This window comes from Syzygium oleosum, unplaced genomic scaffold, assembly GCF_021117445.2.
Source record: "Syzygium oleosum isolate NSW1041296 unplaced genomic scaffold, Sole_v2.1 Sole_v2.02, whole genome shotgun sequence".
NCBI classification, from domain to species: domain Eukaryota; kingdom Viridiplantae; phylum Streptophyta; class Magnoliopsida; order Myrtales; family Myrtaceae; genus Syzygium; species Syzygium oleosum.
This window is the reverse complement of record NW_026607486.1, coordinates 13168998-13239562: the sequence shown is the minus strand read 5'-3', so window position 1 is coordinate 13239562 and position 70565 is coordinate 13168998. Positions and strand designations below refer to the sequence as shown.

Sequence of the window (70565 nt, the reverse complement as noted above, 5' to 3'; positions counted from 1 at the left end):
TTGGGGAAATTCGCATATTCGACTCGTGACTGACAATAATTCATGTCACGTGCAAGTTCATCCGATTCGTGACGACTTCGGTTGTCATTAAAATCGCGAGGATCAATTACTAGATCCTAGGGATACGATCGTTCGGTATAGTTTCAGTATAATTCGTCAAGTCATTTCATGGTCCAGCGGAATCACCCGCGATCCATTACTATGACAGTGGCGAACTAACCCCTAGCTATCCTTGGATCGGCCAGCAGTGGCTCAAAATATCACCTCGACGATTTCATGGTCAAAAATCAATTCACGATCGAATTTTCTTTAGTCGTACGAATTTAAATCCCTAATTAGCCTTTCCCTAATGGTTAGTATCCCAGGAATGATCAGTTCCGGGCGAGAACTAACTGCGAGTACATTCATAAAACTCAGTATTTTATAAATCCCAAATGGACTAATTTTCAGGATGTCACAACTCTTCCCCCCTTACAAAAATTTCGTCCTCGAAATTTACAAACCTCGCCACTACCAAAAAATTTACAAATCTTACTACTGCTCAAATAACTGGGGGTATTGACGTTGCATCATCTCTTCACTTTCCCAAGTTGCGCCTTCAGTCCCATGGTGCTCCCAAATAACTTTGACCATCGGGATTGTCTTACTCCTCAAAACTCGTTCCTTACGATCCTCAATTCTTATTGGCCTCTCGACATATGACACTTTGTCATCTACTTCTATCTCTTCATAATTCAATACATGTGTCGGGTCCGGTTCATATTTTCTCAACATCGATACGTGGAATACATTATGCACCTGCGATAAACTCGGCGGAAGTGCAAGTCGATACGCTAAATCCCCGATCTTTTCTAAAACCTCAAAAGGTCCCACGTACCGCGGACTCAATTTCCCTTTCTTACCGAACCTGGATAATCCTCTCATGGGCGATACCTTAAGAAACACGTGATCTTCTACTTGAAACTCCAAAGGCCTTCATCTTCTGTCTGCATAACTCTTTTGATGGCTCTGCACTGTCTTCAGCCTTTCGCGTATAATCTTAACCACCTCAACCGACTGCTCAACTAGCTTTGGCCCGGTTATAGCCCTTTCTCCCACTTCATCCCAACACACGGGCGTTCTACAAGCCCTGCCATACAGCGCTTCGAAAGGTGCCATTCCAATGCTCTGCTGGAAACTATTATTGTAAGCAAACTCCACTAAGGGCAATTGCTCTTCCCACTTACCCTGAAAATCCAGCACACAAGCCCTGAGCATATCCTCCAGAGTCTGTATCGTTCTCTCAGACTGGCCATCTGTCTGAGGATGGCAAGCCGTACTGAATTGTAACTTGGATCCTAACGCCGTTTGCAGACTTTTCCAAAAACTAGCGGTAAACCTAGGATCGCGATCTGAGGTTATCGACACTAGTACCCCATGAGACGAATTATCTGCTGCACGTACAACTCAGCATACCGTTCTAATGCGAAATCCTTTTGCATGGCCAAAAAGTGTGCCGACTTAGTCAGTCTGTCGACAATCACCCAAATAGCATCATGGCCTCTTTGGCTCCTTGGCAACCCCGACACAAAGTCCATGGTTATATGCTCCCATTTCCACTCTGGTATTTCCAAGGGTCGCAGCAATCTCCCGGGCTTACAATGTTGCGCTTTCACTTGTTGACACGTCAAGCACTTAGCCACGTGTTTAGCGATATCTGCCTTCATACCATTCCACCAGTAATATTGCCTTAAATTCTGATACATTTTTGTGCTCCCCGGATGAATGCTATAATTACTACGATGCGACTCCGATAAAATTTCTTCCTTAAGTCCCGAATCGTCAGGTACACATAGTCGCTCACGAAACTTCAATGTCCCGTCTTCTGATATCTGAAAGTCCGGCCTTCTCTTAATTTCATCCATTTCCAAAATTCCTTGGATTTCCTGATCTGAAAACTGCAACATCTTAATCTTCGCCTGTACTTCTGGTTCAATCCTGAGTGTGGCCAGTAAGCTCAAGACTTGACTTACTTCGAATCTAAACTCCGAGTCTCGCACTTTTTCTAACAATATCCATTCCTTGACCATCAAATGAGCTATACTTGACTTACGACTCAAGGCATCGGCTACCCGGTTAGCCTTCCCGGGATGATATAGAATTTCACAGTCGTAATCCTTCAACAATTCCATCCAACGACGCTGCCTCATGTTTAACTCCTTTTGAGAAAATAAATACTTGAGGCTCTGATGGTCTGTATAAATTTGAAACTTCTCTCCGCATAAATAATATCGCCAAATCTTCAGGGCGAATACAATTGCGGCCAATTCTAAGTCATGCGTCGGATAATTCAACTCATGCGGTCTTAACTGCCTTGACGCATAAGCTACTACTCGCCCATTTTGCATGAGTACACATCCCAATCCTTTCAACGACGCATCACTATAAATCTCGTACCCTCCGGGTCCTGACGGAATAGTCAATACTGGTGCCGTTGTCAATCTATGCTTCAATTCCTGGAAACTTCTCTCGCATTTGTCGGTCCACTCAAACCTCGTTTCCTTTTTCAACAAATGCGTCAACGGCGTTGCTATTGCCGAAAACCCTTCCACGAAACGACGATAATATCCCGCTAAACCCAGAAAACTTCAAACCTCTGTTACCGTCATGGGTCTAGGCCACTTCATCACAGCTTCGATCTTCGATGGGTCAACTGAGATTCCTTCCCCAGAGATTACATGACCGAGAAATGCTACTCGACTAAGCCAAAATTCGCACTTGCTAAACTTAGCATATAGCGAGTTCTCCCTTAAAGTCTGTAGGACTTTACTCAAATGGAATTCATGCTTCTCGAGACTTTTCGAATACACCAATATGTCATCAATAAAAACAATCACGAACTGATCTAAAAATTCTTTGAACACCCGATTCATCAGATCCATAAAGGCAGCAGGGGCGTTCGTCAATCCGAACGGCATTACCATAAATTCATAATGTCTATATCTCGTCCTAAATGCCGTCTTCGGTATATCCTCCTTTCTAATCCTCAACTGTTGATACCCCGTTCTCAAATCAATTTTAGAGAACACCGAAGCCCCTTGTATTTGATCAAATAAATCATCAATCCTCGGCAAGGGATACTTGTTTTTAATCGTCACCTGATTTAGCTGCCTGTAATCTATACATAACCTCAATGAACCATCTTTCTTCCTCACAAATAACACCGGCGCTCCCCACGGAGACGCACTCGGACGAATAAATCCCTTGTCTAACAACTCTTGCATCTGCACCTTTAATTCCTTTAACTCTGACAGCGACATTCTATAAGGTGCCTTCGAGATTGGCTCAGTTTCAGGTGCCAACTCGATTACAAATTCCACCTCTCTTGCTGGTGGCAGTCCCGGCAATTCCTGAGGAAACACGTCGGGATACTCGCACACCATAGCTATATCCTCAAGCTTCGGCTCCTCAGCCGTGGGATCAACTACTGCCGCTAGGAATCCTTGACAACCTTCACTCAGCAACTTCGTCATTTCTAGCGACGAAATCCATGGAATCGAGGGTCCTCCTCGACTTCCCATAAATTTGAATTCCGGATGTCCAACAGGATTAAATTGGATCACCCTTCTAATGCAATCCATTACTGCCCTCTGCTTAGACAACCAATCCATACCCACTATCACATCAAAATCGTACATGTCTAGAACCGCTAAATCAATCATTTCCTCCCTATCCCCAATCATGATCTTACAGTTTGGACAACCCAACGAAATCAGCATCTTATCATTCAAGGGAGTCGTCACGCATAACACAACATCAAGCAATCGCAGTTCCAACGCAATCAACTCAACAAATTGTTTCGATATGAAAGAATGTGACGCCCCAGGGTCAAATAAAGCATACACAGCATGGTTGCACAGAGAAATCGTACTTGTGACAACCCCCGGTGCGTTCTCAGCCTCTCGTCTGGCCATGGCATACACTCGTCCTTGTGCTTGAGGCCTATTCTGATTTGCTGTCTGGACCGCTCCAGTCTGATTCCCATTTTGAGGTGGCGGCAACGCAGGCGGTCTATTCTGCCTGGGATTGGGGCAATTTATTATGTGGTGACCGAATCCCCCACATCCAAAACACGCTCCGCCCTGGGTTAGACAAGGTCCATTTCCGTGCCTACCTCCACACAACCTACACGGACCATTCTGATTTCAGGCCGGCTTCTCAATGTTCCGCCTAATAGGAGGAATAAAACGTTTGTTGCCCGACATCGGTCTCTTCCCAAGATTACGATTATCCCTACCTGGGGTAAACCTCGATCCAGAAGCTGCGGCCCTATCCATCTGATCTCGCTCAAGAATTTGGGCCTATCAAATATCTCCTCATACGTCCTCAGATTTACCAGTAGTAACTGGCTGCGAATGTCAGCCTTCAATCCATCCCGAAATCTTCGCGCCTTATCATCGGGATGCTCCACCATTCTCGGCGCAAATTTAGACAACCTCGCAAATTCCGCCTCATACTGATCTACTGTCATCTGATCCTGGCGGAGTCTCATAAATTCGGCTAACTTTCTTTCCCTGGCACTGGCCGAAAAATACTTTTCATAAAAGCTCTTAATAAAAGCAGTCCAAGTCCGAGCTGTACCTTCCGGAAATATTCTATCTCTGGTGGCCTTCCACCAATCATTCACGTTATCTTGCAACTGGTAAACCGCTTAAGTTACTTTCTCATTATCATTGCACTCTAGTACCTCAAAAGCCTTCTCGAGCTCCTCTACCCATCTAGGTGCAGCTTCAGGGTCACCTTTCCCAGAAAACTTAGGCGGTTTAAGCTTTATAAACTGTTCTACCAGCTAATGCATCGGTCTATTTACAACCACTTGCCCCTGCCCTTGATTCTCATTATTATTGACGGTAACAGCCTGAATTTCGATGTGATTCCGGGATCAATAAAATTGACATTATTTCACATTTCATTTTAGTAAGTCTCGCCCAGAGCTGATCACTCTAGGGATACTAACCAGTGAGGTATGGCTAACTGGGAAAACGGTACGTGGACCAGGGACCCGATCGTGAATCGGGCATCGATCACGAGAAATGATGAGGGAATATTTTGGGCCAACGTGGGCCGATCTCAAGAAAAGTGATGGATTTGGTTTGGCCAAGGCCAACGATGTACAATCGGATCGCAGGTGATTCTGCACAACCGAAAGTGCACGTGGCCAACCAGTCCTAAATTGGAACCGAACGATCGCGACCTCTGGGACTAGTGATAATTTCTCATTCTCTCGATGATTGGGACCGTCATGACTCGGACAACCCTAGGTCGATACGCGTAACCCCTAAACAGCCGCCCGTTAGTGAGAGACTCTGAAATTGGAAATTTAGCGAATTTTAGTGACGAAATTGGACCCGGACTTCGGTGTCGATTTTCGAGGGCTTGTACAGCTATTTTCACGATTCTGTCATCATATTATGCTGGCCACACACATTTTGGGTTGGTACGGTCGAAAAATGGAATTTCGACCCGGGGCCGGAAAAATGACCGTTTTGCCCCTGACCTATTTTGAGCTCTGAATTTTGGGATTAATTTTGGATTAAGTAAAATTAATTTCAGCTTCATTATTGGACCTAAAGACCTTTATGCCCCTCAATTATTTGGATAAGATCAATGAGGACCGTTGGATCAAGGGTAAAATGGTCAAGTCGCCTAGGATCGAGACACGTGTCCTCCACTAGCCCCCCTATTTGACCTGGTTTGACCCACTCTCTCTCTCTTCTCACCAGCTCACTCGGCCACTTCCCCCTCCTCTCCTCTCTCCCTCACCGAACCATCTTCCCCTTTTTGCTCGGCCGTGAGGATCATCGCCGTGCCATCGCCGTACGCCGATCGCCGCCGCCGTGAGCCGCTGGCCACCCATTCCCCCTTCCCGCTCTAGCCGAGTTAGTCTAGAGTTCGGGTAAGTCACGCTCTAAACCCTATTTAGCATTTCGGGTATTACCGGACTAGTTTAGACACAGACTAGTAGGTTTTAGGGGTTGATTGAGGTGATTATAGGTAGATTAGAGGAGAGCTTGATCTTTCATTGTGTTCTTGGATATCCTTGTGGCTGTTGGATGGTAGTTTGAACATTGTGGAGTGAGTTTTGTGGGTTGAAATTGGGTGGATATCAACTAAGGCTCGGATCTTTGAAATTTGAGGTGAATTTCTGATTCGCGGTTACTGTACCCTCCTGGTTTACTATTTTTGTGGAGATTTTTTGAGGCCGAATCAGGGGTAGTATCCTTCACTAAAGTTTTTCTTCACATCCTGAAGTATAACAGATTTTAAATTTGGAATTTTTGGAGTCCATTTGGGTCGCACGAAAGTCCATTTTCAGACCGTATTAATATTGCCGGAACACTATTCATTCCGACCTTCGGGTCTGTTCGAATTTTTATAAATTTTTCCAGACCCATTTTCAAAATACTTCCTTCACAAAAATTGTTGGGGACATTTGTGACTATGACATATAAAAATTTCAAGGCTTTCCAAAGTGATTTGGGTACTGGATGAGATGCATTTTTATGGTCAGGCGGCCTGACCGGACGGGTTGATTTTCATCTGACTTCAAGTGACAAAAAGAGGTGTTTACAGTTGGAACTGGGTTTCGAGTTCTCACGGAAAATGTTTATCAAGATGTTTTACGGAACATATCCAAATTTCAGAATTTTTGGAATACGTTTACTATTTATTTTGATGGGATTTTGGTCACTATGTAAACTGCCTAGATTTACCCTGATTCTATGGATGTTCATTTTTATGAGCGAGAAATAGTGATTGGCCGTGTGCTCTGTGGTGTGGTTGCGTGTCGGGTGTGTGTGACCGTGAGGTGTGCCGGTGTGATCGTGCATTGAGGTCGCGTGCCAAGTGTGTGTGGCGGTGTGATGTGTTCGTATGACGAGGATGTGCATTTGTGAAATGTATGTGAAATGTGGAATTGTGCGTGGCTGTGTGTGTGTGTGTGGCCGTGTGATGCGTGTGGAATGAGTGAAACGAAGGTACTGGAATGTAGGATTGGTTGGAAAAGGTCCGTCCTGAGGCGTGTTCGTTTACACGGGACGATGCTGTCCCTGACGAGGTGACGATGCCCGGCCCGACGGGGTGACGATGCCTGACGAGGTCAGAAGACCGTTGGCCTGATGTGTTTTACGCGGGCGTGGTAAATAAGGCAAGTTGAGTGTAGGATTCCGTCCTAAGGCGTGTTCGTTTACGCGGGACGATGCCGTCCCTGACGAGGTGACGATGCCCGGCCCGACGGGGTGACAATGCCTGACAAGGTTAGAAGACCGTTGGCCTGATGCGTTTTACGTGGGCGCGGTAGTGGTGGAAAGGTTGAGAATGAGTGGGATTTGGCAAGACGTGTGAGGTTGGTGAATGTTGACGCGTGGTGTGAGTTCGTGTGCGAGTGTGGTTTGTATCGCGTATTGTGGTGCTCGATTATGGAGTAAAATCTGCTAGGCATGGTATGGGACGTGTCCAAGTAGGTTTTGCCTTATAATCGAGGCACGCGAACGGTTGTGATGCTTTGCTGTGACATGTTGGCTGTGTTATTGTCTGACATGCATGGATGTGCATGATGGATCCTGGGTAGGATCGCATGTGATTATTAGTACGATTGTGTGGACGTTGTTGGTATGTTGCTTGATTCGGTGTCTAGACATGTCTGGAATACGTGGTAGCCTAGATAAGGTTTAGGTTGTGTACTTATTGAGAAGTGTCTCATGGTTGTATCAACCAAACCATTTCAGAGCACCCGCCCGAGCCATGAACCTTCCGTCGCCGCCGCCGCAATGCTTTGGGATTGTTATGCACACTGATCAGGATGTTGTAGAATACCCGATCGAGATTGAGGCCGATTCGGAGTCATCGGATGAGTATGTGCCTGACGAAGATTCAGATGAAGATTCTGAAGAGAGTGAGTCAGAGTGGACGCCATCTAGAGAGCGTAGGGATTTGTTTTGGAGCTGAGAAAGAGTTTGGAAGTGTCCCATTTTGGTGTAGTGCTTACCCAGGCTACTGATCTTTTTGTGATATCGGTGATTTACAGTTTAGTAGTTGAGTGTGCATATTTTGCTTTGTGGTTTGTAAATGGCGGTTGTGGCATAAGTTTATATTGTAAATGGATATCGTACTTGAATTGAGGTATAGTATTGATTTGGTGGTTTGGCAATTTATTTTCCCTAGTACCCCTGGTAAATCATTGTCTGGGTATTTATTGTTTCCGCCGCGATTAAACTCTGATGGATTCGTTTTGGGTCAGCGGCGTTTCCTGGAACGTTGCACTAATTCGACCGAAGAGGGATATCGCGTGCTCGATAGGGTTCGGGGCGTGACATTAACAGCAGTAGCGGCCACAGTGGCCTCGGCAGCCTGGGCAATCGTAGCAGCTCTTTCCTGAGTCTGCTGTCCTAACAGATTCCCGATCTGTTCCAAAGTTCTCATGACAGCTTCCATTCTAGGGTCCTTCGCAGGTCTAACTTCCACTCTGGGGTCCACTGCAGCTCCAGCATTAACCCCAAGATTTTCTATCGCTCCCGCACCCATTCCGAGGTCTTCTACAGCCCTAGCTCGAGCACGACCTCGACCTCTTGTTCCCCTTCCAGCGCCCCTTCTTGGGACTCTTCCTACGCCTCTTCCTTCACTGCTCATTGTCGCAATTCTACCACTATCTTCCTTGCTATAATTCCATTTAGGAATTAGTAATCTAGGCCAACTAGATCCATCTAGTTCTAGGCAACGAATTAACACAATAATTCACTTAGCAGGCACTCAACACATCACAGGCATAAGGCCATAATCGCAAAGGTCTGAACACTCACCTCAGGTCCAGACGCAACTGCATTTCCATCACCACAACATTCAATTCACTCAATCAATCATAACAAACAATCTGGAGGCACGTGTAGCTCCTTTCGCCCTACAACTCGCTAAGGTCTCCCTAATTACTACCCCAGGGTCTCTACTCCTTATCACTCCAAACTTCGATCAGTTTTAGATCGAGCTAACCTGGCTCTGATACCAATTCAAACGGGGATGTCACGCCCCGAACCCTATCGAGCTCGCGACATCCACCACTGGTCGATTTATGCGACATCCCAGGAATATCGCCGACCTCAAATAACCATAAGAGATTTACCTCCACAGCGGATACCACAATTAATCCCGGACAATTTAAAATTGGGGAAACATTCAGGGAGAATACACATATTCGATTCCATTATCATACTTATAAAATATTCACAATTTACAACCGCCATTTACATAAGCACACCTTACTATTAACCATCGATAACAAAAAGGGCTCGATGACCTGGCATTCTAACTTCAAAAATGGTACCCTGCAAAACCTACTCCGAACCCCTATACTAATCCCTACGCCCCTTGCTCGGCGTCCATTCTGAGTTTGACTTCTCATCATTCAAATCCGAACTCCCCTGAACGGTTTGCTCCTCCGAAGACTCCGTCTCCGCCTCAATCTCAATCGGGTGATTGATGTCACCCGACTCAGCTGGAACTCCGTTCTGATTCTCCTCAGCTAGAAAATCAAAGAAATTGTACTCAGGCACGAAATTGGGATCCATATACTGTTCGTACGGGAGTACATATTCCGGGTCTCCTACAGGCTCTTCCGACTCCTCAGACTCGTCAGGTTCGTCCTCGGGTTCTACTTCGGGCTCCGCTTCCTCTGGTTCTTCTTCGGGGATCGGTTCTAAATCTATGTCCATCGGTTCAGCTTCAGCTTGTGATGCTTCGGGCTCGGGTTCGTGCTCAGCTTTCGAAGATCCTTGTGCGACGGGTGCTGAATGCATTCCAGATTGCGCTAAGCTAACCTCTGTACTGGTCAACTCTCCATCTATTGGGGGTATGGCAGTCGGGTCCCAATCCCCAACGAGATCAAACGGAACATCAAAACCCCTAACGGGCCCGAACTCATCCCCTGCTGCATCCCGGAAGAACTAGGCAGTATAAACATGGGGTTCCCATAACGGTAGTCCTACCTCTACAAAAACGGTAGAGGTATGCTTAATCCAGGTCATGCCATTACCCATAGGAAATTCTGCAACCTCATTCTTGGTGTGTACTGGTACCCCAAAACGCTCTGGCGGCGGTGGCGGAGGGTTCATGGCTCAGGTTGGGGTTCTGAAAATATTGGTTGAGACAACCATGAGATCACATCTCAGTAAGTACACCCCTAAACCCCACCTAGGCTATCACGTACCTCCAGACAATTGCACGAAACACATTCATACACATACAATCATCACATAGCAGGTACATCAATTATTTTTACCTGGGCCTATCCCGCTTGCACCCTACACGTTAGTCGCAATCACAAGCACAATCAATTCTCATTCTCACGCATTCGTTCCGGTCTATTCACATCTCTTTTCACATTTTCGCCGGTGACCCGCGTTACAGTACACGCCTCAGGTCCACTACGACCAACTGATCACAACACTCTAGGGCCCACGTTAACGTACACGCCTCAGGCCATGTTTCTTGCCCGCGTTGAAGTACACGTCTCAGGCTCAACATCTACCACCTACTGCGCAACCCGCGTTGAAGTACACGCCTCAGGCTGGCAGTCTTCTGGTAATACCGGGCATCATCCCGCGTTGAAGTACACGCCTCAGGACGGCACAATTTCCACGAACATATGTCATACCACATTTCTTTCTTATTCATGCACATGCTCAACAAGCATTTACCACACCCAACTGGCCAATCACACGTGGCCCGTGCACGCATCAATTACACGCAATCCGTGCTCACTCAGCATTTGATATGGCCAATTTTAATAATTAAATCAGTCTGGCCCAAACGTGCACCCAACAGGCATATTTCAATCATTTAACCACACAACCACGCACTCAATTTAATCACCACAATTCAGTCATAGATCAAACACGCATTAAACACACAATTTGCCATTTTTCTCCAACCAAATGGCGTCAAATCAGTTCCGGTCCTTCTCGACACTTTCTCACCATTAATTCCCGGTTCTAAAAATCCAATTTGCGTCCCGATCGGCCCATCACAGCCCACTGAACCATCATACACAGCCCACTTTTGTCCTCAAATATTCCACCAAAAATTTCCGAATCCAATCCTAAGGCCCGCCACATAATTCCACTCCTAAATCATGCAAATTCGCACTTAATTTAAACCCGATTTCACCCAAAAATCACCCGTCGATACCCAAAGTCCTAAATTGGGTTTAGAGCGCGACTTACCGAGTTCTAGACTAATACGGCTAGAACGATTAGCGGCGGCGAACAAACGGGAACGGCGGCGGACGATGGCGAGCGACGATCGGATCGGCGCGGACGGCGACGGTTCACAGTGGTGGCGGCTTGGCTCACGGCCAAGGGAGAAACCGAGAGGGAGAGAGAGAGAGAGATGGCGTGGGGGCTGGCGGTGGTGCGGCGACGGTCCGGGCGGCGGTGACCGGCGAGCGTACGGACGGCAGTGATGGTGCAGCGGCAACGGCGAGAGAGAGAGACGCCCGAAGGGGAGCTCACGGTGGGGGGGGGGGGGGAAATTGCCGTGAGGGAGAGCGAAGAAATGAGGGAGAGAGAGAGAGAATGGTCTTGACTTGAATAGTGACATTTGGACCAAAAGTGACAAATGACCAAAATACCCCTCTCTCACATTTTTGATCCAACGGTCCAGATTCTATCCTATCTTGAAATCGACGGCCCAGATCGAATCTTACCAAAAATATCCAAGGGTAATCTTATAATTTCTCAAAAAGTCTAAGGGCAAAATTGTCCAATCAAAAAGTTAGGGTAAAATGACCAAAATGCCCTTATTCCATAAAGCATGCCCTTTGTTAATCCTTAGGGGTAAAATGGTCACTTTCCCCATTTCTCATCGAAAATGAATTTTTCTGAATAATTCGGGCGCATTCAAAATTGCACGTTCCAACCACAACGTCGTCCAAACGTCCCGTTGTGACTTCCAAATTTTTCCGATGTCCAATTTGGGCTAAATTAAATAATCAAATTTTTATTAAACGCAACTCGAGCGTTTCTCAAACTAACGGGCGGCTTGTTGGGGAAATTCGCATATTCGACTCGTGACTGACAATAATTCATGTCATGTGCAAGTTCATCCGATTCGTGACGACTTCGGTTGTCATTAAAATCGCGAGGATCAATTACTAGATCCTAGGGGTACGATCGTTCGGTATAGTTTCAGGATAATTCGTCAAGTCATTTCATGGTCCAGCGGAATCACCCGCGATCCATTACTATAACAGTGGCGAACTGACCCCTAGCTATCCTTGGATCGGCCAGCAGTGGTTCAAAATATCACCTCGACGATTTCATGGTCGAAAATCAATTCACGATCGAATTTTCTTTAGTCGTACGAATTTAAATCCCTAATTAGCCTTTCCCTAATGGTTAGTATCCCAGGAATGATCAGTTCCGGGCGAGAACTAACTGCGAGTACATTCATAAAACTCAGTATTTTATAAATCCCAAATGGACTAATTTTCAGGATGTCACAACCACAATAAGGAACTGCCAGACTTCTCAGGCTCAAAAGGGAAATAAAGAAAGAAACTACTGGAGAATTTCATTCTCAACAATATGTAATGTACTAACCTAGCTTTCAATTCCCCCCGATCCTCACCATCAGCAAAACTTCTGTCATCTGATAGAAAGAGTACAAAATAATGAAGAAACTACCAAAAGTAGCACTGGTACCACAGATTTAAAGGGGGAACACCAAGTACCTCTCATATCTTTAGTTTCCAAATTCCTCGAAAGCTTTTATAGTGTAATGTACGTAAAGTAACTGCACCAAGAACAAAATAAAAAGTTAACAGAATGCAATTGACTACAGGAAAAAAATGACACTGCAAAATAACATTTAGCAAAATTTGCGGTTCTGTTCCACCAAAATTTTATGACTTGGTTGCCATTAACCAAAGAGAGAATGAAAGTTATAACTGCTAAAGCATCTATTATGCGTCACTGGCAATGTAGTGCCGCTTTCAAAGATTAGAGAATCTCTGCGATGTCATTCTGTCTTTGCCATCACTGGCAATATGACTGCCTTTCTATAAAAATCAGAAAGTAACTGTGATGTCACTCAAAGATGGATACAACAAAATGAATGGCACAAAGTGAGCAATCTATCTCCAACTCCAAGCATGGCAAAGAAGACCGTTACGAGCAGCTTATCAGTGTATCATACCGAACGTCAACGTACTTTTAAGTACTTCGACAAAAGCAAGTACACAACGAAAACTCAACTTCCGTAAAAGAATGGACCTGGAAAAGGAAACAGTTGAGTACCATCACGAATCGAATTATAGAAAGATGGATTGCCAGAACACAAACATAGAGAGATAATAAAAAATTAAAAAGAAGAAGTTTACAATGCTATGTATAAGCTGGTGGTAAATGGCTGATTGAAACCTACCCCCTTTTCCCATCTTCGCGAACTCCATTATTGCAACCAACACAATTTCCTACACAAACCACAATCCTCAAAATGTAGAAAAAAAATCGGGTACGTAATAAAGGAAGATAACACCGACAATAGCAACTTTATAAATCTAAAACAGCTCAAGCAGAATCCCAAGGAAAAAACAAGAAAAAAATTCAATGCGCAGAGGAAATAAACGGCAAAAGGACACTATAAGTGCCATAACTTGTGTACGGCGCTCACTTTGGTGCCATAACTTTTTTTCGGATCACTTTGGTGCCAAGTCGGAGGAAAAACGATCACTTAAGTGTCATAACTTTTTTTTGGATCACTTTAGTGCTAAAAGTTTTGAAAAACGATCACTTAAGTGCTAAAATTTTTGAAAAACGAACATTTAAGTGCTAAAATTTTTGAAAAACGATCACTTAAGTGCCAATCTCCGGCGAGACTCCGGCGAGCCACATCAGCTTCAGAAATTAATAAAAAAATGCCACGTCAGATTTCCGGCGAAAAATTGTGTACGGCACCGGAGTTGGCACTTAAGTGATCGTTTTTCAAAAATTTTAGCACTTAAGTGATCGTTTTTCAAAAATTTTAGCACTAAAGTGATCCAAAAAAAAGTTATGGTACTAAAGTGAGCGTCGTACACAAGTTATGGCACTTGTAGTGTTCTTTTGCAGGAAATAAACTGTGCCGAAACTATGATAAACCAAACTAATCGCAGGCTGCTGCACTGTCTCTTCCGAGCAGGATATTAAAATGTAAATAGCAATATTAAAAAAGCACTCAAATAAGCAAAAAGAAAAAAAAAGAAGTCAAGCTCAAATGCGCCACATTGGTCCTTCAGATGCCAGAAAATAACAATTCCACTTACCAATCACAGGATAAACCAAAGAGGCACTTCTACTCAAAAACTAACAATTTTCGAGCAAACAGAAAAAGAAACTCTCGCAGAAGAACGCCCAGAGCAATTCACTCACTCTGAGAGTCTCCTCGGCTTGCGCCAACACCGCCACCTCGATGAGCCACCGAACGAACTCATCAAACTTGGACCGGAGCCACGTCCTGTAAATCAACTTGGGATCTGCCTTGGCATCCTTCTTGAGGCTCGAAGCAGTGGCGGAAGCAGAGGAAGAAGGGAGATCGGGGACAAGGGGAGTGAAGAAGGACTGCAGGGAGATGAGCGATTCGAGGACGTGCTGCGGCAGCGAGCCGGGGGAGACGAAGGTGAGGAGGAGCGGGAGGTTGTTGATGGGGGCGCGGTGGTGGCCGAGGGTCTTGAGGTCCTCGAGCTTGTACTTGTCTCTCCTCTTCCGGGTCTTGGGGAGAGCCGAGGTTGAGGAAGCCATTGTTGCAGGGGTTGGGACGTAGACGGAGAGAGATGGTTTTGCGTTTGCGAAATGGTGGGTTTATGAATGTTTTGAGATTATTATTACAATAAATTGACACTTAAATTATTACTTTAAAAGTAAAGGCATGTGGATGTGGCAATCAAAACTTAATTTTATATTTTGGTTAAGTCAAAATTACATGCCCTTCACTTATTATTGGCCAGAAATTTTGCGTTTTTCTACGTAAAGGATTTTACTTGATTTTCAGTATATTTATTGCAATAATCAGAAAGAGCAAGTTAGCCCTCTCGCGCCAGCCTCGCACATCATTCGCAGCAACGAAGATGAAGCCATGTCAGCCCGCTTCAGGCTCCGCCAGCAAAGCTACTTCAAGTGCTGCTGCATCACCGCCGCGCTCTTCCTCATCCTCGCCATCGTCGCCCTCATCTTCCTCTTCACTGCCTTCCACGTCAAGGACCCGATCATTAGGATGAACCGGGTCCAGATCCCCCAGTTCGCCCAGATGGTCTCGAACGGATGGCACTCTCCAGCGCCAACATCACCGCCATCCCCAACGTCTCCGTCAAGAACCCGAACGCTGTGTCCTTCCGGTACGGAAACTCCACGATTGCGATAGACTACAGTAGAGAGGTCATCAGCGAGGGCAGGATCCCGGTGGGGAAGGCGGCGGTGCGGCAAACGCAGAGCATAAACGTGACGTTGGAGGTGGTGCCGGCGAGGATCGCAACGGCGCAAGGCTAGTAGTGACCTGGCCACCGGGAATCTCACTGTTGAGATAGAAATCGTTGTGTATTTCCATTAAGCTTAGTTGAGGTATATAAATACCCAAGAGTACATTCTAGAAGATTTACTAGCATGAAAAGAAATAAATAAAATAGAAAACTTTCTAACTTCTAAAGATAAGATTCCAAATCTTCCAAAACTGATAACCCTATATTTGATAGATATATATTTGGTTGATACACCCCCTCAAGTGGAAAAGTCGAGACTGCGAATCTTCAACTTGTCTCGTAAAAATGCAAAACGTGTTTTAGGAAGAGCTTTGGTGAGAGCATAAGCTAGTTGGTCAGCCGTGGAGATAAACTGCACAATGAGTTGTTGTTTGGCGATGCGATCACGAACAAAGTGGAAGTCAATTTCACCATGTTTGGTACGAGCATGGAAAACCGGATTTGCAAATAGATAAGTGGCCCCAATATTATCGCACCAAAGGATGGGAGGACCTTGAAGAGGGAACCCAAGCTCTTAAAAGAGTGACTCAAGCCAAATGAGTTCAGTTACAGCATCGGCAAGAGCTTTATACTTGGACTCTGTGGAAGGGTGTGCTACGGTTCATTGTTTTCTGGAGCTCCAAGAGATCAAATTAGGACCAAGAAAAATAGCATACCCTCCAGTTGACTTCCTATCGTCAGAGCTACCAGCCCAATCCGCATCGGAAAAAGCTTGCAAGTGATTGTTGACACCTAAATTTTGGAGATCCCGTTATTTAAATATTGCATAGAAAAATTAGGGATTAAATTTTAACCCCTAAACAAAAATATTAAAATTGCATAGCATATAGTTTAAGTTCATATAGGTTAGTTGCATTCCGCATCGGACCGGCGGTAGCGAGAAAGCTGAAAATTCATCGCGTAAACCGAGCTCGAGCACTCGGCTCACTCAAGGGATTGGGGGCCAAAATTCACAAGTCTAAAAGGCTTTGGTTGTTTTAATTTGAGCTTAAATCAGCCCGAATTAATTTAGCCCATTTGGAATTAAAATTAAATTAAATGATAAAGCCTAAGTCTAAGCCCATTAGGACTAGGAAGCCCGGTTAATTAACCTAGGGTTGCGATATAAATATGTCGTTATGCGTCATAATCAAAAGGGGGGACTCTCATAATTTTCAGAACACAATTCCTAAGAGCACGAGAGAGAGTTAGAGCGAAAAGAGAGAGAAGGAGCTTGGCTTGATCCTCCACGGCCAAGCCCCCATCCTTTCGCGGCCAGACCTGTGGTCGCACCACCGACAACGACGTTGAACCAGCCCTCTGACGACGAAGCCACCAAGCATCGTTTGCTGCTCCGAGTTCAGCGACCACGACGTCATTGTTTTTCTTCTCTTGCCAACGCGAGGACCACAGCATCCAGCAATCAGCCTGACGTCCCTGCACAACTGCATCGGTTTTGCCACCGAGCTGTCTTCCCCGCGGTGGACTCCAGCAAGACCAGTTTTTCTTTAGGCGATTCACTTGAATTTTTGTTGCAGGTTCTTCGCTTGATACACGCGGAGGGATAGAGGACAGACAAGTGGAAATTTTAATTGTGGAGCTTGGGAAGTCAAAGTCTGATAATCAAAGAAGACTGTCACAAGACTAGCCAAATTCGGTCAGAAGTTGAGGGGTTAAACTAAGAGACCAAAGAAAATTTTCTTTGGGGATCACTCGGTGGATTTTCCTTGAAGACGTTGTAGCAGCTCCTTGCGCCACTGCTGTGCCAAGCCAACGTCCTCGTCGCTGCTGTACCGCCCACGACAAGCCGGGCTGCTGCCTCTACCTGCCGAACCAACGCCGCTCGGCCCGCCGAACCGACGCCGCTGCCATTGTGGTGTCCGTGAGTCTAGATTAGCCGAGCTGCCGCATCCGCGGGCTACCACCATCGCCGCCGGTCCACCCACCGTTGGTCATCCCGATCCGCAATCCCGATCCGCGAGTTCAAATTTGGAAATATCCCGAAATTAGGTAAGAACATTATCCGATACTTTCAGAATATTTGGTTTCCTAGTTTTTTCGATATTTCAAATATTTTGGTGAATATTCTGTGGATTGCTAGGAATTTTTAGGATAATGTTTTCTTTATCCGCAATGTTCTAAGATACCCTAAATTAGGAATTTTTCCTAATTTGGCAACGTATCTGGACGACTATCCGACCTTATCCCTAAGGTACGATACGCGGCGATACGGAAAATCGTTATCTTATCCATAATCACTTGGATACGATAATAGATTTTATTTGCTTTCCAAATTTAAGCAATCAACTTTTTGTCGATATCTATAACCCTATAGATATGACCGTTAGTTTGATTTCTTTGCCTTATCTGAATTTGAAGAATCTTGCGGATCGCGTGGATTGTTTGAATGTGATTGTTATCTTCGTTTGATTATTTCCTTTAAAAAGAAAATTCCAAAAAAGATTAGTTAGGATTTGAATTGATCTTATTAGAAGATAATGATGCATGTTTAGGATAGGTTTAGAATAGCTTTCTTTGAATAAGTCGATAGGTTAACTTTTTAATTTAAATTAGGAATTAGAGTAATTTATTTCCTAGTTTAATTTAGATATTATCCTAATCTCGATGGCTCATTTTAGGGTAATTCTTGATTTCGAATTTTAATAAAAATCCCGAAAAAAAAAGAATCACTTTAGGATAGATCAAATCATTTTCTCTAGGATAGATTGCATGTTAATTTGAGTAATTTTTAATTCCGAATTTCATTTGAAAATACCAAAAATAAATCATTTGTCCGTCATTAATTAGGTCACGTCATCGCATGACATATAGTTTGCATGTTAGGCTGCATTAATCGCGTGTTAATTTTTGCACGTCATTACATATAGGTTAGCTTTCATTTAAATAAGTGAAAATCCTAAAAAATATTGAGTGAACTGCTTGTTAATTAGAAATCATATTAGGATTGTTGATGTGATTTTCTAGCTAACAATGCAAATGCTTACGTTGCTTCGAGGTAAGTAATTCTCCCAATCTTGCAATTTATTTAATGTTTTGATTATTGGGTGTTACTTTGGTGGTTTGCGCACCCGCATGATCACCTCACATGCTAGTGACTAAGTTAAAATGGATCCAGACTGCATGCATAAACATTTTTTGAAAAGAAAAGGTACCGAAAGGGCGTTAGACTAGATCTAGCATAACCAAGTCCCCGAGCTTAGAATCTCTGGTTCGTAGGAATAAAACATATCTCCCTATGTTTTATTTAGGTTTCTAATCGACCTACCATAAATAGATTAGTGGCGACTCCAAGCATGAAAACTTTCGCATGTTAAAAACTCAAACCCTAAGTTGCGAATTGGTAGGGCTTGGGAGGGCCCGAGTTAGGCTTAGTCTTAATAATCCATTAGCCTGAGAGAAATTTTAGGTCGCGACAGTGATTATCATTGGATCGAGAAAGAAGCAAACCAAACGACCTTGTATGTTTGAGATAAGGCAATATGCATTTCACCATTTGCTAATGGTCTTCAATAGGTGCATGCATGAATTGACAAACTTTATTAGCGGCAAAGGAGAGAACTGGTCGTGTCAATATCACATATTGCAGGGCACCTACTATAGACGATACAAAGTAGGATCAGACATCAGAGCACCCCCCTTTCTCAGATGGTTTTTTAGTCGTGGCCATAGGAGTTTGGACAGGCTTGCACTCATACATCCCAGCCCTGTGAAGAAGATCATCAATATAATGTCCTTGAGAGAGAAGCAACCCGTTAGAGTGAGGGACAGCCTCTATCCCAAGGAAGAAGTGGAGCAAGCTGAGATCCTTAATGAAGAACTCTGCAGATAATTTCTCTAATATTGCACTGATAGTAGAAGATGCATTATCTGTAACCAGAATATCATCAACATAGATCAAAAAATAAATGACACCAGTGCCTCTTCGATAGATAAATAATGAGGGATCTGTTTGTGATGCTGAGAATCCCAAATGAAGCAAAAACTGTGAGAGTCGTTGAAAACAGGCTCTCGGAGCCTGCTTGAGACCATATAGAGAACGATGCAACTTCCAAACATAATTACAACGAGTTGAGTCTTGAAACCTAGGGGCTTGTTCCATGTGCACCTCTTCATAAAGAACCCCATGTAAGAAAGCATTGTGCACATCCAATTGTCGCACTTGCCATCATTGAGAGACAGCTAGAGATAATATTGAGCAAACGGTAGTAATTTTCATAACTGGACTGAAGGTTTCTGTATAATCCAAGCCATGTTGCTGATAAAAACCCTTAGAGACCAGACGAGCTTTATAGCACTCAAGATTACCATCCGTTTTGCGCTTAACTCTATAAACCCACTTACACCCAACGAGGTTCATGGAGGAAATGCAAGGGACCAAAGACCACGTACCAGTTTTTAACAGGCATTAAATTCATCGGTCATAGCTGCACACCACTCAGGGAATTTGTTGGCTTGGGTGAATGAGGTTGGTTCGATGAGAGGGGTAGTGGCAGTATTAATTTGAGGAGGACGAGAGCAAAGTTGCATGGTGTGGGTGCGTTGTGGCCTAGGTGGGGGCGGCGGCGGCGGCGGTGGTGGAGAGGATGATGAGGAAGGGGAGTGATAAAGTTCATGGAGGGGTCTAGTTCTTAGGGTAGGGGAGATGAATGAATCGGTATTAAACGACACTATGGGAGTCGGTGTAGGAGTCTGTGATCTCACTATATTGGTAGGCGGAGGAACGCCAATAAGGGCTGAAGCCCACGGTACCAGGACAGGTGTAGGAAGTGAAGAATTAGGTGATGGACCGAGAAGGGAATGAGTTGCAAAGGGAAAATAAGTTTCATCGAAACGAACATGTCGAGCAATATATAAATGATTAGTAACAGGGTCAAGGCAGTGATACCCTGTGTGAGAGGAACTGTATCCCAAGAAAATACAAGAAACGGAGCGGAAATCCATCTTATGGGCGTTATACGGACGTAGATATGGGAAACAACGACACCCAAAGATTTTTAAGAAGGAATAATTTGGAGGGTGATTGTAAACCATTTGAAAAGGGGAGATGCGATTAGTGACCTTGGACTGCATCCGATTGATGAGGTAGACCGCCGTTTCAAATGTGTAGTGCCAGTATTGGTGAGGGACGGAGCCATGAGCTAATAATGTTAAGCCGGTTTCAACTATATGCCTATGACGATGCTCAACCGCACCTTGTTGTTCATGAGTATGAGGGGCGGAGATGCGATGAGTAATACCAATTATTGAGAAAAAGGAGGGGAGGGCACGAAATTTCCCACCTTAGTTCGTTTGAACGGCTTTTATTTTTCATGAAAATTGACGTTCAACAAGAGCTTGGACTGTATGAAAAATAGAGTAAACATCTGACTTTACTTTAAGAGGATAAAACCAAATAAATTTGGTGCAATCATCAACAAAAATAACAAAATAGCGATGACCATCAGTTGAAACAAAATGAGAAGGACCCCAAACATCACTATAAATTAAATCTAACAGAAATAAACTACGAGTTGGAGACAATCCTAAGGACTGACGACTAGCCTTGTCCAGTTGACATGCTGTACATAACTGACTCCACCATGTTGACTGACATAACAAATTATTCTCTTTGATCATAAACGGTAAGAGACGCTCATGGGGATGGCCAAGATGTTGATGCCAGCCATCCATGGAAGTTCGTTCCGCAATACTTGCAGCAGGCATTGAATGTTGTTGCGGTATGGTGTAAAGACCACCACTTCTCGGGCCGGAAAGAAGAACCTCCTTGGTCACTAGATTCTTAACAAGAAAGTGGGTAGGATAGGATTCAAAGAATACATTGTCAGACGCAAATTTTTGAACCGAAAGTAAACGTTTAGAAATATCAGGGACATGAAGAACATCATTTAAACGTAAAGAAAGATTTGAAATAGAAGAGGGAATAGAAGTACTAATATTAGTGATTTTAAGACCCTTACCATTGCCCACGTGTAGTTGATCTAATCCATTATAGGCTTCATAGGAAGAGAGGGTTTGTGTATCAGGTGTGACATGATGGGAGGCGCCAATGTCAGGGTACCAAGGTACAATGTTGGTAGGTGTAGGTAAAAGAGGGGGAAGGGCATGGCTCAGGTTGGCATTGGGAGAGTAGGTCGATAAGATGAAGTATTCGAAGGGGTATGTGTACATAGCGGGTAATAAGACATACCTGGAGGGTGATAGTAGCATGTAGCAGCAGTGTGATTTGTACGTTGACAAATGGAACACCATAACTGACCTTGTTGAGCACCACGGGTACCACAACCACGGCCAAAGTGACCACCACGACCCCCACAACCTCTAGACTGACCACGACTAGAGAAAGAGAAACTAGGGAGAAGGACACTATAAGTGCCAAAAATTGTGTACGTCACTCACTTTAGTGCCAAAAGTTTTCACCGGCTCACTTAAGTGTCAAATCGGAGGAAAAACGATCACTTAAGGGCCAAAAGTTTTTTTTTGAATTACTTCAGTACTAAAATTTTTAAAAAATTATCACTTAGGCTCCGTTCGTTTGCCGGAAAATATTCTCCTTTTGGAAAATATTTTCCCGGAAGTCATTTTCCTAAAAAATGTTTTCCTGGAACACAATTTTCTGGTGTTCGGCTAAAATTTGAAAAAGTTTCGAAAAATATTTTCTGGTGTTCGGCGACCGCCGATCCGGCGGCGTCCTGCGACGGGCGGCGGTCGCCGCGGCGGCGAGCCGGCGGTGGTCGGCGGCAGCGCGCGCAGCGGCCGGCAACTCAAGCGGCGGCGACGGGCGGCGGGCGTTTGGCGGCGACCGACGGCCGGAAACCGGCGGGCGGCGACCGGGCGATCGGCGGCGGCGACCGGGCGGCCGGGCGATCGCGGCGGCGACCGGGCGGCGACCGGCGGCCGGGCGGTCGGCGACCGGCGGCGGCGACCGGCGGCGACCGGGCGGCCGGCGGCCGGCGACCGGGCGGCGGCGACCGGGCGGCGACCGGCGGCCGGCGGCCGGCGACCGGCGGCGGCGACCGGCGGCGACCGGCGGCCGGCGACCGGCGGCGGCGACCGGCGGCCGGCGGCCGGGCGACCGGGCGGCGGCGACCGGGCGGCCGGCGACCGGCGGCGGCGACCGGCGGCCGGCGACCGGCGGCGGCGACCGGGCGGCGGCGACCGGCGGCGACCGGCGGCGGGCGACCGGGCGGCGGCGACCGGCGGCGACCGGGCGGCGGGCGACCGGGCGGCGGGCGACCGGCGGCGGCGACCGGCGGCGGTGACCGGCGATCCACTTCCTCTCCCACGGAAAACATTTTCCCTCCCATGGGCAATTTTGCCTTCACTTTGGGGGAAAATGATTTCCTCTTTGTGAAAAGAGGAAATCATTTTCCTTAAACAATGAAGGATTTGGGGTGGGGAAGGAAAATGTTTTTTCACGGAAAACACTTTCCGCCCCCGAACACCGGAAAATGTTTACCGGAAAAATATTTTTCCAGAAACGAACACAGCCTTAAGTGCTAAAAATTTTGAAAAACGATTACTTATGTATCAACTCCGGCGAGCCAAGTCAGCTTCAGAAAATAATAAAAAATGCCACGTCGGATTTTTGGCGAAAAGTTATGTACGGCACCGGAGTTAGCATTTAAGTGATGGTTTTTCAAAATTTTTAGCATTTAGGTTATTATTTTTAAAAAAATTTAGTACTGAAGTGATCCAAAAAAAACTTTTGACACCAAAGTGAGCGCCATACACAACTTTTGACACTTGTAGTATTCTTCTCCCGAGAAACTAGGATGGGTGATGGCATTTCGTTGAGCAGATTTGGCTATAGTAGAGTTAGCTTTAAAGGAAGGCTCAAAGATCTGCAACTTTTGGAAAGCCTTAATACTCTCGTGACTAAAGAGAAGACATTGTAGATCTGTAAACGAGATTGGTTCAGAACGACCAAGTAATGTAGAAACAATGTCTTAGAGATCAAATCGGAGACCACGGAAGATGTGGACATTGATATCCTCCGATTCAAGAGGCTTGTCTGCAGCACCCATCTCATCGGCAATGGATTTAGCACGCTAGAAGAAATCAATAACTGATTCGTCATGTTTTTGTTGTAGACGTTGGAGACTGAGATGAAAAGAGAGCATACGTGTAACGGAAGCTAAGCCAAAAGAGGCATTGAGAGCATCCCAAATGGCTTTATTGATTGATTTATCAATAATGAAAGGTAAAATTGATTCTAAGAGGAACGCAATTAAAAGACTCATGATAGAAGCGTCCTGTTGTTACTAGAGAGCTGCTTCGGTCGCATTAGAGGGACACAGTTTGGTTCCATCGACATGACCAGAGGTTTTGTACGTTAAGAAATGGGATAACATGTGCTTTCCATAGCAAATAATTGGATGCCATGAAATGTAAAGAAAGAAAGTGATGAGCATATCCGAATGGAGGAAGTGTAGAAGATGGGTTTGTAATAGCGGTTATGGTGGTGGTGGTGGGGGGATTCTCCAGGACCATATTGACCACCCGAAAAAAGAAGAAGAAGAAAGCTAGGGTTGAAAGGGGCGTTAGCCCTAGATGGCTCTTGATACCATGATGAGACAGGAGTCGTTGTGTATTTCCATTAAGCTTAGTTGAGGTATATAAATACTCAAGAGTACATTTTAGAATATTTACTAGCAAGAAAAGAAATAAATAAAATAGAAAACTTTTTTTTTTCGTAAGGTTTATAAAATAGAAAACTTTCTAACTTTTAAAGATAAGATTTCAAATCTTCCAAAAACTGATAGCCCTATATTTGGTAGATATATTTATTTGATACTGACGATGGAGAGCCACAGGAGGATCGATGGGAGGGTGAAGAGGGGGGAGGGGGTGGTGAAGGTGGCGACGTCAGTGGAGGAGTAGGAGGTGGTGGGGAGAGAGAAAAGGTGGTGGTGGTGGTGGTGGAAAGTGAGTGGGAAAAAAGAGTTTTTATTTCCGTTTCTACTAGAAATAGAGAAATTTTCTGCTTTTCATTTTTATTTCAAATCCATTTCTGAACTAAAAATTTATTCCAAAATAAAAAGAAATGAAATTACGTCACCAAATAATTTTTTGTTCCAAACCTATTTCCAAAATAGAAAAAATAAAATAAAATAACATAATTATCATGTGCATCCAAATAAATAAAAGAAATGAAGATAATAGGGTAAGTTATATTCTCCAAGTGCGTTCCTCACCTCACAATCATAAGAACATCGCAACCCTGTATGACCCTATATGACAAGCTGTTAACTCATAATTACAACAGTGAATACTACTATTTCAGGCAAATATATTATGTGTTTATTTTGCGAAAAATAAATGATTAGCAAAATAAATTTTTAAAAATAATTCTTATTTTACTATAAAAATGAATGAACTCAAAAAATATTTAAATATAAATTATTATTTATTATTTTATTATTTTGAGCGATTTTTTAAAGAAAAAGAGGATTATTATAGCCAATAATCGTTAAGTCTAATCAGTGGGGTGGAAGTCTCATCTGCGAACGAGGAGCGAAGAGTATTTTTGTCTTCGGAAGCATCGTTTTCATCGTCTTCCTCGTTCGCTTCATTGTCACTCGTTCCTGTTCAGACATCGGTGCAATTTGCCGGAATATCATCGCGTTACTGTAACTAAAGACTAACTCGGGCGGGTTGGATGCCTTCCATCAATGGCTTCCACGCCCTTCTCTCCTTCCAGTTCTGCGCACATCATAGCCGCTCAAGACAAGATTTTGCCGGCGAGACCTGCGAGTTTCGCTCGAATCCCTTCGTGGGTCTCCCTCAACCGCGCTTCTCCGGTGAAGCCTCCTCACACCCAGCAGGGTCAAGTGGAGAACTTGCACCTGGTGTTTCTGTCCAGACGGGGGAAATTCGAGCAAGTTCATGAGTTCATCAAGAGCATGGACGAAGCCGGCATTGCCGTCAGTCCCTCCACGTACAAATCCCTCTTCGAAACGTGTGGGGAGATGGGACTTTTGTCGGACGGGCGATTGATTCGCGATCGGTTGAAGAACCCACCTGGGTTTCTTGAAGATTGCGCTCTCCAAATGTATTGCGACTGTGGGAGCTTATGGGACGCGCGGAGACTGTTTGATAAAATGGAGGAGAGAAGTTCGTACACGTGGGGTGCGATGATATCAGCTTACGCGCAAAGGGGTGTATTGGACAAAGCTTTTCAGTTGTTTTCGCTTATGCAAGATTATGGAGTTGGACCGAATTTTTCCGTCTACAAAAGTTTATTGAGGTCATTGATGGACTCTTCTTGTTTGAAGATTGGCAAGCAGATGCATTCTCATTTGATAAAAACTGGGTCAGTTTCAAACGCTTCCGTCGGCGCAGCAATTTGCAATATGTACGTTAAATGTGGGTGGTTAGAGGGTGCCAGGTTCGTTGTTGATCAGATGGCTGAAAAGAAAGCAGTCGCTTGGACTGCATTGATGGTGGGGTACACTGAGGCTGACAAGCAGAATGATGTTCTTCATTTGTTTGTGAAAATGGTCGAGGAAGGTGTCGAATTGGATGACTTTGTATTCTCCATTGTTCTCAAAGCCTGCGCTTTGTTGGAGGACTTGAGAGTAGGAAGGCAAATTCATGGCTACATTGTTAAGCTGGGGTTGGAATCTGAAGTTTCTGTGGGAACTCCTCTCGTGGACCTTTATGTGAAATGTACATGTTTCGAGTCTGCTCTCATGGCATTTCAGAAGATAAACAACCCAAATGATGTTTCCTGGAGCGCATTGATATCTGGTTATTCTCAATCTGGTAGAGTAGAGGAGTGCCTTAAAACTTACAAATCTTTGAGAGTTAAAGATGGGTCACTTAATCCATTCATCTACACTAGCATTTTCCAAGCATGCTCCATGCTTGCAGATATTAATTCGGGTGCACAAGCTCATGCCGATGCAATAAAAAGAGGTCTGATCTCACCTCTATATGGAGAGAGTGCACTGATCACCATGTACTCTAAATGTGGCGATATGGATTATGCCAGTCGAGTTTTCAGGTCAATTAGTGAACCGGACACTGTAGCCTGGACTGCTATAATAGCTGGGTATGCATATCATGGCATTGCTTCAGAAGCGCTCCGGTACTTTAGGAAGATGCAGGATTCTGGTTCCAGGCCAAATGGAGTCACTTTTGTTGCGGTCCTGACTGCTTGTAGCCATTCGAGTTTGATAACAGAGGCAGAGTGTTACTTGAAATCACTGAACAGTGAGTATGGTGTCACTCCTACAATTGATCATTTTAATTGTATGATCAATGTATACTCTCGTGCCGGTCTACTTCAAGAGGCGTTTGAACTGATTAATAATATGAACTTTGATCCTGATGCAATGAGCTGGAAATGTTTACTGGCTGGGTGTTGGAACCATAGAAATCTCAAGCTTGGAAGGATAGCATCAGAGAATCTTCTTCGGCTGAACCCAGATGATACTGCAGGTTACATTCTCCTCTTTAACTTGTGCGTTTCGCATGAGAAATGGGAAGAAGCAGCGAGAATTAGGAAGAAAATGATGGAAAAGAACTTGAGGAAGGAGGTCAGTTGCAGCTGGACTACAGCGAAGGGTAAATGGCACAGGTTTATAGTTGGTGACAGACACCATCCTCAAACAAAGGAGATCTATGAAAAGCTGAAGGAAATTGACTCTCCGGATAGTAACAGTGAAGATCGGTCACTATTAACTGAGGAGGATGCATCTTCTGTTTTTCCGGAGCGAAGACAACAGCTTCTTGAACACAGTGAGAGGCTGGCAATAGCATTCGGGCTGCTCTCCACGCCGAGGAATTTGCCCGTTCTCATTTTCAAGAATCTTCGAGCTTGCAGAGACTGCCATGATTTTGCCAAGCACGTGTCTAGGGTGGCCGAACGCGAGATCGTAATTAGAGACTCGAGTAGGTTCCATCATTTTAAGCTTGGTCAGTGCTCTTGCGGTGATTATTGGTAAATGTCGCACGTACTGTCCTCTCTACTTACCTGGATGGCCCAAGCTGCGTGATTGGTAGGTTACAGGATGACTGTTTTTGCCGTCCACACATACCTCATTGATAATGTTATGCCCATGTAGATTGTATGGGCAATAACTAGTTCATCTGTACTTTCTGCATCATCCTGAATCATATTCCTCATCCCTTGAATTATGATAATTTTTGCAGTATGAAGATGCAAAATCACCATATATTGCAAGAAAAACTATGTACGTTCTCGGCAGAGACAGATGATCATTTCACCAGGGCGAAGCCATCTGGGGGAACCAGATGATGAAATATCTCATCTATGACAACAGAAGCATAATTAACTGCGATTTAACTTGCAAAATCAGGCGGTAGTTGAGAACATGCGAACAAGGGTCAGGGCTGCACAATAATTAGTGGCACGGCGAAGTTACTAACCCTGCGACATGCATTTTCATCTCCTTGGAAAGCAAAAATGTTACTCAGTTATTTGTTTTAGACTCAGGATCAGCTCATTATTCCTGCTTTCTAGCTTTTTGAAACCTCGAGACAATTGGTAAATGTCGGCACCTTTCAACTTGCATTCTATAAGCAGGGAGCCTGCATTTTATACAAAGTGATTGTTCGTGAAGGAGTAAGCAGACATTTCCACTTGTACATTTGAAGGAGAATAACAACGTGATGCTGCAACAAATGAAGATAAAATTACGTCGAACTATGACGGGAGAAACTTGGATAGTATAGATGTCTCGGCCACTGCTGCTGTCTGAAACGGCGTGGTTTAATTCTGAGAAATGAATGAACAAAGTTAGGGGCCGGTTTCTTTGCGCGATGCTTCCCAGAGTCGATGCTCAATTCCAAGCTTTCTTAGCTCCATCAGACCTTGCTCGACTGAAACGAAGACAACCCAAATAAATACCGTTAAACAGGCAAGGTTTGGAAATATATGACGACAAATCTAGAATTTAAACTGGAATTTGGCCCTAAGTGTTTGCACAAAATAGCATAGAAATATTACCATCGACAGCGTCGTGTGATGTAGGGGAATGACCACTCCGGTTTATCCAGAACTGCAGTCGCTCTTTTGCAGTTTCCACATCTATACCGTGAGCTTTGGCTCTTCGCCAGAAATATGTAAGCCATGCCTGTGTCAAGACAAAAAGCTCGAGTGAAAAGAGAACGCGACTCAAAAGTACAATATCTTAAAGTAAGCGTGATACCTCCTTAAAGAGTACGTCCTCGGATTCCTCTGGACTCAATTCTGCCATAGAGAGGACCACAGTCGCATTGTAATCATCGATAAGATTATTAGAAAATATGATTCACTCGTGCAAGTGTGACCAGCTATTTTAATGACATAATCATCATCCAAAGAGCACCCATTGTAGCACAGAAGTGTGAAGACACGACGAAGTCCGAAGTCTATATCGATCTCAGAAACGAAGGTTATGGGCAACGGATACACCATCAATGATATGTAATCAATCAGAAGCTCGCTGGATCAGCAACGTTAGGCTTGTCCAATGATGAAATGCTAATACATAGTGAGGTAACACTACTTTTTTCAGAAAAATAAAAAATGCAGGTATGGTATACAGACTCTTATAAATTATCAGCAGCTAAAAGTTTAAGTCCAAAATCATGTTGCTGGAGAGAGAAATAATGTTCCTTTGTTATCTTTGACGACGAGGAACTCTACTTTAGATGAACAGACCTCGAGGTGATGAAAGACCCGGCGGAGGTCCAATATGAGATTTGTTCACACTGGTTGATACCTGAGATTGAACCGGTATAGTGCGCCTAAACCACATACGGACGTTAGTTCCTTTTAGCTGGTAATATCAACATATGCTTCCCACTGGTAAACGGTCCAATCAAATGTTCATAATACAGAAGTCCACCGATTCGCCGACTACAAGCATTTTGGACACCACTAAAATTGAAACATGACTCTATCTCGAGTCTTCTAGGATCAGGCCAAACTTTGCCAAACTAACAGGGGAAACTTGCAAATTTTGCCCATCAGGATTACAGGTGATGGCAATTCACTGGAAAGCTTGTGGCTAGAAGGACTGGTCTCAGCCATACTGAAACAATCACAATATAACAACCCGTGGCAATGTCCTCCACAGATAGAATTTGTACCACATGAATAGGAAAAGGTACAAGTTTGTATAACAGTAATGCCATCTAGAATGAGAATCATGAGATGATGGTGGTGATAGTTTTCCTAAACACATGAGCACCTTCAAACGCTGCCAATAAGAAAATTCCCTTACCAAATGCCTCCATGAATTTCGGATCACCAGGAGATTTGAGATCTGAGAGAAAAAGGAATAAGCCAATGGCAAGCAATCAGCAGGTGTCACTCAAAAGAGTACGTAGTTCACACGACCGTAGCGAGCTTTGAATCATTCAGTTAGATTGCGGAGGGACGGTCATTGGCCTATAATTTGCCAGAAATATATCCCCAAGAAAAAGCGAATCATTCTTAATTGTCTGAGTTTTCTTTCTTAACTCATTATTAGAAATTTTTTTGACATTTCTACAAGCTTTGAGCAACTGAATCAACAATTCAAAGATGGAGAAATTTTTAACCATCAAGTGAAAACAGGCTCCTTTGTAATTCATTAAAACTACATCTGTCCAAAGATTAACTTTATCTTACAGAAAAGTGAAAGTAAAATAGAATATGCCCAGAAGAAGAATCCTAGTATAAAGCCAAATAATGGAGAAAAATGCAAGATAATCTCTAGTACATAAAGTACCTGATGCTGATAATCGTGTAGAATTTGGCCGCCGTTGTTGCGCCAATGCAAGCACAATAGCCCCCTCAACCTTGAAGAAGCAAGCAAAAGTTAAGAGCAAAATATTAGCAACTAATACAGAGAACAACTAACAGAGCATAAAAGAAAAAAATATATAGCAATTAATGATAATGATGCCAAGTAGAACTTGACGAAAAGGAGCATTAAGAAAATATTAGCGCGTTAGACAAGAAAACCTTCAAGGATGCTAGCTCCTTCAATCCCATTTCAACCGAGAGCATGCTTTCAATATTGCCCTCACCCGTTAGATCACTCAAGTCATGAACAATATTGCTTCTCTCAGGATCGTCATCACCTGCTCAACATTGCAATTAACAGCTTGAGCATGAATTAAACGCAAACCAATGTTACATGGAGAGTTGATCACTGCAATACATTAACTGAAAAAAGAAGAGGAAAGTTACTAGTCTAAAGTTCTGTATGTTTGGGGTAGGCTCATCCATTATCTAGTTGGAATAATTTTTTAATAGGATTGCCACGACAAACATGTGCTAGATGCTCAGATAAAAAGGTCAGCATCTATGAATAAATTAAAAATATTTCTGGTGATAAATATAGAGAGGTAACATCATAGTATGAAGAATGGTATTATCTAGTTACAGGTTTCCATGGAAATATGAACTCTCTGTATAATTCAATTATTAGGTAACTCCACAACAATGACTTGACATTATTATCATGACGAGTTTGTCATAAATATCTTTAGTATTTAATTCTTATGATTAAGGTGATTGGTAGGTTCATAAGGCACCACCCCCATCTCATCAAGATTTTCACAAGAGATAGAAATGTTCAGGATACAATTATATTGAGTTTTACCACAATTTGAAAGTTAGAATGATGATATATCCTCCTATAATAAGAGTTCTCATCAATTTGTGATATAAATGTTGATAATAAAGCCAAAGCAAACTAACTTTTGGCCAAATTTTAACTTAGGATAATAATTAGACATGAGAAAATTTCCATGGTTTTCTTACAATAAGGGTGCATTTGTTTCACTGAAAACTTCATGATATAAGAAAATACTTTCCATGAAAATCATTTGAAAGGAAAATAGTTAGTTTTCATTTGTTTGGTGGTTTAGGGAAAATGATTTCCTTCTTGCTAGAAGAGGAAATCGTTTTTCCCCAACCTAAGCTTGTTGTTTTCAACTCATGGAAAACGTTTTTCATAGATCGATTAGTTTTCTGTCATCCAAACATCGGAAAGTCAGAAAACAGTTTTCTTCAAAGAAACGGACCCTAAGATTTGATTAAATTTTGTTAAAATGATTAACCAACAAAAATAATTTCAGAAAAGAGGAAACTAATTAGCTCATAGTAAATTACATTAAGTTATTGATAGGAAAAGATAATGAATTCCACAAGAAAAAAAAAGAAAGAGAAAATGAAATAGAACCTTCAGTTCTCCAGTAAAGATAGAACTTAGGTTAGAAATACATAAAAAGAGTGAAAAATTTGTCTTCCAAAAGGACCAAAATAAACAAAGGTAGAAGGATAGAATGTATAAAAATAATTTTACATAGCTCCGCTCGTTTCACGGAAAATAACTTCCGGGAAAACGTTTTCCGGTGTTCGTTTCACGGAAAATAAACTAACCACGGAAAATGTTTTCCTCTTTTTGAAAAGAGGAAAACATTTTCCCTCCTCCTTCTTTCACCATTCATTTTAATTATTTTAAATTTCTTTTTTTAAAAATTCTAATTTTAATTATTTTTAGTTATCCATTTTTATTTTTCTTTTTATTATTTTTTCTTTCCTTCTCTTTTCTATCTTCTTCTCCGGCCGGTCGCCGGCCACGGCAGCGCCCAGTGATCAGCCATAGGAGAGCTCGAGCCTCGCCACAGGCCAACAAGGCTCGAGCTCGCCAGATTTCGAGGTCGAGCCTTGCTGGCGTGTGGTGAGGCCGAGCTCGAGCCTCGCCAGATCCGGCGAGCTGGGCTAAACTCGAGCCTCGCCCAAGCTCGCCAGATTCCGGCGAGGCCGAGCTCACCCGAGACCGACGAGCTCGAGCCTCGCCAGATCCGGCGAGTGGGGCTAGGCTCAAGCCTCGCCCGAGGTCACCAGAGCCTCGCCAACGTCTGGCGACCTCGGGCGAGGCTCAAGCCTTGCCCAACTCGCCAAATCTGGCGAAGCCCGAGCTCGCTAAACCGGTCTTGGGCGAGCTCGGCCGCGTCGGATCAGGCGAGGCTTGACCTGGCGGCAGCTGGCGACCGGCTAAGGAAGAAGAAGAATAAGAAAAAAAAAAAGAAAAATAAAATAAAATAAAAAATATTTTTAAAAAATAAAAATAAAAAATTATTAAAAGTAGTGCAAAGAAGAAAATCTTTTCCGTACCAAACAACGGAAAATATTTTCCGAAAATTTTTCAGATTTCAGCCGAGCACCGAAAAATTGTGTCATTTTCCAGGAAAATAACTTCTCGGAAAACATTTTCCAGAAACGTAACATTTTCCGTGAAATGAACGGAGCCAGAATGAGGCCTTCTTTTCCCCTTTTAAAATAGAATCAGACAAAAAGGTTTTAAAATAAAAAATAAAAAAATTCTAACAGGTAGTAGGTTCGTTCAAACCATAAAAAAAATACCTTTGAAAAAAGAAATGGCACAGGGGTGGCTAGGCCACTCGTTATTTGTTCAAAATGTGCGTTGTGGGAAATGCTTGTGGACCAAGTGCAACCTGAGATGTGGCATGTCCAAGTTACTTGCAGCAGATCTAAAGTTTTAATGTAGTTAGATATCATTAGAAGTACGACTATGTATCTATACTGGAACATGGGCACTGTTGATTATAGCATTCCCAATAGCAACTGTATCATAACATGCAAGCAAGTCCAAGATCGCCAAATGCTAGGAAACTAGTGTATTTTTAGTAGCCAACCTGTAATTCCTTCTTCCAAGCACATATATTTTTCAAGTTCCTCAAAGGAAAATTGATTTGAATGCATGTTTTTGACTGAAAGAATATTACTAGCCTTTTTCTGAATACTCCTCTTTAGCCTTCTGTCCAGCAGAAAGGACCACCTCAAATGGTAAAGGTGCTAAGGATGACCAGTGTTCATGCTTTGACACTGCTACATCTGCACAAATACCTAAGTACCAAGAGGAAAGGCAACGTCGTGAGCAAAGAAATGTACATGCCTCGTACGACAAATATAGAGCATAAATTCCTCTTATTTACAATCTACATTAGCATCAACCTTCAAACAATAGAAAGAAAGATTTCTGCACGACTTCATTGAAAGACCACCAAGTTTATGGAACGTTCTCCAGGCACATTAGTCACCAATGGCATGGAAAGAAACTAAAGTGATGCAACTTCAGTAAATTACCATATTTTGCAGCCAAACCCCAATAGCGAGCAAGCCAACATCTTTTAAGAACGACTTCTTCCTGGAAAATGTGTCTCGTATATTAAAAATAACAACTGCTAAATATAAGATTCTGTAACTATAACTACATATATACCTACCAACTCTTTCTGAGTCAATATCATTCTCTGAGTCATTGATTTAAGAGCTTTTACTTCAGATTCAGCTCCATGAAGCTGTTTGACAGCAACTGCAGCCTCATCCTTGGCATTCTACTTAAGCCAACAAATTGGATAGTAAGAGCCAAACATTAGAGATGTGCAAGCCACAAGCATTTATGCAAGCAAATTTTAGCCAGTTTAACAGGGCATCATGCAAGAGCTGACCTCCAATTCAGACCTAAGAGCCGCTGCTTCTTTGTCTACCCCATTACTTGATTGCTTTGCATCTTTCAATGCAGCCTGCAGAAAGATGAAAAACAAAAAACGTAGTCAAAGGTCGAACAAAAATACAGAATGAAAGAAGCTTGTTTTGATCAATATGATGGTATCTCGCATTTTGTCGAAAATAACATAATGCAAACTTAAAAATTCCTGTTCTCATTCTGCATGCTGATGAATTAATGATTTGAGGAGTTGAAGTTAAGTTACCGAGACAGAATGCTACCGAGAAGAAGTTATCCAGCAACAACAATAGAAGCAGCACAATATGAACTGCATACAATTAGAAGAGCTTCGCTCTCAACTAAAACAAATAGACCATCATCCATCTGCATAGCATCCATTAGAGGAGAAATATCCAATTTCCTTAATTACCTCTCGTTGACGTAATGCAGCTTCCTTTCTGCGAGGAAAACACAAAATGCGTCCCAAAATTAAGCAGGACAAGAGAAAACAAAATGAAAAATTGTGGGAGCACATATAGATAGCAGATTTCATGTACCTGCTCAATAGTTTTGCTTCTAAGGACACGCCTTCTCCAAGTGCAGCAACCTAAAACTCAGCCAACCAGAGAGTGTCATTTGCTGCATTTACAATGAAATCCATGGCATAATATTATCAAAAAACTACCTATGCTGTTTGCTCATCCTCAGCAATTAGAAGCGAAAGGGAGAAATAGCATGATCAAGGATTGTAGGGTTGAAAAAAGGACAAAGGACTTCGTGATTGCACTTATACAACTTTACTATCAATTTGGTAAGTTAAATACCATGTCAATGCTGCACATCAAACGAAGCCCCCAAGAAGCTTAAAGGAAGAAGTCTTTTAGTCAAAAGAGAAAAGGCAATGATTTGGCAAAGTAGTCAGAATAATGTAGTGGATAAAGCAATCAATCGCACAGGGACATGGCCAAAATTGGTCCCCAAACTCTTACTTGATGTTCAATTTGGTCCTTAAACTTTGATATTGACCAAGTTGATCCCCATGTACTTTGAGAAGAACCACTTTAGTCCTTTTAGCTGACATGGCAATCCAACTCACTTTATGAAACCCACATCTGTTGATGTGGCTGTACAACTACCTCAGCAAAATTGATAAAAAAATAATAAAGAAAGGAGACCATCGGTCGAAGTACAGGGAGAGAGAGAGAGAGAGAGAGAGAGAGAGAGAGAGAGCTGGGGCGCCACAACACTTGCACCATCGAGGGCCAGTAAACCTCGTCGGTGGCCACTAGAGGGCTGGCTGACCTCGCCGGTGCTTTTGGGGCGGCGGCACTGCCCCCGACACTCTCTCTCCATCTCCTTCTTCTCCCCTTCCCAGCGCTACTGTTGTTTTTCTTCTTTATTTATTTTTTTGCTGATTTACTAATGTCACTGTATACATGTATAGCCATGTCAACAAACGTGGGTTCCACGAGATGAGTTGGATGACCATGTCAACTAAAAGGATGAATTAGTTCAAATCAAAGAGTACAAAGGACCAATATGACCAAAATTAACGTTCAAGTACCAATGATGTCATTGTCCCATGATGTAGCATAAAGCTGAGAGCATGAAGTGCATTCAGGTACACCACTATGTTCACTATAGAGGATTTTTATACAAATTGCAAAAACATATTGAGAGAGAAAGGGAAAAGCAAGTACCTGCTTCTCTAGCTCCTTAACTCTGGCCTCTGCTTCCTTGCACCTCTCTTCCTCGAGTCTGAGCTGTTCAATAATGCACACAACTGTCACATCCATAACCAACGTGATAGAATATGAACTTTTTCAATTTCATTTATGATTATGGAAATGCACCTTGTCCAGAATATTCTCATTTTCTTCTTGGACCATATCAAGCTGCACAATGTAATCTTGTCAGTAATTCAAAATTATCAAAACAGGAAATCAATCATGAAGACAAAATATATTTTGCATACTTCATCCTGAAGTGCAGAAGCATCATGCTGGTCTCCTTTAGATTTGGAGTTTAGATTTATATCCGATGAAAATCTGCAAGTGGATCCCAACAGAACTGAAATAACACAGGAGAAAGAAAAGAAAAGGATATGGCAATTTTCTAACATTAAAGGCAAAAGTAAACACTAAGAAAGTACTTATAGGAAACAAGCATCAATAACACAGTATAAAGGCATGCGTAATGTATCCCAGGCACTCTAATCCTCCAGCAGGTCTGAAGTCTCCCAATTCCTGAGGGTAGGAGCACTGGAACCAATCATTGACATGAGAAGAGAGAAGACTTGTCTCATCAACTGGGAGGGAATAGCTAAAAAGAATTCACACCACTTCAAGCTAAAGTAATAATTCAAAAGTCTGACTGTTAACTAGAAATGAGTATATGAAAGACGAGATTAGTCGAATAAGACTTTCTACCGCTATTTGTGTCTAAGAACTAGTATGACAAACTAAATAGAGCATAATTTGTTTGACCGACTATCAAAGGGAAGACTTGCTCAACCTGCAAAACTCGTGCAATGCGGGACTTTACCATATAGCAAGAGTCGTATATTAAAACGCCACATTAATTTACCATATATTTTTACCTTTTCTCTCTCGGACGATCAGATGGAGGCTCAATTGGTGGCAAAGAAACGGCAGTTCTAAGCGGCGGTACTTTGCCGGGCGGCACTAACGATGATGGCCGAGGAGACATTGCAGGCCTTCCGGTCGATGCTGAGCGCACTGACGGGATCTCCTCCACAAAGTTCCTCGCTAGCTAATCAAAAGTACAAAAGATTCACTCACTCAGTCAGTCTTCACATTTCAAACCTCTCAACTTGCTATCAAGCGTGCACGCCCAACCACATAAAGATCTATACAAATGCGCGCGCGTCTGGATCATATAGATCGTGTTTGGAAGCAAAAGAGAGCCCGACCATCTCATCAACATGGAGGATCAGTCACAACACAAATCCAACAGAGCGTAGCGAGTATCCAACAGTGAGCACCAAACCCAAATCGAAAGCGCTAATTGAGCTCGAAATGTAATCAGCTCCAGATGAAATTCGCGAGCTACATTGGGACTCACCGCGGGCGAAGGAGATCTAGCCACCCTCGCAGCCGCACCGCCGGGCCTGCCGCTGCCGCGGGCGCCGGCGCTCGCGTTGGCCCTCGAGAGCGACAGCGGCGGGGGCGCGCTGTACCGGAAGCCGAGATCGTCGCCGTCCTCGTCGTCGTCGTCGTCGGCCGTCTGGGAGGCCATGACCTGGGCGAGCCGCTGGGCCGCGGCCTTGGCCGCGAAGTTCTGGGTCCTCTTGACGCTCGAGAGGCCGGCCCCGGACCCGGAGGAGGAGCGCGCGTGGTGGTAGCGCGCCGGCGAGGAGGAGCCCCCTCCGCCGGCTGCGGCGGCGGACTCGCTGCTCCACTGGCGGCCGTAGAGGGGGCTGTCGGTCCTCTTGCCGTCCATTTCCGGCGAAGGATAGGTGGTGGTTGATGCAGTTACGGTGGCGAGGGAGGCATGTACGTATAAGATGTGCGTGCAGGTGAAAGAGAAGAAGAGAGAGACAGAGATACAGTGCGGAGAGAGAATGGCGGAGTGTGTGTTCTTCGCTCACCGAGTCATTTGCTCCTCGTTTCCGAGTCCACTCAGTTTCCTTTTTTTTTTCTTTTTGCCTCTTTCCCGTTCCTTTTTTGGATTAATACCATGAAAAATTCAAACTTGTATATTTACGATAAATTTATCCCGAACTAACTTTTTGATTACCAAAAAACCCCAAACCGATATGCTTATGACAAATTTACCCTATCAAAATGCTAAATTGGATTACAAGTGGCAGTTCGCGGATGTACCAATTTGGTGTTTTACCCTCCATTTGTGACAAGTATACCGGTTTGTGATTTTTCGTAGTATTAATCCAATTTGACGGAAACTAACAGAAATTTGTCACAAATGTACCTATTTGAGATTTTCGTTAGTCAAAAAATTAGTTTTGGATAAATTTATCATAAATGTACGTACTAATTTAGGGTTTTTTGTGATCAAAAAATTAGTTTGGAGTAAATTTATCACATGTATACCTGTTTGGGATTTTTCATGGTATTAACTCTTCTTTTTATCTCTTTCCTTTTTTTTTTCCTAATTAATGGCCTTTTTTCCGTTTTAGGATTAGAATTAACATAAACAGCTAATTACCCCGGTATAAAAGTAAACAAAACATAACAAAAATCGCAACCGCGCCAAGCGTGGAATAGTAAAACATGTGTAATATTAGCAATATTAGGATATTGATTTTCTATATCCATTTTTATTATGCGTATTAAATTTGATTTTCTTTGATTTTCTCTATCTAAGCCTATAAATAGGCTTTTCATGTACTCTTTTCTATATATTGAAATATACACAAATTACCCAATTCTCTCTTCGGCATTATTATGTTCAACTTGTAAAGCACATTATTCACGGTATCTTATCGATTCCGCGAGAGTATACTTAGTATTATTTTCCGACATTATCTTGGAACTCATCGGCAAAAGAGTCGCTCGGGGGCATTAATTGACATGAAAGAGTGAGTAGAGTCGGGATAATGACATGAGCAAAGAGACTATATATGCAAGACAGCAAGGAAAAAGGAAAACTTAGGACAAATACTACAAGAAATCATCAGCATCCATGACTAAGTTTGAACAAACTTCAAGACTATTCTTGACCTAACTGGTATTTCCTAAGACTGAGTTCGCTAAGGAAAGAATTTCTCGAGGATGAACCCTTTCAACTTCGAAAGCCGAGACTCCTCCGGCTCTGGCTCTGGCTCCGGCTCCTGCTCTCGCTGCGCGCCGACCTCGCGGGCCGATAAGCGGTTCTTCAGCCTGGCGTTCTCATTCCTGAGTCGTTTGATCAGGGAAACAAGCCTCTTCATTTTTTGGCTCTTCTCATCGATCCTACTTACAAGCTCGGCCACCAACACCTCGCGCGCCCTCCTTAAAACCGCGGGCCGCATCGCCATAAGCATCTCCGTGAGTTGCTCGCTCGTCATTTTGCCTTTCTCGTCTGTCTCTTCCCTCTCTTCCGTCTCTCCGGCGACCTCATGGCAAGCGGTGTTCGGCGACCTGTTTGTCACACAATTTAGGTGGTTCAGTTCGCCTGTTTCAACCGTAAGATCTGGGTCTTCTGGGTAAGAATCGGCATGTTGGGCTCCGTTGGAGGATGATGAGGGCATGACTTGAACGTAACGGGACCAGAGCTCGTCATGCTTTTGTGCCAAATAACAGTAATTTCTGCGCCAGTCTTTCAGCAACTCTGCGAGCCCCGGCCTCCTCCAGTAGTACCTCTCGGCTCTCTCCGCGAACGTCTCCGTCTCGCCTTCTATGAGATTCAGCATGTGTTGCATCTTCGCGTCACAGTCTGCAGGTGATATATCAAAGACCAATGTCTGACTAACATCTCTTGAAATTAAGGGACTAGATCAAAGAAGCTTCGAGTTCGTTTGCAAAAGTACTGTCGGTAAACAAAAGGATGATTTTTCAAGCCATATGTGGACATGTACGACCAAAAAGAACATAAATACATGCACATAAAATTGATTAGTTTCGACAAAACTTGAGACTTCGCGTCACACAGCGACATAGAAATTAGGGCAAAACCCTTGTTCTGGCAGAATATATAACATAACAATTCGCTAAAGCATGAATAATCTCAATGTCCTTACATCGCTTAAAAATTCGCTAATGCCCTAGCAGAAAAAAAGCAAGAAAAAAATAAATCTGAAGGGTCGATTTTGGATGCAATCCCTTCTCCGATACACACGAACGAAAAAGAGCGAGTAAAGACAGACAAGGCCGGCGTTCAGCAAAACACGTGCGAGTTGATTAGAACGAAGTTAACAATGGTTGAAAGCAAGGAACAGCATGGAGATGACAGAGAGACCTGAAAGAGTGGCGTGTAGATCCTGCGACATTGAAGAGCCAGAAGCTTCGCCTCTGTTCTCTGTCTCTTCCCTCTCTTTCGTCTCTCCAGTGACCTCATGGCAAGCAGTGCCCGGCGACCCGTCTGTCGCACAATTTAGGTGGTCCAGTTCGCCTGTTTCAACCGTATGATCTGGGTCTTCTGGGTAACACTTGGCTTGAACGGTCGTGACTTGAACGTAACGCGACCAGAGCTCGTAATGCTTTTGTGCCGAATAGCAGTAAGATCTGTGCCAGTCTTTCAGCATCTCCGCAAACTCCGACCTCCTCCTGTAATACCTCTCGGCTCTCTCCGGGATCGTCCCCCCGTTGCCTTCTATGAGATTCAGCATGCGTTGCATCTTCGTGTCGATGTCTGCAGGTGATATATCACAGACCAATGTCTGACTAACATCTCTTGAAATTAAGGGACTAGATCAAAGAAGCTTCGCGTTCGTTTGCAAAAAGTACTGTCGGTAAACAAAAGGACGAGTTTTCAAGCCACATGTGGACATGCACGACCAAAAAGAACATAAATACATGCACATAAAATTGATTAGTAACAAAAACTTGAGACTTCGCGTCATACAGCCACATAGAAATTAGGGCAAAACCCTTGTTCTGGCAGAATATATAACATAACAATTCGCTAAAGCATGAATAATCTCGATGTCCTTACATCGCATAAAAATTCGCTACTGCCCTAACAGAAAAAAAGCAAGAAAAAAATAAATCTGAAGGGTCGATCGATTTGGATGCGATCCCTTCTCCGTCGGTGAAGTCTTACGTAAAACGAACGAAAAAGAGCGAGTAAAGACAGACAAGGCCGGCGTTCAGCAAATCACGTGCGAGTTGATTAGGATGAAGTTAACGATGGTTGAAAGCAAGGAACAGCGATGGAGATGACAGAGAGACCTGAAAGAGTGGCGTGCAGCCACTGCAACGTTGAAGAGCCAGAAGCTTCGCCTCCGTTCTCAATCTCTTCCCTCTCTTTCGTCTCTCCGGCGAACTCGAGGAAAGCAGTGCCCGGCGACCCGTCTGTCGCGCAATTAAGGTGGTCCAGTTCGCCTGTTTCAACCGTAAGATCTGGGTCTTCTGGGTAAGAATCGGCTTGAACGGTCGTGATTTGAACGTAAAGGGACCAGAGCTCGTCATGCTTTTGTGCCAAATAGCAGTAAGATCTGTGCCAGGATTTCAGCATCTCCGCGAGCTCCGGCCTCCTCCTGTAGTGCCTCTCGACTCGCTCGTGGTACGTCTCCCAGTCGCATTGTATGAGATTCAGCATATATAGCGTCTTCGCTTCGATGTCTGCAGGTGATACAATCACAGGCCAATGTCTGACTAACATCTCTTGAAATTAAGGGACTAGATCAAAGAAGCTTCGAGTTCGTTTGCAAAAGTACTGTCGGCAAACAAAAGGATGATTTTTCAAGCCATATGTGCACATGTACGACCAAAAAGAACAAAAATACATGCACATAAAGTTGATTAGTTTCGACGAAAACTTGAGACTTCGCGTCACGTTGTGACATAGAAATTAGGGCAAAACCCTTGTTCTAGCAGAACATATAACATTACAATTCGCTGAAGCATGAATAATCTCGATGTCCTTACATCGCATAAAAATTCGCTAATGCCCTAACCGAAAAAAAGCAAGAAAAAAATAAATCTGAAGGGTTGATCGATTTGGATGCGATCCCTACTCCGTCGGTGAAGTCTTACCCGATACACACGTGTAAAACGAACGAAAAAGAGCGAGTAAGGACAGACAAACAAGGCCGGCGTTCAGCAAAACACAGTGCGAGTTTGATTAGAACGAAGTTAACAATGGCGGAAAGCGAGGAACAGCGATGGAGACGGCGGAGAGACCTGACAGAGCGGCGTGCAGCCACTGCGACATTGAAGGGACAGGAGCTCCGCCTCCGTACTCCATCTCCAGGGATGAGTTCACTCAGCAAAACACGAGCCACGGCAAGAGAAAGAGTATCCGCACTATATATATAAGCGTGTGCTGAGAGTAAAACAGATTAGGGTTAATGGAAACCCTCTCGATCTAGGAGTCCTACAGGGAACAAAACTCCTAATTCTACTGGATCTTCTTCTTATCGCGGAATATTAGTTTCGGATTCGGATACCGATGTGGACGCGAGTCGTATATTTCGTAATAGCTATCGTTACAATCGGGATTAATGATAAATCATGATCAAATCGTGTTAATCGTAATACCAGTGATTATCTTGATCATTAGTTAGTATCAATTAATGCTCGAATTGACATATAATCATACTATTAACTCAATAATAGATAATATTTATTCTAATATAATCATACACACACATGTATATATATATTATTGAATAGGGTTAATATCACGAATAAACCTAAACTGGTACACCTACAATAAATTTACCCATAAACTAATTTTTTGACCGTCAAAAACCTCGAACTGGTACGCATGCAACAAATTTACCGTGACCTAATTTTTTGACCACCAAAAATCCAAAAGTGATATATTCATGACAAATTTACCCTCCATTAGTTTCCGTTAAATTGAATCAATACCATGAAAAATCACAAACTAGTACAATTGTGACAAATAGAGGGTAAAACCCCAAACTGGTATACCTGTCAACTGTCACGCGTCATCCAACTCAGCAATTTGACGATAAAATTTTACGGAAATCAACTTAGGGTAAATTTATCACAGGTGTACTAGTGTGTGGTTTTTTGTGATCAAAAAATTAGTTTGGGATAAATTTGTCACAATTGTACCAATGTGGAGTTTTTTGTAGTATTAACCCTATTAAATAATAGACAAAAATTCTCCATGAAATTGTAATTTCTTGATAGAATAGACGAAGTAGCTACACTGGGGGATTAGCTATTAAAGTGATAAGTACAGTAACATAATAATAACGTGCTTAATTTTTTTTCGTAATTTTAACTAAATTAGTAAAAAAATTCATACATACTTACATATATATGTATATGTATAGCGGATGTAATATTCATGAATCATGATTGACTATTAAAATGATAATTGATATATTTCCTCGAATTCTAATTTTTAGGGGTATTAAGGGAATCCCCACTTATTACAAATGTTACTTGTGAAATCATATAGCGTAACAGGTATTACATTACTTTTTCCAGTCAACATTATAATTACAACTTTATTACACCACAACGTAATTAGCTTTGTAGCCTTATTCCATCGCTGCAACAAATCGAACTTTTAGGGTGTGTTTGGTTCATGGAAAATGTACTATTTCTAGAAAATATTTTCCAGGAAGTCAATTTCCAGTAAAATGAGTTCGCTTTCCGGTGTTTGGTTAAAATCTAAAAAAAACTTGAAAAGTATTTTCAGTTATTTGATGAGAAAAATCTAATAGTGAAAAATTATCGAAAAATTTAGTATTTTTTAAATTATTTTTATTTTGGAAAAAGAAAGGCCAGCGACTGGCGGAGGCAGGAAGAAGGAAAAAGAACAAAAACGAAAAGAAAGAAGAGAAAAGAAAAAATATTAACAAATTCAAGATGAACAATTCCGAAAAGTGTTTTCACCTTCTTAAATTAGAGAATTCACTTTCCTAATATTATACTTGAATGTTTTATTTGATTGGAAAGTGTTTTCAGTTGATTTATCATTTTCGGCAAATCAAATGGGTGAAAGTTCGAAAAACAGATTCCCGGAAAACATTTTCCCTCAAACAAATGCACCCTTAGTTTCATTTAGTTTCGACAATCTTTTTTAAAGACGCAGACAAGAAGTATACAAATCAAATCTCGTCACGAAGTTTTGGTTACTATGGATTTTACTTGGATTCCAAACATTTTCTAGACCCCTTTTTATTTGGAAAAATTACGAAAATAGTCATAAATCTATTGTAATCGTGACAATTCAGTCATAAACCATTTGCATTTATACTAATTCATTCCATCCGCCCAATTTTGGCTTGCCGGCGCTAACGTGGACACCGACCAGCGCCGACATGGCAATTGTTTTATTTTTTGACTTTTTTCATTTCTCTTTCTTCTTTTTTTCTTTCCTTCTTCCCCTGGCTGGTCGCCAAACTGGCTAGAGGCTAGGGCTAGCGAGGTCGACCTCGACCTCGACGGCCCTAGACCGGCCAGGGGAAGAAGGGAAGAAAAAAAGAAAGAGAATGGAAATAAATAAATAAATAAATAAATTACCATGTCAGCGTCGGCTGGACAGCTAACACCGGCCGATGTCCACATTAGCGCAAGCTGGCCAAAATTGGCCAAATTGACTGAATTGGCACAAATGCAAAAGGTTTAGGACTGAATTGGCAAAAAAAAAATATTTAAGACTAAATTGGTACAATTGCAATAGGTTTAGGACTATTTTGGTAATTTTTCCTTTTTATTTTGTCAATGAATAATTCTCATAATGTGCATTATAGAAGATTATGCACAACGATGCCTGTCCACTTATTTAATAATGATTTAATTATCTTTTCTCGTTTATTTACAGTTTATCATTTTCTACATGTTTGAGATCATGATGAACAATTGCTATGTCTAAAGTCAATCCTACCTAATCGGGAACATAACACCTACCAAGATTAATTTTCTCTTTAGATTGATGATCTCAAATATCTCTTGACTAACAAAGCCATTAACAATTTGATTATATTCATTGGTAAATCTTATTAGTTATTATTTTGGGCGTCTCTGTACCTCTTCATGAACGGAACACTTGTGTACGTACTAAAGTTATTGTTTTATTAAGTTGAATTAGATTTGAAGTGAAACTTTGAAGTGAAAACCCTAGACACGTGAAATACCTAACTAACCTAGCGAATCAAGTAAGATGCGAGCCAAAACCAAAATGAGAGGATATAGAATTATAGATATCTATTAAGAATATGTTAAATTCATGAAATGCTAAATCATATATGTTAATAATCTATTGAAGTAAGACAAAGGTTCATTATTAAATGTAATGAATCATTCATGTTAAATAAGATCAGTCTTGTACTCCTATGGTTGTGGTCAAAGAAAATTACCTATTTAGTCCTAAACCTATTGTAAGGATGCCCATTCAGTTCTCGACTTTTTACTTTTGCCAATTCAATTTTAAACCTTTATATGGAATTCCAATGTAGCCCTCCTGGTCAATTTTTACCGAAAATTGCTGATGTGACGATTCAATTATCACCGACCGTCCTATGTAATATACCGTCATGTTAGCAATTTCTGGTAAAAATTGGCCGAAAATACTACATTAGAATTTCACGCAAAGGTTTATCACTAAATTGGTAAATTGGAAGTTCAGGACTGAAATGATATCCATATAATACATTTAGAACCGATTGGACAATTTCCATATTGTGGGTAGGGAAGCAATATCTTTGTTTGCTTGCTTTCTATGATATTTGATAGTTAGGTCATTATATATTAGATTATACTATGATTACTATTGTAAATTTAAAATCATAATAATTTCTATTATTTTTATGAAAATTAATCAAATTAAGTATAATCATTAGATTTGCAATCATAAGTGAGTTAATTATACAATTGAATAATAATTATAATGTAATTATACCATTGATAATTAAAATTATAGGATAATCTTCCAATTATGATAGTTTTTAGATGTTTCCAATTTAATGATTATTTTAATATTAATTATTATTTTGTGGTAAAACAATGACTGCATTATTTTTCCTATTTGGACCGACTCTCCTCCTCTGGGTAGGGGGTTTGTGGGTTTCTCAGGTGGGCCCAATAGGGGCCGCCTCAGCTCCTCAAAAGGAAGAGCCCCACAGGATTAAAAAAAAAACTATCATTATTTACAAATTGTTATATCTTTTCGTCTGCGATTTTTAAAAATATGATAAGTGAGAAATATGGGGCTCTGATTATCTAACATCAAAGGGTAGTACGGAATTTCTTTGCTATTTTTGTATAATGGTAAATCAAACAAGAGTATGATCTTGAAATAATTAGCCGCCCATTTCATGGCGCCTGGGAAAGGCAAGTTTGATCAATTCTACAAATCAATCTGAAAAATAACCATTCCATTCTTATCCTTAGTCTATTCTGTTCCCATGGAATGACCATTTAATTTTTGCCTTATTCCTTTCCACGAATCGTGAATGTTTACTTGTTGCTTTATGATTCCCCGAATTAGTCTTACGTGTTTGTATTGATTTGGTAACCCGTTGCTCCCTTTCGGAAGAGCTGATCACTTTTCATTATTTTCACTTTCATTTTGGTATTAGTGCCACGTTCCTTTCTTCTTCTTGGTAACTTCACTTATATTCATTAATTTTCCATAAAGTTTACGAATCTCGCCAATTTTAACATTTATTTAATCCAAGATATTTCCAACAATCCAAAATATTCAATTACCTAAACGTAAAATCATGTACTAATTTTTCCGTAATTTTCCCAAACTTAAGTCGGAAATTCCACTCTTTAGACGGAAAGCCATAGGATGGAGTCATTCAGTAGATGATAATCTCCCACAAAAACTAAATCTCGTCGCTCGACTCGTATTTTACTTGGAATACTTGAAATTTTTCAGAATTTTCAAGTATCGACACGTGCAGTTCACGACCTTGGCTGGTACTTAGAAAAGGCCAATTCATCTCTTGAAAAAGAATTTCAGGGATTTCAAGAAGAATCCAACTTAGGGCAATACCCATATGCAGTAAACAATTTCATAACAAGCGAGCCATTTATCCAAAATCTTCCAGATCGATCATACTTGTGACATCCCCCCACAATGTGCGTCAGATTGGACAAAGATTGCGGTAACGTCGTTCCTATGAAACCAGCTTTGTCTGGACCGTTTCGGTCGGGGACCGTATCGAACGATGAAACGCCCCACAGCAAGCAGATTTCAGTGCGTGTGTCAAGTTCGAAGCTTTTTGTTCTCTTTTTATTTTATCTTTTATATTCTTTTTTTTTGTTCATCTTTTGGGTGGAGCAGGGATCGAATTTAGGGGGCATAGCTTAGGACCATTATTCCTTTACCCACCAGCATACTTCCCCAAACAAGTAACGTACTTTCCGTAGCGTACTCGCCCAGACAGCAGCAACCTGTCCACATCAGAGATTTCCCAAGCTTCCAATTCGAGCGTGTCCCTCAATAAATGTCGAAAAGATGCGAATTAGACGGCGACATTCATTCCAATCTTCAACCAGAATCCACCAGAACGGCTTCAATTCAAGAGAGTTGCGCGCTCCACGCCCAAGCCACAGAAAGTGGAATTATTCATCAACCCCAGATTCCTTTCTGATCTTTTGCAGCAGGAGAACGAAAATTTTGACAATAAAGAGAGACCCCCAAGAACCATGTAACTCAATTTCCTCGTTTAGAGTCTTTAAATCAAGGTAAAAGAAACAAAAAAAAGGAAAAAAAGACTGATCGCTGGAATTTTTAGAGGGGACTTTGAGGATTGGGACGGGACGAGACACGATTTTAATGGACAGCTTCTGCAGAATCAGTGATTTTACCAGCAGGACCAACACCAGGAATTCGAATGATTAATCTTTTCCGCGAATTCTACGACACTTTATACATTAAGACACCACAATTAGATCCTGAACTTGTTGCTAATGTCGAATCCGACCTATCAAAACAGATGTTCTTTCAGCATCATTCCTCCCCCTAAGTCAAGAGAATCATGACCTCAAGCACACCAATATCTAACCCCATTTCACAGCTTTAAGATCCTTTCTTTCCCCAGTTTGTTGAGTATCCGTCAGAGATCTGTCATTGTTTGGTTTCGGAATTTGTCCACTTTTCCCGACTTCCAAAAGGAAACTGTCCCCTAGAGTAAACCACCCCGAACTTTAATCAAGGAGGATATCGCCCATTCATTCATTCTCACTAGGGAGCTAATACCCCAGCCAAAAAAATTGCGCCTTGCCTATGCCTAATTCATGTTAAAAAATCCTTAGGCAAGCAGGCACAAGGTATGAAAGGGGTCTATCCGAGTCGAATTATGCCGAGCGGAGTCTGTTTCTTGCTTCATCCGCTCGGCATTATGCAGATACTATACTGTGGTTCGGGGTTATGTTGGGTCGGATTTTAGTTTTCAATGTATCATTTCATTGGTTACTGTTTGATGGCAAAGTCTTGTTCGTTTGCTCTCCGATAAAGCAAAGCCGATGCTTCCACCCTGTTGTCATCGAGACATGCAAAAACCGTCAAACCTATAAACTTATGGAATGCACAAACTAATTTACCAAATCAAGACCTGGAACCCGAATCCTACCAGCCAGGGTGGACAACAAATCTTCCAGTCGAAAGAGCCCAATTCACCTGATGCAGGATTAAAGACCAAATCAAGTTAGCCTTCAGAAAAGGAAAATAATCACATTTTGTAATCAGCACACCCCAGTTTAGTATGTGTCCTTATTCTAGCTCAAAAAAATCCTTAGCTGGCATTGCTCAATCGACTGGCAAAAATTTTCAAGTGACCACGACAAATGATGCAACCAGTAAACAACCCCCTTGCTTTATAGAGAAATTAACAATAAACGAACTGCGGTCCTGTTTAATACCCAAGGATGTCTTACCAGGCATGTTTTTGCTACAGCTACTGCGGTTTACCTTCCCAGACTCACAGACAGACTGACAACTTTATGAACTTCTCATGCAGTGGAAACTAAGATATTCAACCATTCCTAAACTATAATCCATCCTGCCAGAACCAAGTAGGCACATACCCTATTATTCCATATAGTCATGGAATCAGAGACGTTACCTTATCTGTTCCGAGAGAATTGGCAACTACATGAGTAACCTGTTCATCTATCTGGTTGGTACAGGTGGCACCAAACTGCTCAGCCGTCTGCCACAGTGGATGAACTTGAGGGTTGGCCTCGCCAACAGGAAATATTCTGCTGAAAACTATACGACAGCCGGCCAAAATCTTCTGTTGCTCGGCAGCTAAAATATTTCTGACATCCACATCATCTAAAGATTGATGGGCGAAAAAGTCCTGATGTATTCGCTCAATAACCTGTTGGAGGCAAGACAAGCATATAAGGGAAGAGAGTTATTTCATTAAAAGATACCGAATTCTAATTGTAACCTCACCGCCAAAGATGAGGCCAATGTCCCATCTTCAGGTCTCTCATCATGGTCAATCTCAAGAAGAGAAGGACCCAAAAGCCCAAACTGGCGTCTGCTACAGGGAAAATAGGTATATCTGCATAACATTGTATTAGATGAGAATTGTGAACAATTAAAATACCATAATCAGGTGTCAATTGTAAGAAATGTGAAAGTGAACATATACAACACAGCAATTGACGTAAATTGTCACAAAATTTATGCATCCCTTCGAATTCCAGTATACTTGCCTTTCTACAACTATCAGATTTAGTTTGTTATGTGGCCATACTCTCACGGAGTCGTCAATGATGACGACAGATGATTCCATTCCCAAAACTCCTTCCAAATCCTTACTCTTGGGACACCTGTCATCACTATCAAATGAATCACTATCATCACCCCTTGATATGACTCTGCCCGCAAACAGCACCCCTTTTGGATCGAGCACTTTTGCCATCTCTGTAGCATAAAGCTTGTTGCCCATGGTGTAAAGATGCAGCTCATAAAGCTTACTAGCCTACAAGACAAGGACTACAATAAGCTTAACATTTAGCACGACAAGAAGCAGACAAAGGAACCAGATGTGGAAGGTTACCTTCTCCAAAAAGTTCCAGATTCCTGGCCTCAACTTCGTCCACATTCCCATATGAATAAATCTAAAAAGATGTCTCTGAGGTTGTGTTCTGTCCTGTTCCTCTTTTTTCCTCAAGATCTCTTCATGTACAGGCTCCACTTCACCAAACTATCCAACGAACACATTAAATCATTTAAGCAAAATTAGCAACATACAAGAACCAGGGGTACTTCCACAAGTCAATTACAATTCACCTTGGCTGAATTCAGAAGTGTGTGATCAAGATCTAAAACAAGGCAGAGCTTGCGTTCAGCAAACATTTTCCTCTGTTCTTCCAACCTCCTTGTCCTCTCTCTCTGAATGGCTGCTCTTTGATGATCATCATATCCTTCAAATATATGCTCCAGATCTCCCCATGAACTTTGTGAAGGAGATGGGCCTGGTGCACTTACTTCCACCAAGGGATCAGTCCCAGATCGCTGGTCCTTGTGGTTTGGAAGTTCAGTTTTTGCATCCACTCCTGATATAGATTGTATAGGTTGGGATGGAAGATTCTGAGAACCTGGCACTGGGTTTGTTGATGATTGTGAAGAAGACATAATAACAGGAACGTTCTTCGAGTGCTTTAAAATCTTCTGAGAAACATCTGATGCTACAGAAGATTCAGAAGGCAGTGTTTTTTTATCTGCTATATCCTCCGTCTGTATCCTTGACACCGGAGGAGCATGTTTTAACTGCTCAGTACCTATACTCCCAGTCTTCTGAAGCATGTTGCCATGAAGTACACGGCGAGGGTCACGGGGTTTCATGCGAATTTTGCCCAACTCATCCTGCTGAGACTACACGAGATGAAAAGTAACTGTCATAACACTAATTTCAAAAAACTTAAAAAAAGGTGTATTTATGGGAAGGAAGGAAGAACAGCTCAAATGATTTAGTATTGCAAGCATGTATTGTACAGAGACATGGGTAGAAAACAATATATCATCCCAAATTTACTACTATCTGTCTCGTAAGGTTATTAAGAAAGGCGAATAGAGATTACAAGCAAGATGTTTTAAAAGAAAGTAATAAACAGAAAAAATGCATGAAACTGCCTTCTTGGCGCGGAAACAACAGCTAAGAAAATTCCCAAGTTTGCTGAATGCACAATGCTTACCACGGGAGTAGGAGTAGCAGCCGGAAGCATCACAGTGGGTTTCTGCAAAATCCCAGTCCCTGCTGCTGTTGCCGGGGTAAGAGTGACCTTAGGTACTGCTCCCAATATAGAAGCGGAGTTGGGCAGAGAACTCATGTTTTTTGAAGGATCATCCGAGTTTTGCTGTGCCTCTGCTGCTAATTTCTGCTGTTGACCCATCTTTAGTAGATTCATTAACATCGTTGGATTTACAGCGATATCTTTCAACAATGCAGGCAGCGCTGCTGCAGGATTGACACTCGAAACTCTAGACAAATTGTTCCTACCGATGACCACACTCGACTTACCACTGTCTACAGATGGAAATATCACCCCATTATTTGTTCTCTTCAACTCACTTGCATTTTCCAGCAGATTGTTTCTATTGATTGCTTGATATACTCTTGTATGAGGATCCTCCAGCCAGCCACCGGTTTTCACATCCTTTATAAGACCAGAATTTTCAAATCCATTTCTTGGCCTTTTTGTTGCAGGACCATCGAGAGTAGGATCCTCAAAGTTCCTTTGCCTTCTTGCGATCATGCTCCCACCAACAGGTTCAGCCCTTGATGCACTATGTATCACAGGCAAGGGCCGTTGGTTAAGGTCCAAATTACCCGAATCGGAATTGGCAAACCTAAGCCTTGGATCTCTACTCTTTCCAGAGGATTTAACAGGAAGATTAGACCCTGAGCTTGTAAGGGCATGATTTTGTGAAGCTGTCACTCCTTGCATATTGACATTGTTAACATGGGGCAAAGAGGAGAACACCGGTCGCCCCAAGATATGAGCATTCATAATTTTACTATTACCAATCCCAGAACTAGAACTAGAGACTTCCCCACTTGTATCGTCAACTCCATTTTCATGCTCCTCTGAAGGGGTTGGGCTTGGAAGTCTATCATTGGAAAAGGAACTACTCCCGAACTTCTGTTGGAACTTCCATTGATAGTTGGAGACCGCTTTAAGTGCATCAGTTTCGTAAGGATGCACTTTGAAAGCTTCTGCTTCCTGCGCCAATTTACCATTGCTCATGCTCATCTCTGGCTTAACCATTCCATCTACCCTAGACAAAAATGCTCTTGACGTAGTCGAAGAAGGCGGTGCTTGTTGAGTGGGTGAAGGAAGACTGTCTTCATCATGATCCTTGTGAAGATCAAGCAATGGAAGCAACATTCCTCGAGCCTTGGCAACCGAATTCCCTAGTTTCGGAGCTTTTAGAGTAATGTTTCGACCAGTCTGATCTGTCGACTCAGCAAGTAATGATTCTCTGCGTACTTCGCTCGAGTGCGCTAAATTATAAGCAGCAATACCAGCTGAATATTCCAAATTTTTCTGGTTCAAAGGATCATTGAATTGATTATCTTTCTCTCTATCACTGGTTTTTGCGCCCGACATTATAGGAAGTGCATTTAAGTAGCATATCATGTCCTCTATCTGAAAAGGCAAGAGTCACCGCAGCATTCAGTGCCATTCTATGAAAACTAACTTCAACAACCATAACAAAGAAAAATTAAAAGCACAAATTCGACCTCCTTCGCCTGATCAGAGGAAAAAAAGGAGGGATTGTTGCTCTTCACGAGAGAAAGCAGCCTGTTGCAAATCGGGAATAATAAGAATTAAATAACGACTATAAAAGTTTCCTTGGAAAGGTAAACAAAAGGAGCAACTAATAACCTTAAAAATTTGTCCTTGTTCTGTTCCTTCTGGCCGGAATCCATGGAGCAGAATTCCTGTCAACAAAGCATAGAAATTGATTAATGCCCCGGGCATTAGAAGCAAAATCTAAGTGACACCAAACTGGAATTTCGCGACATGGAGTCGAAGCACTAGCAGATATCTTACAAAATGGACTGATTGAATTGCCCCGGAGAACAGCTGTATGAGGCCATCCTTCAAGGGAAGACTATTCACCAAAACCACTTCCTTGAGATTCTCCAGACAACATTGCAGGCGGCCACAGACTTCCTCAAATGATCTACCACAGCAAAACACATCTCATTAATCAAAACTAAAGTTGAAGCAATTCACAGCTCAAACTAGGCACGCCCCATTCTCGATTCCGAAACAACCAACCATCGACTTATATTGACTTCACTTACGTCTCTGCATCGGACGACATCACACTATCAAGAGCTTCCTGGATCAAGTGCAGCCGCCTCTCCACTTCCTCCTCTCCCAACTCCAACTCACACTCGCCGCCATTACTCACGACAGACTTGGCACTGAAACTCGCCTCTCCACCTTCTCCGTCGACCTTATCCACCACCTCCGAGTCCAGATCGATTTCCCCTTCCTCGAGCTCTCCTTCCTCCTTCTCGCCGTCGCCGAACTTCGCATCCCCTTCGTCCCCACTGTCGTCGTCGATCACGACTTTGTCCACTCCCTTCGCCGAATCGCCCTTCTTCCCGGCCGCCGCCACCGCATCCGCATCCATCACGACGACCTCGCCGCCGCACGGCCGCTTCTTCTGCACGGCCTGCGCCCAGGCAAGGTTGTGGAGACCCGAAGTGTATCCCTTCTCGACCTGATACCGGTACAAGTCCTGCATCGTCCAAACCCTAGCCTTCGGCTTCGACACCACCTCCCTCGCCGCCTCCTTCGCGTCCTGCTTGAAGTCCTCCTCGCTGATCTCCTCGATCGACATGGCGTCCGAAATCTCGCCCTCCTCTACATCCATCGAGCTCTCCTCCTCCACCACAAATCTCCGAAAAGCAACCCAACAAATCCCCCCGCGACCGCCGGATTCCAAGTAAACCAATCGAACCACACTCCACTCCACCTCACCGGAAACCCAACTAAACCGCCGACGATTACGCCGCGCGAATCCCCCGCGGGATCCCCCCGGCAGAGTCCCGAGATTTAGTTTAAACGAGCAGATCTGATCTGATCTCGGCGGTGAGGTTGTTGTTCTTATCGGGGGGCGGGGATCTGCGCGATCGGGGACCAATTCGGACACCAAGTTTTACGATTTCTCGATCTCGGATCCGGACAACTTCGAACAAATTAATCGTTTATTATGCGGCGAAACGTTATTCGAATCGAAGCTTTTTTTTTTTTACCCCCCTTCGAACGTGAAAGAGGATTTCAAAAAGGGAGGAAGAGGCACGAACACGGAAGCGCAGAGAGACACTGAGGAGAGAGAGAGAGAGAGAGAGAGAGAGAGAGACGAGACAGCGAATGAGAGGACGAGGTTTCTTTATAGTGACGACGGCCGGGGGGCAGGCAGCGTGGGGGGGCGAATCTAGTACACGACACGGTCCGAATCTGGGCCGTACACGTCAGCGATCTCCGTGACCGGGAGGGATTTCGAATTTCCTTTTGTTCTGTGTTTTTTTTTTTTTTTTCGTTTCATTCAAATTTGGATTTTGTTTTTCTCTTTTCACGGCTGATTATATTTGCCCGGCTGATATCGTTCGACCTCTCTTGCGACATGACATTGTCGCTCCCCGGCCTCGCTTGGGGTACTAAATCTTCGTCAACACTAAATTAAGCAAACTGTGATCCCAATGCTGTCGTAATAATAATAGTAATAATAATAAAATAGGGTTTTCCCATGCATGCTTTCATCACTCCCTACACACTTATTTGATTGAACAATGTCCGATAATTACCTTTTCCTTCCTTTTATATTGACGAGGGTTCCGCGGAAGGAAAATTACCGATACGTTAACATGGGTAATCATTAGCCCAGCTCGGATCGGGTTGGGTCTGAAAGTCGAGCTGAACGTGTTTCTCGAGTTTGCCTGGTAAAGACGTATGCTTGGATGATAAGTACGCGAAATGTATTTATACACGATAACTTGCGTCAACATGCTTGGCATGTTTATGGATGATAAGAGCAATTTTATTACACTTTACATCTTAAAGAGTCTTAATGATCTAGCTTTGTTATGTTCGATTACTTTTGTATCTGTAGGAATGATTTTATTTCACCATTTATTCTTTTTTGAAGTGGTCTATTATGGATAACAAAGTCTATCGGTTTGATTAACAAGTCTAACCATGTCTTGTTGAAATAAATGGCCCATTAACACGTTAACTAAATTGCGTCGACTTAAGCACCAACCTACCTAAAAACACAATTTTTTGTCGTGCCATATAAAGCGAGCCCATTTATGCCACACTTAAACACTTTTAATTGCGTGATGGCCCATTAATATGTTAACTAAATCGCATCGACTTAAGCGATCGACTTACCTGAAAACACAACTTTTGTCGTGTCATATGAAGCGAATCCATTTATGCCAAATTTAAACATGTTTAATTGCGTGTCTCGTCATGCAAATCAATCGTGTTGTATTTGACCAAAAAAATCGTGTTGTACAAACTAGTTGTGCCGAGAATTGTTGATTCTAAATCTCATTAATGGTTTCTTTTGTCTATCGTAACGATGAAAGGAATCAATGTCCCCTTAGATTAATGTTTTTTTCTCAATTTGCCTATTTTTTAAGCCAAAAATTTTTTAACTTATTGTACGAATGCTAATTTAGTCATAAACATTTTAATTTGCCCAATTTAATCTTTAACATTTTGACAATTTGCCAATGTAATCCTTCTGGCCAATCTTGATTGGAAATCTTTGACATGGATGCCAAGCCATCTAAACTGGCATGACCGACGCTGACATGGTCGATTTTTTTAAAATTTTTAAAAAAATTTCTGAATTTTTTTTATTTTTTTCCTTTCCTTTTCTTTTTTTTCTTTCTTTCCTTCTTCTTCCGCCAGTCGCTAGGCCTCGGCAATGACCAATGAGGTGGAGCCTCGCTCGAGACTTGCGAGGTTGACCCTCACCAAATTCAACGACTCGTGGAGGAAGAAGGAAAAAAAGGAAAAGAAAAAGAAAAAGGAAAAAGTTCAATTTAAAAAAAAAAAATTTGCAAAATCGATTTTCGCCAGTGATGTTGTCTCTCTGGCCATCCCACTTAAGATGATCTGATTGAACCGTCATATCAACAATTTTTGAATAATTAATCAAAAAAATTACGTTGGTAAATTGTCAAAAGATTTGAAATTAAATTGGTAATTGTTCCTTTTTCTGATCCTCCCTTCTTTCTACTTTTGATATGTAATAGCCCTTTCTAGCAAGTAAAGTTGTGATATCTGATCAGTAGGATGTCGTACATGGCATACTTATGGTCTGTACCAATGTCGGACAGAAGCATGCAGCTCTTCTTCGCAAACTGAAGTACGCTATGTCAACGTCAGGAGCCCGTGCATTGTCCAAAAACAGACAGATAACACCTCTCTCTCTCTCTCTCTCACTATGTTTGCAACCCAAAACAGAAAACAAAAGTCTATTTCTGCTTCTGTAATTTGAATGGAGCAAGCACCTTCTGTCGCTGTCATTTTGGAAATAGTACATCTACTAATTTCAAAGGGAAAACAACGAAGCAATTTCCTCAATTCAAAACATCAGGTGAAACGGCAAAGACATCAACACACCTATGAATCAAACAAAACTAAATCTATATTTACACGACATGTTTATTGTGGAAGTAAAAGGAAGCATGTAAAACTCAATTCTTCAAGTTCTCCTTCAATAAAAAATGAAAAGAAAATAGAGAAAAACAGGGAATCTTCAGGTGACTCTCAACTCGATCTAGACATTCTTTTCTATATTCACTTGCACCACCAGGACATGTTTCCTAGGAATTACCTAAGCAAAATCTGTTTGCAACAGTAGACACAATATAGCGATGACAGCAGAATGCCGAAACGGCTCCAAAGGTTTGCAATGACATTAAGCCAAAAGAATCTGACAAATTAGGAGTGCATATCTCAGTTCACAACAATCAGAGCAAAAAACACGATAGCACCGCCAGGACATATTTCCTAGGAATTACCCAGGCAAAATCTGTTTGCAGCAGTAGACACACGATATTGGCAATAACAACAGGATGCCCAAACGGTTCCAAAGATTTGCAAAGACCATAAGCCAAAAGAGTATGACAAATTAGAAGTGCATATCTCAGTTCACAACAATCAGAGCAAAACCCGATAGCTAACATACACAAAAATGTCCGAAAGAATCTCCTTAGCCCCCTCATCAGGTCAAAATCTCTAGCATCGCTGGCTCGACCCTTCTCGTCATGCCTCGGGTTTCTTTTGCACGAGTTTTTCTATCATATCGGCGGCTTCTTGGACTGTGGTTATGTTCTGGGAGCTTTCCTCCTCGACGCTGATCCCGAATTCTTCCTCCAAAGCCATCACTATCTCCACCTGCAGATTGAGAACACCCGTCCATCATCTCATGATCAGTTTAGATCAATTAAAATTGAATTTTAATGTACAAAATCTTTAGATAAACTCACATATCTGACTTCAAACTAAAAAGTCTATTCAAGGTTTAAAAATTGCGCACTTGTTTCCCGTCCCAAAGAAATATCGACATCTGTAAGAATTAGTTGAAATTCGAGACATACTGTATCAAGGGAGTCGGCTCCTATGGCAGAAAACTTGGACTCTGGAGTGAGCTCGGCCTCCGCAGGTAGCGCCAGCTGTTTCCTCACTATTTCACACACTTTGTCCACTGTCTCAGGCTTCGCCTGCTGAACAAGTATACAAGGTTGGTAGTGGTCGAAATACAGTCACCAATTACTATACTCCAGCCTCTCTCGTAGTAATTACGACTAATATAGTTCTCGTCTCTACTACAACTCATCCAGTTAGGGAAATACACGTGAACAGATGATGCTATGTACTATACCGCACAAGAGACACGGAACCGGGAACTCCTCAAGGAAGGGAAGCCATTCCTTCTGTACCCCAGAGAGACAATCTTCAAGCTTGAGGTCTGCAAAAAATTAGTTGACATCCATGATCAACTTGAACATTAGCTGCAAATGGCATCTCGAGATATTCTTACAGCATTCGATATGTAAAAGGCGAATTCCAAGCCAAATCAAATTTTCCCGAGCCAGTTTGGTAAATCAGACGCCCTTATGCATTAACCACATCGCACATGTACGGCCCAACTTTGGATCATTATATAGAACATACACGACCCCGCTATAAAACCCTCGAAGCCAAAAAGAGAAGGTGAGGATTGAGCATAAACACAACTCACTGCCATTATGTAAAACTAGGCAAGCAACATGGGCAATGTCCACAGCCGCAGCACTGGGGGTTGCTTAGTGTAATTTCTAGTTAGTACATACTATAATCTTGTGGAATTTCATGTAAAATTCTATATCTCGCTCCCCTGACATCAAACAATTGTGTTTTATATCTTGGCCCTGATTATCAAATTTTCTGGGTCCGCCATACCATGACAACAAGAAGTACAGTCCCAATTTCAAAGCGAACAAGATTAACGCTCATAGAACCGGTACATTTTACCAGAAAGAGCATGTAATCTCTCATTGTTCTTCTGTGGTAGTAGTAATTCTGTGGAGGTCACCCATTAACAAGAAAAGAATACACAAGACAGAGCACACGTGTGGGTTCTCAACAGAAACTCCGATCAACCAATCCAGGTTCACACCCCGTCACCAGAACAACGAATTAAAGCCTCCGACGTGGTCGGAATGACATGAGAACGAGACAAGCACAATGTCTCCCCCGTCTCGTTCCCAGCCGTACCGGATGCGGCCGAGATATACACAGTGCACCTGATTCACATCTCCGAGCAGAATCCCGAAGGAACAAAAGGAAGGGACATGGTAAAACTCACCTCGTTGCTCTTGAGCGACGGTTTCGAGAGAGCTCTGAAGGTGACGGAAGCAGCAGAAACACAAGCCATTCGCTTCGGAGCTGAAGGAGGAGAAGAAGAAGAAACAAGAAGAAGAGGTAGTTCGAAGGTGGCTCGCGGTGAAGACGAAGAAGATAAACCGCGAGATGTTCGAGTATTTTATACGGTGGAGCACGCACTTCCTCGAGCCGTCGGATTGGGTTTCTGGAACGATGTCGACGGCTGGATGGACGACGCGGGCAGGAGTTGTGGGTCCCTCCGAGCTGGGATTGGGGGGCAGGGATTCTGGTACGAGTGGCTGCCGTGCGTCGGTGTCCCTCTCGCTTCGGTCACTTTATAATCTCTTTGCTTCTCCCTAGCCTGCCACCCTCGATGCTCAGGGAAATTACACAAAACTCATTATGAATTTCATGTGTAACGCACGTTTGTCTCTATATTTTTAAGAGATAATACCACGAAAAATCATAAACCGGTACATTTATGACACATTTACGCCAAATTATTTTTTTAACCATAAAAAATCCCAAACTGATACACTTGTGATAATTTTACCCCAAATATACCACAAAAAATCCTAAACTGGTACACATGTGACAATTTTACCCAGAACTAATTTTTATTTTTATTTATTTTTATTTATTTGAATTTTTTTCTTTTTTCTTTTTTTTTCTTTTTTTTTTCCTTCACCTTCAACCTCTGGCTGGTCGCCGGTCCAACGACCAGCCAGAGGCAGAAGCCGACGAGGGCCGCCCGCGGCCCTCGCCGGCGTCAGCGGCCCTCGCACGACGCCGGATCCGGCGAGGGCGACCCTCGCTCGCGTCGGGTGAGGGCCGCCCTTGCCTCGAGTCCGGGCGAGGGTCGCCCTTGCCCCGGGCGAGTGAGGACGGCCCTCGCCGACGCCGGCGAGGGCGGCCTCGCCGACGCAGCGAGGGTCGCCCTCGCCCGACGCCGACAAGGGCGGCCCTCGCCGGACGCCGACGAGGGCGGCCCTCGCCGGCTTCCGCCTCTGGCCGGTCGCTGAACCAGCGACCGGTCAGGGTTTGAAGATGAAAAAGAAAAGAAAAGAATAAAAAATAAATAAATATTCGAAAAAATAAAAAATAATATTAAAATTTTAATTCGGGTAAAATTGTCACATATGTACCAGTTTGGGGTTTTTTGTGGTAAGTTCAGGGTAAAATTGTCACAGGTGTACCAGTTTGAGGTTTTTGGTGGTCAAAAAAATAGTTCAAGGTAAAATTGTCACAGGTGTACCAGTTTGGAGTTTTTTATGGTCAAAAAAATAGTTTGGGGTAAATGTGTCACAATTGTACCAGTTTATGATTTTTCGTGGTATTAACCCTATTTTTAATTGTTAGATATTATTATCTGAATTTTCATTTTATTACGGCCGTTAAACTTCCGTCAAATTCTTCGTTAGCACGTGTGACGTACCTTACTTTTACCGGATTTATATATTTTTTTCATCTTATCTCTTTTATTTAAGACCGAAAATTCTTGATACGATCCGTTTGCACGGCACAACATGCAGCTACGTAGATTTGGATTTGGCACAGTAGGTTCATGCCATAAAGGGGTTGTGTCTTACACAGTTGGCTAGCTTAATTTGTGTAGACAAGAATCAACACGTTAACGCGTCATTTGTTTTAACATGATACCGTTAAACACGTTTTAACCTATTTAGTATTTGTACTTAAATAATTTTTTGTACTTTATGAAAATAACATCCGTGTTAAAAAGCGTAAAACGTAAAACGTAAAACTAAAACATATTTAGATGATACATTTTAGATGTAAGGTGAAGTGAAATTATCTATATTCTCTAGAAGCGTGCTTAAACTCATTACATTAGTCATTTTGTATAAAAGTGTCTTGCTTATTTATTGTACACACATGTTCACATATGTTTGTAAACAAGTTAACGAATTGTGTCATGTTATTACTTGACACGCTACACGTTTGATAATCGTGTAAATCATATCGTGCGGTTCAACCCGCTTTATTATGTGTGCTGTGTTCCTGTCAAGCAATTAGACGAGTTTCTTAAACGTGTCGTGTTGGGTTATCAATATTCAAGTTAAATCCTTATTTTAACATTACATGATTAACGCAACACGATACGAATTGCTAGTCCTACTTTTATAGTTGATTTCTGTATAAAAAAAAGTGAAAATAAAGATAATTGAGAAAAGTAAATAAACTAAAATACCAATAACAGTATTAAAAAAGAAAATTGTGAAAAATAGATGAAAAAAATAATTAGACTAATAAGATATTTTAAGAAAAAAGAAGTATAATTAAGTGCAAATGAAAATGGCGTAATAACAAAAAGGTCAACAAATAAAAATTGCACACTCATTATGTTTTTTCATATGGTTAATATAACACACAAAATGATTGATTAATGACAAGTATTTAAGAAAAACACTTTAGATTTCGGTTAGTCATTTCCTTTTATAGGTTGAGGACATAATTTCCTTTAACAAATTATAAAATCCTTTTGCTAATAAATCATTATTTACATTAATTGACCTTTTATATATATAATAAATCATTATTTAAATTAATTGACCTTATATATATAATGAGTAATCAATTTTTGCTATTTGGTCCTTTTGTTATTGATGCCTTTTCCATTTTTATTAAATATGTTTTAATTCTATTTCTTGAAATATATTATTTAATTATTGTAGAGTGGTTATATTTATCAAATTTTAACAAATTATTTTTATTATTTAAGGTTTCGTTTGTTTTACAGAAGATGATTAGTTTAGAAAATATTTTCTTAAAAATAATCGCTTGTATCACTTGAAAAAATTAATCAATGAAAAATATTTTTATTATTGATAACAATTTTAATCTAATTATTTTCATGGGCGAGAAAAATATTTCTCATTTACTTATTTTCGAAAGTGATACAAGCCATTAATTTTTGAAAATAATTTTTCGAATAATTTATTTTCATTGAAAAAAGCGCACCCTAATATTATTGTTGATGTTATTTTTCTATTATTGGAATTTCAGTTGATTTAGCTTTCTCTTATTAACTAAAATTTCATTTTTTACAGCAATTAAGGGTAAAAGAGAGATTTCCTTCAAAAAAATGAGATGAAAATACACTTTTACCCCTCAAAAGTCATGGGGCTGATAATGGCATAAATAGCAAAGGGTTAAGGGCCGCAACAAAATAAAAGTTTAAGGGTGATATTTTATAAAAACTAAAGTTTCGAGGGCAAATGGATACTACCCAAAGTTCAAGAGGTTTTATGTAATTTTCCCTAACTTTTAAGATTAGTTGAGTGATTAAAATTTTGATTTGAATATGGTAGATACTTTTGCAGCATATATGGGGCTATATTCGTTGTTTTATAAACGGATTTTTATCAATGCAACATGATGCTTGGGTGTATTCTTAAAGGTTAGTTGAGTTGAAAAATTCGAATTTCCAATTTGTGAGAAAAGAAAAGGCAGACTTGATTCGTTTGTTACTTGAATAGGAGTCACTTGTGTTGGCGCGTGAAGCCAAACTTTTCTATTAAGGGTTTTTTTTTCTTCTTTTTTCATTTTTTTTTTAGGTTAAAAGCTACACTTTATATATGAGCTGTATGAGCTATTGAGAGGCAATAACAGTGAATTGGTTGAGAAGGAAATAGAAAGAAAATAAAAGAGAGGCCATGAGGCCGAAAGGAACATATCGTGGCCATCCGTTCAGTACGATTTGCGATCCCAACACTATTTTTTGAAAATAGAATCACATTTTTGAAAAAATAAGGTCATGGGCTTTTCGTAGGTATAAAAATCGAGTCATGTTGGACAGAAAAGTTATCCAAGTTTGGACTGAAAATACATAAATATCAATTTCAAAATTTTTCTGAAGTAGATGATTTGAAATGCTAAACCCAGCATTTTAATCACCTAAATTTTTTTATGTTCAATTAGCAAATTAAAGGATATAATTACCCGATTGAATGGCCTGTATTTTTACAATAGTATAAGTAATTTAGTAATATGATTAGTTAATTGAGCTTGATTTTGAGCTTAATTTTTGTTAACAAGTATCTAGAGTGCTACGACATTAGAACACTAGGTACTAGTTAAGTTAACTACAAAATAGAAATAACATTTTTCAAAACATTTTGAGAATAAAAAAATACACATTTTAATATATTAACTTATTTCAATTGGTAGATTTTAAATTTTCAAAGCACATATAATAAGACTTGACAAGTGCTCAAGAGATATTTTTTAACATTTTCTTTCGAAAATATCCACCAATTAAATGACCCTCTCAATCTTTCCTAATAGATTAGAGAGGTTGCCCAAGGCGAGCAATTAGTTGTATGGATGTCGCTAACTTCCAAAGTCGCAATTTTGATTTGTTTTTAGGTACGAAATAGCACGTGCAACAACTACGGTGAGGAGGTCGAGAAAGAGAGGGGAGAGATTTGTGTTTGAGTATATATGTGTGCCTCGTGCAATTTTTCTACGAGTGTGCAATATTTTGGTAAGGTCAAAGTGAACAGACTATATGATAGAATTTTGATCTTTTAGAGAGTTGATTATCCTTTAATTTTTTATTTATCAACCAAATTCAAGAAACTCCCGTTTCTCAAAGCCATATTTTTCCTTAAGTTCACATCTCTCTCCAATGAAACACTAAAGTCACGCTAGAAGATGCCTCAAAGACCTTAAAATCACAAAAAAAAACTCATGATTATATCTAGGCTTAATAAAACCAAAAATTCTAAACTAATACACTCTTACTGATGCACCTGTGCCACATTTATTCCAAATTAATGCACTCATGCTACATTTACCCCAAACAAATTTTTATGTCTCATGAAATCTCAAACTGGTAAACCGTGCTACATTTACTCCAAAAAAAGTCCTATATTTACCACACTTTGTGGTAAATATAACCTAGCTATATCAGTCTGGGGTGAATGAGGTATGGGTGTACGAGAACGGGATTTTTATAATACAAAAATTAGTTTAGGGTAAATGTGACATATGTGTACAAAATTCGGAATTTTGTGACACAAAAATTAGTTTGTATGTAAATGAGCCCCGGGTGTATACCGGTTTAGGGTTTTTGATGATATTGGGCATTTTGTTTTTTTACCTAATCTAATCTATCTCGTTTCTTGGCCGGATAACCTATTCTGGATTTTTATCCATGTTTATCCCATCCGGAGACGCCGGATAGCAAGAATTCTATTTGCATCTTGCCTCATATCTGGGTTTTAAATACCACCTAAGGAAATTGAACGAGAGATATTACCAGTTGATAGCAAAGCTTCAAGTCCAATATGATACAATCCTATGTACTCTTAATAGCTTGAATTCTTGTGTGATTCGCCAACTTCACCAACGTATCATCGCTCTGATTCCTATCGTAAACTAGGGCAATTGTGGAAGTACCGAGTCGGCCTTTTGAAGAAGATGGTAGCTTGTATGATTACCAAATCACGACATTGCGCTGTCATTAAATTCAATCAAGATTACATGAATAACAGCATGCATGCAACTTAGCATTTAAGCGCAAGAGTAGAATCAATCATAAGCTACTTCTTTTAGGATTAGTGTAAACGGAAATCTTACTTAGCATTAATTTAATTTATTTTTCTTTTCCTGTACCGCATCAGTAAGTTGGTTTGGGGAAGATGTTTCTCGATTTGACCAAGGAAGGAAGACCAAGAATGGTACAAGTCTCGGTGAGAAGTGTCGCGGAACACTTGTTAAGGATTTATTTGTTTGATATAATTCAATTTTCAAACTATATACGAGGACAATCGGTGGATTGAAAAATCATAAAATTTTGTTTATTAATTGCTTGACAAGTACCTTTATAGCATTTATTAAGAAAATCCATGAGATTATTTGCGCATGTGATTTCTCAAGCAAGAGAGAGAGGATGCACTACTCGTTATTTTGGTTAATCTTCCAAGGACTAAAACCATCAACACCACGACCCACGCAATGTTCCAAGTATTCTGTGGCAACCTTCACATGACAAAGAATAAAATGCCCACGTGCGGTTGTAATTGAATTGTAACCCTAGGAGACACCTCAAAGCAATCCTAGATAATTAAAACTTTTGCCTTGATTAAACAAAATCATCCCGAGTCACGGATTAACTCATCAATCTCTCAAGCTAAGGAAGACACTGGGCACAAACCGCGATGAACGATCTAACTATGAAATTTGAATCGTTCACGTTCGGTCGTGCTCAGGATGTGATTTCCTTTTCATCGTGATTCGAATTGCAGGGTCGTCGAAACTCGAAAGTAATAGTCTCGTGAACATGACTCGTAGCACGCCACGTGCATACTGGAGGGGTTAAATTGAATTCATCTCAAATCAAATTGGCAATTAGACGAGTGGCCAAAGAAGAAAACTGTCCAATCAATGAAGCCCTTTTGTTTTCCCACGAACTCAAATTGACTAATTATGTGGCGAGCGATTCATTTTTGCAACTTGTTCCTCTCTTAAGAAATCTGCGTGCCCATTGAAACCAATCGAGAACATTCAACTTTTGTATTGTTCACCAACGTGTAACAAAATTCCCGATAGTGAAGGACAACGACTTGTCACAAATTCAAATTGGGCCACGACTTGATCAATTACTTGACACAATCGCCTTCCTATCCCCTTATTAGGCGATGACATTTCTTTTAGAGATCCAGTCAAGGTCGGTTCAATCGAATGGGTGAAAGAGAGAGCCACACATTCCAGTCTTGATAACATAATTCACTTGATATAAGCTCAGACGATCACAATAAAAAAGAAATTAAAAATAAAAATAATGGAAAATTCGACTTAAGTAAAGCTTAAAAAGATGTTAAGGTTAAAACCTATCAAAGTTAACGGGGTGAAATTTGTAAAACTCGTTGTATAAGACTGATCCAGCCTCTTCGTTCGACTTCAAATAGTTGTAAAATTCTTTCTTATCGAGCTATATGTAGCTACAAGTCAAAAGAAGAAATGTCCACTCTCTCTGAGTATATATATAAATATATCCCAGTTCTCTCCATGCAAGAACAAGCCATCCAATCGATCATCATGTACACAAATATCATTCTCCAGTCTCTTCTTCTTACCGTCACGTCCTTCTTCTTCTTCTCCACGGGCCATGTCCGTGGTGAAACCGCTCGTCCTTGTCCGATCGATACCATATACCAGTTCGGAGACTCGACCTGTGACGCCGGTAACCTCATCCGGCTCGTGGGTACCAATGACTCCGGTTCCGAGGCTGCTCGTCTCCCTTATGGTGAGACTCTTGGCAAGCCCACCGGTCGCTTCTCCGACGGCCGTCTCATAGTCGACTACTTCGGTACGTGACTAAAACAAACAATACCCTCCTAAGAAAATGAATACTAATATGTAAAACTATAATACTGATGGTTACCTAGGGTTTAAAATGATCCCTCTTATTTTTGCAGCCATGGCTGTTGGCCTCCCTCTTGTGAATCCCTATTTGGGCAAAAATCTTTCCTTTGAGCATGGAGTCAACTTCGCCGTTGCCGGAAGCACCGTCCTCAACTCTTCATTCTACGCTGCAAGAAACGTCACCGTGCCGGCATCTGATGTTCCCTTACGCCTCCAGTTCAACTGGTTCAGAAACCATCTCAACTCAACCTGCGAGTCACAAACTGGTATGCCGATTTTTCATGTCTGGTAATTTTGCATAGTATATGCTCTATTATTGGAATATTGCACGACTGGTGTTGTTGTGATCGACATCGTGTTTTTGACATGCGATGTTGCAATTCATTTTTATCAGAGTGTAGGGAGAAGTTGAAGAGATCTCTTGTGATTGTTGGGGAGATGGGAAGCAATGACTACCTCTATTCTTTCAACCAAGGGAAATCTATTCAAGAAGTCATGACTTATGTGCCTACCGTGGTTGAAGAAACCATAAACGTCACAAGGGTAAGATTTATTTCGAAACACCATGTTTTTTATTTCCTTAATGGTAAAGACCCATTTTTAAATAGATAAATTCTGAACTCGTGAAATACCCTATTAAGCTTAAGAACACCATGCTCTATTTTTGTAAATCAAGAAGTACTTGGTAAGTCCAGGTGCTAATCACATGAACTGGGTATCCTCTTTGTCTAACTGTCTGTCCTTGCATGATTTACCAAACATTTCCAGTGAAATTCTCATGAATTCCCTCTCGTGATATTTAATGAAATATATAGATCAGAACTGATAGTTTGGTACAGATTTAGTTAAGACTAGATATCTCTTCTAAGTGCAGGAACTGATTAAACTGGGTGCATCCAAAGTAGTGGTGTTTGGAGACTTTGCAATCGGATGCGCCCCGATATACCTGACTAATTTCAAGAGCTACGATTCAAACGCATACGACGACAAAGGTTGCCTAAAAGCGTACAACGCCTTTGCACAATTCCGCAACACTTATGTTCAAGTCGCACTTGCTAAGCTTAGACAGGAATTCCCTCGAGCTACCATACTCTATGGAGATTACTACAACGGCTATAAGTATGTGCTTGACCAAGCCTCCTATCTAGGTAAAAACATCTGCTTTCGCCATCTTTGTTTCATCTCATACTCTGACAGACTTTATCGCTTTGGCTATGCTGTCAACCTCCAATGTTACCAAGGATGAGATAATTGCTCTGCATTGTAGGATTCGATCCGGAATCAGCTCTGAAAGCTTGTTGCGGAACTGGTGGGTCATACAATTACAACTCCTCTCGAATGTGTGGATCAACGGGTGTCGCGGCTTGCCCCAACCCAAATGAATTCATAAGCTGGGATGGTCTACATCTGACGCAGGAGGCGCATCGCCGTATTACAGAGTACAACATCAACAAAATCTTCCCGGAACTGTCTTGTGCCACATAGAGTCAAAGGCAACAAGCTCCTACATACATGATTAACTATCGATCTCAGACATAGTTGGAATCACTTTTCCCTGTACTCAGAATAAAATAAGATCTACTCGAATAAAGAGGAGCTGGTGGAATTATAAGCTCACCACAAACTACTTTTGCTAGTACAAATGTCAAGATGGCATCTTCCTTCCCGGAGACTTCTAAATTTAATATCTAGTAGTGAAATAATAGATTTAGGACATTTTGGATAATTATCATGGTGCACTGCTATTAAGGGTACATAAGATTATATCAGATTACACTTGAAATTTTTGTTTAGGACTAAATTGGTTAAATTGAAAAGTTTAAAATGTTGTATGTGTACACAAATGGAGAAGGCTGGGCTATTTGTAGCCTTCATCCACCGACTCTCGAAAGCAAATTGTCTCTGACACAAGTATAGATTTTTGCTTCTATTTTACGTGTTGGACAATCTACAAGTACAACCACTAATTCTAGCTACCACTAAGTTAAGCTACATACCACAAGATCTAACTACCTCTTATTGCATTTTTCTGCCACTTATTATACTTTTGATGTAGAATGTTTATGAAAGGACAATAATCTAGAAAAAATCTAGTCTAATGAAGACAATTTGGAAAAAGGGAAGAGAGAAAGAGAGGCAGTATTTCTCAATAGGGAAAATGATACAAACAGTCCTTGAACTTTGGCTTAATGTGCAATATGATCCATGAACTTTTAATTTGTTTAATGTAGTCCCTGAACTTTAGGCTAATGTTCAATGTGGTCCTTGAACTTTTAATTTGTTCAATGTCATTCCTGAATTTTTTGTACATGTTCAATTCAGCCCCTGAACTATATAAAAGTGTTCAATGCAGTTCTTTCCATTAATTCAAGTTCAAGGACTACATTGAACATTTTCATATAGTTCAAGGACTGAATTGAATATGTACCATAAGTTCAAGGATGACATTGAATAAATTAATAATTTAGGGACCACATTGAACATTAGCCTAAAGTTTAGGGGCTACATTGAATAAATTAAAAGTTCATGGACCAAATTGTACATTGGGCCAAAGTTCATGGACTGTTTGTGTCATTATCCCTTCTCAATACTCCCCCTCCTATTACTCTCTCTTAACGTAGACCTTGCAACCATGCCAATGCCGCTTTTGAACTCTTCAACTGTCTTCCTCCAGTCCGCGACTTACGAAGCTTCCTCATATGTAGATGGCTCGAGTACTCTATCTTCAGTTGTTTCTGTGGCTGCAACTATCAACTGGGCCTTTGTGAAGCTCGGATTCTGCAATGCCTCTTTTTCCTTCGTCTCAGTCTCTCAAGCCTCTCATTTATGATTTTCATTTCGTGCTTCAATTGATTTAACTCTATCTACAGTCATTTGATGTCAAAAGTTTGGTCCTTCTTCTTATTGGACTTCTTCTCCTCAGTAGTAATTCAATTCCATTTCACCCCCAAAATGTTTGAAATCTTTTTTAAATCTACTTCCGGATTCTTCTTCTTAATATTCTAGTGACCCTTGTATCACAGGTGCTTTTTCTCTGGGCAATATTGCTTTTTCTCCTTCTTGTGTTTCTTGTCTCTCATATACTTGAATTCCTTGATCTTCCGCAAATTCTTGAGCTCACGTCGAAGTTTCTTATGCTCTCTTTCTTTTGCCTAGAGCTCCTTGTCCTTCTGCCTTAGCATTTCATCGGGAAAATTATCCAAAAAGTCATAAATCTATTGCACTTTTGCCAATTCAGTCCTATACCTTTCAACTTTGCCAATTGAGTCCTAAACCTTTTCATTTCTTGCAATTGAGTCCATCCAGCCAATTTTGGCCGGAAATCGCTGACATGGACGTCGGACAGCCACGTGGCACTGACGTGAACATTTTAAAATAATATTTAATATTTTATGATTTTTTATGTTTTTGTTTCCTTTTCTCTCTTTTTTTTTCTGGGTTCTGAAATTAGGGCCGGTGAGTGGCCGGCCGACCCTCGCCGGCTCTGGGCGAGGGCCGGTCAACCCTCGCCGGCTCCAGGCAAGGGCCGCTAAGCCCTCACCTGGCCAGCTTTGGCAAGGGCGTCGCGACCCTCGCCGGATCTGGGTGAGGGCCGCGACGCCCTCGCCTAGAGCCGGCGAGGGCCACCAAGCCCTCGCCTGGCTAGATTTGGCGAGGGCGTCGTGACCCTTGTCGGATCCCTCGCCCAGAGCTGGTGATGGCCGCGACGCCCTCGCCTAGAGCCGGCGAGGGTCGGCCGGCCCTCGCCCAGAGCCGGCGACCCTAGGTGAGGGTCATTGGACCTCGCCTGTGGCCGGCAAGGGTCGGTCGGCCGCCCTCGCCTGCCCTCATTTCAGAACCAGAAAAAAAGGAGAGAAAAGGAAAAAAAAGAGAGAAAAAAACATAAAAAATCATAAAATATTATTTTAAAATGTCCACGTCAGTGCCACGTGGTCATCCGGCATCAACGTCATTGATTTCTGACCAAAATTAGCCGGATGGACTCAATTGGCAAGAAATAAAAAGGTTTAGGACTCAATTGGCAAAATTGAAAGGTTTAAGACTGAATTGGCAAAAGTGTAACATATTTTGGACTTTTTGGACAATTTTCCCCATTTCATCCCTCTTCTTCAACATCTTCTCCATCTTCACGTTCTTGATTCTCAGCTTCTTCATCATCTCTTGCATCTCTTGCAGTTCTTGTCACTACTGCTTGTTAGCGTCGCTGCTTGCTTCTTCGAGTTCTCCATCAGCTTGCTCTTCTTTGGGGACATGACAAGAGCTGTCAAATCATCTGACTCACTGATACCGGCGGTTGCGAGCTCTTCTCGTTCCTTCACTGCAATATGAGCTTGAAAGTCCCATTCCGCATCGCTTGCAATCTCCTTGTTGCTAAAGTTACATCATTTCCTTCCTCTCACCTGAACCAACAAACTCTAGCAATGTGTCCTACCTTGCCGCAGATGTAGTAGCATCATATGCTACACCTTTTGTTGCTCTCGTCTTCACCATCATCCTTGTTGCGACCTCGATGAGCTCCCCCTAGGTGAGCGCTTCTCCATTCTTGTCGCCACTTCCAGTTTCCACAACTTTTCCTTTGTTTGCCTTCTTCAGTGCTAGCATCATTTCTCATCTAGCTCTTGAACCTATTTTATTACTAAAAAATGCAGTTTCATTATCCTTAACCAATACCTTAGA

General features: G+C 41.8%; 6 protein-coding genes and 1 pseudogene across 8 annotated transcripts; 2 read left to right on the top strand and 5 right to left on the bottom strand.

The window, feature by feature from the left end:
- Positions 1-14807, bottom strand: part of LOC115681817 (protein NUCLEOLAR COMPLEX ASSOCIATED 4-like) — a 17413-nt pseudogene extending 2606 nt beyond the window's left edge.
- A 10224-nt stretch (positions 14808-25031) lies between these two features.
- Positions 25032-27680, top strand: LOC115681855 (pentatricopeptide repeat-containing protein At5g13270, chloroplastic). Its single transcript, XM_030605945.2, has one exon. It carries the CDS (start codon positions 25213-25215, stop codon positions 27487-27489), a length of 2277 nt encoding a protein of 758 aa, XP_030461805.2. The 5' UTR covers positions 25032-25212; the 3' UTR covers positions 27490-27680.
- A 369-nt stretch (positions 27681-28049) lies between these two features.
- LOC115681856 (coiled-coil domain-containing protein SCD2) lies at positions 28050-37642 on the bottom strand. Of its 2 annotated transcripts, XM_056307114.1 has the most exons (17): positions 37105-37636; positions 36620-36792; positions 35996-36068; positions 35874-35915; positions 35721-35783; positions 34578-34627; positions 34451-34478; positions 34022-34096; positions 33797-33907; positions 33657-33717; positions 33300-33416; positions 30501-30619; positions 30265-30334; positions 29776-29817; positions 28717-28757; positions 28515-28641; positions 28050-28387 (listed from the first exon to the last, which is right to left on the bottom strand). In XM_056307114.1, the coding sequence occupies exons 1-17, from the start codon at positions 37480-37482 to the stop codon at positions 28305-28307; spliced, it is 1653 nt and encodes a 550-aa protein (XP_056163089.1). In that variant the 5' UTR covers positions 37483-37636; the 3' UTR covers positions 28050-28304. The 2 variants fall into 2 exon arrangements, with proteins under 2 accessions (XP_056163089.1, XP_056163093.1); XM_056307118.1 differs by lacking the exons at positions 28050-28387; positions 28515-28641; positions 28717-28757 and adding an exon at positions 28779-29583 and having other exon boundaries at positions 37105-37642.
- Positions 37643-38695: 1053 nt separating this feature from the next.
- Positions 38696-41953, bottom strand: LOC115681815 (protein NETWORKED 1A-like). Its single transcript, XM_030605891.2, has 4 exons — positions 41826-41953; positions 40872-41264; positions 39940-40332; positions 38696-39417 (listed from the first exon to the last, which is right to left on the bottom strand). Exons 1-4 carry the CDS (start codon positions 41887-41889, stop codon positions 38753-38755), a joined length of 1515 nt encoding a protein of 504 aa, XP_030461751.1. The 5' UTR covers positions 41890-41953; the 3' UTR covers positions 38696-38752.
- A 5471-nt stretch (positions 41954-47424) lies between these two features.
- LOC115681814 (RNA polymerase II C-terminal domain phosphatase-like 3) lies at positions 47425-53772 on the bottom strand (the record flags this gene model as incomplete). Its single annotated transcript, XM_030605890.2, has 12 exons — positions 47425-48115; positions 48212-48258; positions 48704-48961; positions 49039-49150; positions 49305-49573; positions 49652-49798; positions 49885-50469; positions 50790-52244; positions 52340-52400; positions 52485-52540; positions 52653-52785; positions 52910-53772. Coding segments are annotated over 12 exons (4050 nt in total), but the record flags the coding sequence as incomplete, so codon positions are not given.
- A 2778-nt stretch (positions 53773-56550) lies between these two features.
- Positions 56551-58624, bottom strand: LOC115681779 (acyl carrier protein 4, chloroplastic-like). 2 transcript variants are annotated; one of them, XM_030605852.2, is made up of 4 exons: positions 58483-58624; positions 57517-57603; positions 57233-57358; positions 56551-57029 (listed from the first exon to the last, which is right to left on the bottom strand). In XM_030605852.2, the coding sequence occupies exons 1-4, from the start codon at positions 58549-58551 to the stop codon at positions 56898-56900; spliced, it is 414 nt and encodes a 137-aa protein (XP_030461712.1). In that variant the 5' UTR covers positions 58552-58624; the 3' UTR covers positions 56551-56897. The 2 variants fall into 2 exon arrangements, with proteins under 2 accessions (XP_030461712.1, XP_030461713.1); XM_030605853.2 differs by having other exon boundaries at positions 57233-57355.
- A 6907-nt stretch (positions 58625-65531) lies between these two features.
- On the top strand, positions 65532-67375 carry LOC115681877 (acetylajmalan esterase-like). The gene is made up of 5 exons (XM_030605977.2): positions 65532-65832; positions 65942-66154; positions 66283-66431; positions 66763-67036; positions 67156-67375. Exons 1-5 carry the CDS (start codon positions 65532-65534, stop codon positions 67371-67373), a joined length of 1155 nt encoding a protein of 384 aa, XP_030461837.1. The 3' UTR covers positions 67374-67375.
- Positions 67376-70565: the final 3190 nt, after the last annotated feature.

Excerpts from the sequence above, each read along its gene's own strand:
- LOC115681815 (XM_030605891.2), bottom strand. The coding sequence starts at position 41,889 with ATGGAGTACGGAGGCGGAGCTCCTGTCCCTTCAATGTCGCAGTGGCTG. Across the intron at positions 40,333-40,871 it reads GCTGCACGCCACTCTTTCAG|ACATCGACACGAAGATGCAA; the intron begins GTCTCTCTGTCA and ends TATCACCTGCAG. Across the intron at positions 39,418-39,939 it reads TCTACACGCCACTCTTTCAG|ACTGTGACGCGAAGATGCAA; the intron begins GTCTCTCTGTCA and ends TATCACCTGCAG.
- LOC115681877 (XM_030605977.2), top strand. The coding sequence starts at position 65,532 with ATGCAAGAACAAGCCATCCAATCGATCATCATGTACACAAATATCATT. Across the intron at positions 65,833-65,941 it reads TCTCATAGTCGACTACTTCG|CCATGGCTGTTGGCCTCCCT; the intron begins GTACGTGACTAA and ends TTATTTTTGCAG. Across the intron at positions 66,432-66,762 it reads AAACCATAAACGTCACAAGG|GAACTGATTAAACTGGGTGC; the intron begins GTAAGATTTATT and ends TTCTAAGTGCAG.
- LOC115681779 (XM_030605852.2), bottom strand. The coding sequence starts at position 58,551 with ATGGCTTGTGTTTCTGCTGCTTCCGTCACCTTCAGAGCTCTCTCGAAA. Across the intron at positions 57,604-58,482 it reads CGTCGCTCAAGAGCAACGAG|ACCTCAAGCTTGAAGATTGT; the intron begins GTGAGTTTTACC and ends AATTTTTTGCAG. Across the intron at positions 57,030-57,232 it reads GAGCCGACTCCCTTGATACA|GTGGAGATAGTGATGGCTTT; the intron begins GTATGTCTCGAA and ends CTCAATCTGCAG.
- LOC115681855 (XM_030605945.2), top strand. The coding sequence starts at position 25,213 with ATGGCTTCCACGCCCTTCTCTCCTTCCAGTTCTGCGCACATCATAGCC.
- LOC115681856 (XM_056307114.1), bottom strand. The coding sequence starts at position 37,482 with ATGGACGGCAAGAGGACCGACAGCCCCCTCTACGGCCGCCAGTGGAGC. Across the intron at positions 33,908-34,021 it reads CTCTTAGGTCTGAATTGGAG|AATGCCAAGGATGAGGCTGC; the intron begins GTCAGCTCTTGC and ends TGGCTTAAGTAG. Across the intron at positions 33,718-33,796 it reads TATTGACTCAGAAAGAGTTG|GAAGAAGTCGTTCTTAAAAG; the intron begins GTAGGTATATAT and ends CACATTTTCCAG.